This window comes from Perca flavescens, chromosome 21 (assembly GCF_004354835.1).
Source record: "Perca flavescens isolate YP-PL-M2 chromosome 21, PFLA_1.0, whole genome shotgun sequence".
In the NCBI taxonomy this organism is placed as follows: Eukaryota; Metazoa; Chordata; class Actinopteri; order Perciformes; family Percidae; genus Perca; species Perca flavescens.
The window spans coordinates 15835734-15906592 of record NC_041351.1 but is presented as its reverse complement, the minus strand read 5'-3'; the positions used below and the strand labels follow the sequence as shown (position 1 = coordinate 15906592).

The 70859-nt window shown below is 39.7% G+C and overlaps 5 protein-coding genes, 1 long non-coding RNA gene and 1 pseudogene across 7 annotated transcripts; 3 read left to right on the top strand and 4 right to left on the bottom strand.

Moving 5' to 3' along the window:
- Positions 1 to 4078: 4078 nt before the first annotated feature.
- LOC114548665 (uncharacterized) lies at positions 4079 to 5681 on the bottom strand. The gene is made up of 5 exons (XR_003691385.1): positions 5167 to 5681; positions 4795 to 4840; positions 4606 to 4681; positions 4427 to 4514; positions 4079 to 4268 (listed from the first exon to the last, which is right to left on the bottom strand). It is a non-coding gene; the product is annotated as an uncharacterized LOC114548665 (long non-coding RNA).
- On the top strand, positions 5679 to 19208 carry LOC114548580 (carbonic anhydrase 4-like; annotated as a pseudogene).
- Positions 19209 to 21109: 1901 nt separating this feature from the next.
- On the top strand, positions 21110 to 25578 carry LOC114548265 (carbonic anhydrase 4). Its single transcript, XM_028568108.1, has 8 exons — positions 21110 to 21238; positions 21365 to 21391; positions 21498 to 21668; positions 21859 to 22007; positions 23377 to 23472; positions 23619 to 23697; positions 24004 to 24167; positions 24674 to 25578. The coding sequence occupies exons 1-8, from the start codon at positions 21166 to 21168 to the stop codon at positions 24848 to 24850; spliced, it is 936 nt and encodes a 311-aa protein (XP_028423909.1). The 5' UTR covers positions 21110 to 21165; the 3' UTR covers positions 24851 to 25578.
- Positions 25579 to 26008: 430 nt separating this feature from the next.
- Positions 26009 to 35698, bottom strand: mmp25b (matrix metallopeptidase 25b). The gene is made up of 11 exons (XM_028567898.1): positions 35608 to 35698; positions 35375 to 35466; positions 33892 to 34024; positions 33611 to 33755; positions 31844 to 32148; positions 31446 to 31628; positions 30188 to 30272; positions 29855 to 29937; positions 28928 to 29080; positions 28392 to 28685; positions 26009 to 28200 (listed from the first exon to the last, which is right to left on the bottom strand). Exons 2-11 carry the CDS (start codon positions 35456 to 35458, stop codon positions 27950 to 27952), a joined length of 1716 nt encoding a protein of 571 aa, XP_028423699.1. The 5' UTR covers positions 35459 to 35466; positions 35608 to 35698; the 3' UTR covers positions 26009 to 27949.
- A 4636-nt stretch (positions 35699 to 40334) lies between these two features.
- On the bottom strand, positions 40335 to 52652 carry pax10 (paired box 10). Its single transcript, XM_028568072.1, has 10 exons — positions 52565 to 52652; positions 51449 to 51640; positions 48777 to 48889; positions 47631 to 47862; positions 47230 to 47424; positions 45378 to 45460; positions 45014 to 45170; positions 44700 to 44773; positions 42484 to 42616; positions 40335 to 42341 (listed from the first exon to the last, which is right to left on the bottom strand). The coding sequence occupies exons 4-10, from the start codon at positions 47734 to 47736 to the stop codon at positions 42241 to 42243; spliced, it is 849 nt and encodes a 282-aa protein (XP_028423873.1). The 5' UTR covers positions 47737 to 47862; positions 48777 to 48889; positions 51449 to 51640; positions 52565 to 52652; the 3' UTR covers positions 40335 to 42240.
- A 110-nt stretch (positions 52653 to 52762) lies between these two features.
- On the top strand, positions 52763 to 62305 carry zgc:92313 (prostasin). Its single transcript, XM_028568071.1, has 6 exons — positions 52763 to 53136; positions 53317 to 53429; positions 53602 to 53681; positions 54152 to 54423; positions 55234 to 55394; positions 61758 to 62305. Exons 1-6 carry the CDS (start codon positions 53088 to 53090, stop codon positions 62010 to 62012), a joined length of 930 nt encoding a protein of 309 aa, XP_028423872.1. The 5' UTR covers positions 52763 to 53087; the 3' UTR covers positions 62013 to 62305.
- A 329-nt stretch (positions 62306 to 62634) lies between these two features.
- mapk7 (mitogen-activated protein kinase 7) lies at positions 62635 to 69807 on the bottom strand. Of its 2 annotated transcripts, none has more exons than XM_028567836.1 (7): positions 69685 to 69807; positions 67986 to 68266; positions 67663 to 67828; positions 65640 to 67192; positions 64434 to 65548; positions 64019 to 64149; positions 62635 to 62983 (listed from the first exon to the last, which is right to left on the bottom strand). In XM_028567836.1, exons 2-7 carry the CDS (start codon positions 68260 to 68262, stop codon positions 62836 to 62838), a joined length of 3390 nt encoding a protein of 1129 aa, XP_028423637.1. In that variant the 5' UTR covers positions 68263 to 68266; positions 69685 to 69807; the 3' UTR covers positions 62635 to 62835. The 2 variants fall into 2 exon arrangements, with proteins under 2 accessions (XP_028423637.1, XP_028423638.1); XM_028567837.1 differs by lacking the exon at positions 69685 to 69807 and adding an exon at positions 69572 to 69673.
- Positions 69808 to 70859: the final 1052 nt, after the last annotated feature.

The window sequence follows — 70859 nt, the reverse complement described above, 5'->3', positions numbered from 1 at the left end:
TCTGTAATCGAAATATCTAACAGACGGCAAGTCCTATTGGACCACTACTAAAGATGAATACAATAGAACTCACCAGCGTCCTTAGAAAAAGAATGAATAGAGACACAAATTTCTTAGGAGTAATACCATGCGATCATCTCCCAAAAACAGTTGTTTGTAAATTACCCGCCATGCTCGTTGTAAATACACAGCCCAGTAATATGCCGGGTGAACACTGGCTAGGTATTTACATTACAGAGAACAAGCATGGTTTGTTCTTTGATAGCTTTGGACATCCACCTACCTTTTTTTTTCCGCAGGAAATTGGCAATTTCCTCTTAAAGAACTGTGTGGAGATGTACCATTCAGCAATCCAAGTGCAAAATAATTATTCTACAACATGTGGCCAGCACTGCGTCTTCTTTTTATGTCATATTCAGAAAAAGATTCCTTATACAAAAGTATTGAGCATGTATGGCACTAATCTTGTATGCAACGATACAATGGTCAGCCATTTTGTTAGCAGTATACACCCCGTTGTGTGTCACGATCAGAAATTTAAATGTGTACAATGTTCATGTTCCACCTATAGGTAGAAATTGTGTAATGATGTTTCTTTTCAAAAAATAAAGAATGTGGAATATACTATTCTTATAATGCCTTAATTTTTTTTTTTTTTATTTATTTATTTTTTTTTAAAACAAATTATACAGAAAAAAAAATGCATTCAACAGATAAAATTAATGTAAAACATTCATTTAATGTCACCTGTTTACATACAACACAGCATTTTCACGTAGTCGAATAAAGCCAAACACATGAATAGAAAATTTATGTAAAACACATTCATTTTATGTCACATGTTTACATACAACACTGACTTTTCATATAGTTGAATAAAGAAAACACACCTCAAATAGAAAACACACCCTCAATAGAATAAAAACAAAAACAAAATGAATGAAAACACATCAAATAGAAAACACCCCTCTCAATAGAATAAAAACAAAATAAAAATAGGTTTTTAAAAAAAAGTAAAATATAAAGTAGTGTAATAATAGAAATAGGTTTTAAAAAAAAAGTAAAATATAAAGTAGTGTAATAATAGAAATAGGTTTTTAAAAAAGTAAAATATAAAGTAGTGTAATAATAGAAATAGGTTTTTAAAAACAAAAGTAAAATATAAAGTAGTGTAATAATAGAAATAGGTTTTTAAAAAAAAAAGTAAAATATAAAGTAGTGTAATAATAGAAATAGGTTTTTAAAAAAAAAAAAAAAAATATAAAAGTAGTGTAATAATAGAAATAGGTTTTAAAAAAAAAGTAAAATAGAAAATAATAAAAATATGTTTAAAAGTAAAAAAAAAAATAAAGTAGTGTAATAGAAAATATAAAAGATTAAAAACTAGACCAGCGAGTCTTAGCAATGGGTGGTGTAATACTAAATGTTCTAGGAGTACTAGTTGCTCGTAAAGCAGATGGTGTACCATGTGTAAATACAGGGGCCATTCTTATTGCTCTAGGAGTGCGAGGGGTTCGTGGAACAATCATAGGCGTTTGTGTATTAGTTTCAGATGATGCAACAGTTTTAAAAGCCTCAATAGAACAGCGTACCCTCGTGTTTGGGATTACGGAGAGTGGCACATTTAAGCTAGCTAACGTTTTTAAAAATATGTTCCACCCTTTTGGTCTAGAGTGTTCTGGAACATTATTATGGGTTGTGACACTTTTCAGCAGATCATACAGATGACTTCCAGGCACATTCTTATTTTCAACAACTATTTCCCCTTGATTTGTCCAAGATAACTGGTCATTGTGTCGGGATAATGAAGCCAATATGTATTCTGCATTTCTTTTATTTCTTATAGGCATATGTTTCAACACTTCTGTCTTTAACATATTTTCTTCTTCATCTTTTGAATCATCCTTTGAATCAACTTCAGGTATTGATAATGTAATCACACTTTTTTCTCGCTCACCCTGTTTTATCATGACTAAGTACCGCTGTAGAATACTGGAATATCTTTTAGCTTTTTCATATACATCAATGTCAGGCTGTTTCAATATATCACTCATGGCTCGGTCCAATTCACTTTGTACAGACTGTCGAGAGATACATTTGAGGAGTCCGTTGTTTGAGGAGGTTGTAATGCCACTAATTGATTTTGTGGAACCAAAAACATTTTCTGCGTGTGTTCCATCTCAATTCCTGTTGATAAGACTTGCTATGAATGGGATAGCGGCACCCAGGAGAGGGTAGAAACCCACCTGTTTGATTGATTGTCTTTTTTTTTTTTTTAAATGTTTAACTTTTTATCAGCTATTAGTCTAATAACTTTCTTCTTCTTCTTTAACAGTTTGTACTGATTATTAGACAGTGGTATGTGGCCTCTTAGGACGTTCAAAGCTATTTCACAAAGCGCATTGATAAAGTCTGGACTAGCGTTGCTCACAATGACACCTCTCGCTCTGGGTGACGCCTTATGTAGCATGTCTAACAATGTAAAATTCCTCTCCATTCGGCTTGACATTATTACACCTTTTTTCTAGGAACATATACAACCTGCTGTGGGGATATCAGAGCTGTTCTGAGTCTTAAAATATCGGGGGTTGTGGATTTATAATCTATCAATAGATAGCCAAAGGTGTAACTAGTGGCGTCTTTAAAAGCCTCTAAAAAATATTTAGAATTTCCGGGGAACATTTGCCGTGCCAGCAAGCTTATTTGATGTTGATCTCTAGCATTTTTGAAAATAATCATATAGTTGGTGTTCAAACTGATTGTACGACTAGCTTTACCTTGAATAAACAGATTCTGCACTAAATATATACAACTAAGACGTCGGTGATGGACATACTGTGTGAAAACTTTTGAACTTCCAAATTATCACAGGCTTGATTCATTAAATCGTCTATAATGAGCAAATTATTCTTAGTAGTAGGCAAGAGTGCCTCGTCGCAGAAACGATTCCGGGAGACCTTGTACAAAATTTATATTCACCGTTTTAAGCAATTGATCGTATATTGGTTGCCAGCATGAATAGATGTATACTATGTTATCAATTTTTGTGAAATAACAGAGGACATGTTTTCAATAATGTCTTTGACAAAATATGTTTTTCCACAATTCAAGGACCACTGATAACGAGGCTAAAAGGGTGTTGAAGCCTACCATCAAATCCTGAAACATCCCTAGTAGCCATAAGGGACGGTTGTATAGTCTTGGAGCACACGTCGTTTGTTGTAAACAACCTGTACTTTCCTTGTCAAGGTGTCGTTTTTGAGATGGAACTGTTTTTTTTTGTCGCGCTTTATTGTGAATGCTGTTGTGGTCAGACGGCTAGGATGCTGCTGGTTGGTCACAAAGGATTGAACAAGACCAATTAACGATTCATGTGTAACCACTTTGGCATTTGAGGCATTAAGGGTCACACCCTTGCATTTAACTTGTGTATTTCCTTGAGCAGTCCTATAAGCATAGCATTTAGGACCCCCGGAAACAAACTCCGTTATATAATCTTCGTTAGGAGCCCCACAGACTTGAGCGCTATTTAGTTCATCCGTTAAATCGCCAAGGTAAGGCCCTAGAGGGGGGATCCACTCGCCGTCTCTGCTTGTGAACAAAATGCTGTCAGTATCAACATATAAAATACGTTCCTGCAGTTTATCCAACAAATCATATAGCTCCATGCGAGCGTAGGCGGTGGTCATGGCTCCTATAAAAACATTCACATCTTTGCCTTTTGTAAAGGGGAATCCTTTTGTTCCCTCTCAATGGAGACACTTGGTGGCTGGTAGGGCGTTGGTGTACTAGACGACGACCGATGCAAGGACTCCAAGTCTTTGCGTGCCGTTAGCTGCTAAAACAAAGGAAAAAGCCTTTTTAACAATATATACATTTTATTTAAAAATCTTTTATAACACAATGTAAATATATTCTGCTAGCTACAAATGCGTTTCTCACCTCTGCAGTGGTGTTAGGAACACCCGATACAGTGTCTGGGTAAGGCGTGTCTGGAACAAAGGAAGGGCTTCTTCTTTTGGGCGGGAGACCGGTCGTGTATGGCTTCACATTTTTTTTTTTTTAAATACAACACGCTATTTTACTGCTTTCCTTTTAAACTCACCTCAATAAATTGCTTCTTAGGCTTACGATGGCGAACGTTAGGCGTAGCAGCTTTCACAGAGAGGGGCATCGAAGCACATGGTCTTTCAACAGGATTGATTTCAGCCACATGGGAGAGCGAGTAGCCCTCGCCCTTGCGGATCCTTTGTTCAGGGGCTGATTGTCTAGACAAAGAAAAATATATATATATATATATATATATATATATATATATATATATATATATATATATATATATATATATTAGATGGCTACAAACACAGTGATAAATTAAACAGTAATAAATATTACATACTGAAAGAGATAAATAAACCGTAAATACCTGTTTGCTGTGTTCTTATTCCTTATTAGAGTGGCCTTTGGTTTAATGTTCTGGCGTGTTGGGGTCTGTAGGAATGGGCTACACGGAGCTTTTTAAAAAAAAAAAAAAACAAAATGAATGAAAACACAGTACTAAATCAATTAATGCTGTAGTGTATAATATATTTATAAGTTTTTTACCTTGTGGTTTAATAGTTTCGTCAACTAACACAGCCACGTTATCCCAGCTCTTTGCACGATCACCTAATGATGCAAACTACATTATAACACACAAAAAAAAACAAACGTTTTTTAAGTCACAAATGTCTGAATGAATTAAATACCTTACAATAAGCTTTTTTTTTTTTTTTTTTTTTTAAATATACTCACCAAATGCAGCCATTGCTGTAGAACCGAATCCTCTTTCTTCAGAGGACTTTGTTGAGAAAACGAGGGAAAGTTTTAGCTAGCCACGTAGCTACAAAATGCAGGTAAAAAAGTGAGCAGACCCCGTCTTGAAACAAGGGGTTTTAAACACCACAAACCAAACCCCTTTATGACGATTTAACACTCACAACAAAAGACCCCACATTTACAAGCTAGCTACTGGTCTAACACAACTTTTCTTTTTTTTTTTTTTTTTTTTCGTCATGTGGTACAACCCACCAGCATTACGAACACACGATCAAAGTTTTAGCTAATTCATGAATGACTGAATGAATTAAATAGCTTTGAACATTCTTAAACACAAGCTTTACTTACCACTTGTAGGTAGCGATGAAAAAACTAATCTGCGTTGCTTGCACCAAGAAGAATTAAAAAGTGAAACTCCAGAGGGCTTTTTGATGTGGAAAAAAACGTGGAAACAAGCTAGTTACCAGACTAGCTAAAAAACATCTAAAAAAAGAGCTAAATAGCAGTAAACAAAAGGCTAAAGAGGGCACTGCTGAGAAACGATCCCTAGTTGTTTTTCACCAAAACATAAGACAAACGCCAGATGGCCTTTTGTTGCGGAAAAACGCAACGTGGTAAAAAGGGTACTACAGGTACTATGAAATCTGTGAGAATACGCCTCCGCTCAAGTGCACCAGACCCCTGTAGTGGTGAAGCGGCCGCCCACACTACATACGTCACCACGTTCGCGAAATGCACTCCCATATTCGACCACTAGATGGCTATCGCGGGTGTTCCGACATTCGACCGCTGCGTCATCACATCCGCTAGAGGCGCACGCAGCATCGACGGCGGGATGCGCTCCCATATTCGGCCGCTAGATGGCACTCGCGGATGTGCCGACGTTCGACCGCGACGTCATCACATCCGCTAGATGCGTGCACAGTTTCGACGACGGGATGCGCTCCCATATTCGGCCGCTAGATGGCGCTCGCGGTGTGCCGACGTTCGACCGCCACGTCATCACATGCGCTAGATGCGTGCGCAGCTTCGACGATTAGATGCGCTCCCATATTCGGCCGCTAGATGGCGATCGCGGTGTGACGACGTTCGACCGCGACGTCATTACGTTCGCGGTATGCGCGCGCAGCTTCGACGATTAGATGCACTACCATATTCGGCCACTAGATGGCGATCGCGAGTACCAACGTGCGCCCGCGACGTTACATGCACGCGCATAGCACCAGATTACATGGCGGGTTTGCGCGTGCATGTGATGACGTCACACATGCACGCGCAAAGACGCCATCCTATTACTACTCCTATACTCTGTAGAAGTGTGGAACAATTGCAGTATAGCTGTTTCTTAAATAAATAAATCACTTCTGTTCACCCTTTCACCTATTTATTTTTTAATTCTATCTGTTATAATCTGATAGTCTGTGTCATGGTTTTTTTTTTACTTCATGGTAGCCCTAAGCTTATGTGTACAGTGCATAGACTGAATGAAATAATGGACAGAACTTTCAAGTCTCAAAAGAAGTCTTCTTTCAAAAAGAAGTCTGCTTGTATAAAAGTCTATATAATAGAAAATGGTCCGGACGAATGAAACATTCCAGTTTTCTCCGAGTGCAATGATGATAGACAGACTTCCTTTGGTCAAAACATAGAGCATGTTAACCTCCTTCTATCAGCCAAATATCTGCCGGTTATTTCCTTTTTATCACGGAGTTACAGGCGATAAACAAGTTTTGATGGTCGAAAGTAAACTTCATTAGTTAAATTTTTTTTGATTAAGTGTTTTTCATTTAAAGGTTTGACTATGTGCTTATTCAGTAGACCATTTAGTGTTCTTCACAATCCCAGACTTTCATATTGCATGCTTGTTTACATGGAAAGCAAAACAGGTTATAATGGCATATGTCTGTCGGGAAGGTTGAAACAGCTGTTGTCCCACGTCATTTATTAGTTTGAATGCTGTTGAACAGCATTCCAACTAATAAATGACGTGTCAAGAGATACCATTCAGTATCAGTCATTCCTCCTGTCCTCCGTCACAGGTAAAAGGCTTTGAGTAGCCTACCTAATGATGTGTGGCGATGTGTACAGAGCAGTAAACTTGTTTAGGTTCATCAGTGGAGGGATAGGGTGTGTATAAACACAGGAGCAATTAGGCTACTAAAACAATTCCCAGTTAAAGACTTCAGCTCTCCATGTTTCCAGGGTAAACTTGCATCTGTCAATACAAGATATAGCCAAAATAAAGTGAAATGAATTGTTCGTTTTTGAGAAATACAAATCTTTGCTTTCTGGTGTAGAGTGAGATCCAGTAGGCCCACCTCTAAAGCTCAATAGTTATGTATATCTCATATTTTTCATCTGTTGAAAAACCCAAGTGTAAAAAATGACTGGTTGTGATTTTATGAGGGGTTCTTTGTCGACTTCAAGGCACCAAACCCTAACCATTGCCTAATCCTAGTGCCTTCCAGGCAGCACTGCCTGGAAGACTACGTTTCATCAACTTTGTCACACCACTTCCTCATTTGCTCTCGCAATTATAAAAAAATAATAATCTATGTGAGAACCTGTGGTTGATAACTGGTTTCTTTTTCCTCCTCAAGATGCATGTATCCTTCCTTCTGCTGTGACTGAGTTTGCTGCTTGAACAAATGACTTCTGGTGGGCGCTTTTCAGTGGAGGAAAGTCTCTGTAGTTAAGTTGTTCCAAACCTCGTGGTCAGGGCCCCTCAGATAAAAGATAAAACTGAGGGGGTCTTGACATGATTAATGGAGTATAAAAGAAAACCTACCTCCATTTTTTTGTGGGATTGCCCCCTGGTTTTTCCTTTTTGGAAACAAATCATTAAAACTATTGCCGATTGGTTAGCCACACCATTGCCAGATTCTCCTCAGCTGTGTCCACTTGGAGATGGGTCTCTTTTGCCACCAGAGATTTCTAAAAACGGAGTACGCTCTGACACTAGCTAGGTTTATCACTGCAGTACGAATCATTCTTAGACACTGGAAAAGCCAAGTAAGGCCTAGTTTTACAGACCGGCTGAAGCTAATGACAGACACAGCTTCATTTGAAGATCTTATTGCATGACTGAATGATGGTAGGGGTAAATTCTACCAGGTCTGGTCTCATTTACTGTATTGTATTCAATTTGAACTGACTAGTGCCCCATAATTAATATTATCAAGCCTAATTCGATCTCTTCCTATTTTACTTATTTATGTGTATGTGTTTTAATTGTGAATTAGTGTTGCTGTCTTTCTTGCCCAGATTGCTGTACATGTAAAATGTGCTGTGTTTATCACATTATACAACAATAAAAAACTTTGATTACAAAAAAAAAGAAGTCACAAGCTTCAAAGGTTGGAAACGTTGGTTGAATCTTTAGCAATAAGAAAGATGTCAGCGATTCCTGGCAGACATTAAATGTTGCAACTCAAACTCATTGCAAGTGTCACATCAATAATACTGATAAACAAGCAACCACAGATGCATGCAGGCAAACGTCACCAAAGCACAAGGTGCTGAGACGTACTGGCACATGCTAGTATGTTTATCTTAAACTTTTGTTAACTGTAACAATGGAGAGAGGGGATACAGATGAGTTATATGCACTGTATGTTGCAGAATGACATATTTCTTTGTAACGTACTTGATAGCCATCAGCATTCTTTAGATAAGTCAGGTGCTAATGTTTCTGCGGGTGGCTTGTGATGGGCTTGCATCAGGTGGTTCAGCAGCAGGTACATGACTCTTTGACCTCCACTATAAGCATGGGTATTGAGTCATACGAAGGGCTACCAGTTTGATACACTCTTCTGAAATAACAAATTTGCTCAGTTTGCCTTTAGTTATATATGATTATTAATGATTAATGATACTCATTTATGTGAAGACACTGGTCATGTTAATGATTTCTCACAATAATTATCAACAATGACTTAACAAGGTGGGTAACCGATAATATCAATATTCAACTTTCATTTTTAGAACAGGCCTGAGGGCTACTCATGTGGTCCTTGGGGGCTACCTGGTGCCCGCGGGCACCGCGTTGGTGACCCCTGCTGTAGATGAACACAGAAAATAAGAAAAATGCCTTCACGAGGGAGAGGAAGAGGAGTACCAGGACAATTCTGTCTCTGTCTCCTTTTTTTTCATAAAGCGTACATTCAATAAAGCTACTCTGAGATGGGTCATTCATTTTTTGTATTGAATCTCTGCAGCAAAAGAAACAAAATGGTGGCCGGGTTGGATCAATGGGTAGAGCAGGCGCATATATACTTGGAGGTTTATGCCTCGACGCAGAGGACCAGGGTTCAAATCCGAGTTGTGACAATTTACTGCATGTCTTCCCCCTCTCTCTCACTCTCTCTCCCATTTCTCAACTAGCTGACCTGTCAAATAAAGGTGGAAAATCTCAACAAATAATCTAAAAAAAAAAGAAATGCATGCATTTACTAAACCCAACAAAACAAAAATGTAGAGAGGCTTCAAGAGAAACTGCAGTGTAAAACACAATCTATGATCAATACAATATACTATTTTCTATTATATAAGGGCAGACCTGACACATAAAATAATGCAGTTTCTGTAATTCCACGGGATATTAGTGTTTTGTATGCTATTGTGCTATGATTGACTAAATGTTCCTGTTGGGAGAGAACATGTGTTAGTGTTTTGTAAGAATTATTTGATTTTGAGACATGTTTGCATTGTTTTGGTAGACATAGTGTATTGTATTAGTGTATTATTGTATTTTGAAAATTAGTGTTGGAGTTTAGTTTACAATGTGTGATTTTGAGCATGAAATTAACCGTTTTGTCAATTGTGTGTTGTAGATGTGTTGGTGCGTTAAGAGTTTAGAAAAATTGTCATAGCGATCGTAAAAAACTGTAAGACCATGTCTAACTTTCACAGAGCACACTCCGACCCACTGGGAAGACATCTTCGGTTCTTCCTGTAGAGAAAAAAGGCAGTCTCCTATTGATATAGCCACCGGCAATGTTCAGACTGACCCTGACCTGTTTAACTTTACCCTCATCCACTTCTCCTCTCAGCACTTAATCGAGTCCATCACAAACAATGGGCATACAGGTACAAAAACTGAGTGCTTTTTGTGTTGTGTGTAAATGTGTAACTTCTGTATACGCAGACTGTAACTACATAAACGCACTTCCCCATCTTTAGGAAAATGCAATTTGGAGGACAATGCAGTTGAAGTGAGTGGAGGTGGACTTAATGGAACATATACTACAATTCAGCTTCACTTTCACTGCGGTGATAAAGAACATAATCCATGTTCAGAGCACACGATTGATGGGCTCGGATATCATTCACAATCAATAGATAGCATGCCTCTCCTCTTCATAAACTGTGTGCCTTATTTGAATTGCTGTTCTTGGTTTTTCATAAATGTACTGTATGCCCAATCAATCAACCAACCAAACCATTAATTAATCAATCAACCAATCAATAAATCAACCAATCAAACAATCAAACTTTATTTATAGAGCACATTAAAACAACCAAAGTGGAACAAAGTGCCGTACAGAAGAATAAATAAATTACATAAAAGACATAATTCACGTGAGACAGGTTGCACAATATCAAGCAAATTTAGCAAGTGTAAATATAATGTCCTCTCCCAAAAGGCAACAGAAGATGGAGATATGTCAGAACCATGGAGCACACTCACATCTTACCTGACAAACGTCACACGTAGGTGTTTGTCTCTTGTAATGTTATTGCAAAACAGCAGGCTGCAGTCATTGGTCTGATAGAGACTTGGAGCAGGCTGTATTGCAGTTGGGGTATTACCCAGACATGTGCTGTATGCAGGGGCGCAACTACCCAGTGTCAGAGGGGTATGCAACAACAACAAAAGTGGCTCCCCCTACACTTCCACCTAATGTTAGACCTAACTGTTGCCTTCCCCTGTCTTTCCTGGTCCACCATCCTCACACCTGAATGAAATGAACTCACTGTTAAATGTAGCAGCCTCAATTCAATTCTTAAATCAGCCTAGTGATGGCATTAGATAAGACAACTATTATGCAGTAAGGTTGTGCTGCTGTTTTTTTGGGATTTTAAAAAGTACAAATATGGAGAGCCACTTAGCACAGAGACCTTTAAATAGAGAGAGAGAGAGATGTGACCCTGTAATTACAGCTTCCATGTCACCCAACAGATGTACAGATGTAGGCCTATAGGCCTAGCCTGTATGTCTGACAGCAAATGGTAACACAAAATATATTAATGATTCCATGGTAAACCAAAGTTATAGTATTAGTTATGTTTTCCAGATTCTTGTAATTTATTGTACATGCTACCTTATATTTTCCGGTTTTCAGCTCAGCAACCTCAATTCTGCATATTCTAAGCTAGCTGTAAACCCCCATTTGGCTGCTAACATTCCTAGTGTTAGCAAACGCTAGCTAGTCTGTTAACATGAATATTTGCAAGCCTCCAAGCACAGACGTCCCACTTTAAATCCTACCTGTTGCCTTTCACCATTGACGTATTTAACTGCTGTTGCATCCATTGACGTGCTACCGGGGGCGCCCCCCCGCTCCCTCTTCTCATCTATGATGGAATCTTATGAGACAGGGCGCCTACTCAAGCCTGTTAGTCCTCTACAATGTTATATAATAACATTGAGGAAATGCAGAAATGATTTAGAAATGCACAAAAGCAGTATATTTTTTTTAACATCGCTTTGGCGGCCCCATGTTGCTGCGCACCAACGGGCCGCATATAGCGCATAGGCCTACCCACTTTTTAGCACATACCTTGGCATTCAAATTTTAAACTTTACTGTCATGGAAATAAGTGTCAAACCTTAATGCTTGAAATATTTTGTCCAAGAACAAACATCAGATCATTCCATTACAAGTGATACTGTGACCACATGACCTGTCAACAGACAATTGTACTCCTGTAATCAGATATGACTTTATTTAACTGATCTTTAATAGCACCTATCTTGTGACAGGTTTGATTGTAAATCATGCTCTTATCGTTGTACTTCTTACAGTCAGTGTGTGCTGCTACTTTGAAGGGCAAGTTCTCCTACAATCCTACAAAATTATTTGTAAACTCATTTAGTTTGTATAGTAGGTGAGGTTTGGTTGAGGTAAAAAATATTTTTGAGGTGAAAAAGCCCTAAAAAAACCCACTGTTCACTACCTGCTCAGCACCAAACGACAGACCGACAAAGAAACTAACCTAACTGGCCATTTCCCCTTACGAGTTGAAAATTGGAAAATTGGGCTGGCATTCACCAGGTGGCCAGATGCACAACTCCAAATGAATGATAACTGTTTGCCACCAAGTGATTGTGCAGATTGAACTCGTATATATACTGAATACACACTGTACAAAGATAGCGCCCTGTATTATTAATGTGACTATTATTGCCACTGTTCATCACACCCCCAACCGGCACCGTCAGACACCGCCTACCAAGAGCCTGGGTTTGTCCGAGGTTTCTTCCCAAGAGGGAGTTTTTCCTCGCCACTGTCGCTGACGGTGCTTGCTTTTGAGGGAATTACTGTAATTGTTGGGGCTTTGTAAATAATAGAGTGTGGTCTAGACCTACTCTATCTGTAAAGTGTCTCGAGAAAACTAGTGTTATGATTTGATACTATAAATAAAATTGAATTGAATTGAATTAAAATACTGTACAATAGTAGTTCAAATCAGTGAAGAGAAATGGCACTGAATCATGTTGTCTTTTCTTCCCACATCTGACATTTATCTAGTAAGTACTTCTTAAAAAAAGACATGGTACCAAAAACTCATCAAATGAAAATGTATTGCACACTTACAGTGGATAGTCTCTCCCAGAGACCACTTAAGGCAGCAGATAGGTAATATAGGTAGTGCAGAGGACAATAAATGAACTGTGCCCTGAAAGATATGAGATTATGTTGTATATTGTAAATTGATTTACTTTAGCAGTGAACCTAAAGAACAGTGTAAGCGAACAATAAACAAAAGTAATTTGATCGACATTACGGTCCATCTGTCAACAATGGGTGTGAAAGATGTCAGCGATTCCTGGCAGACATTAAATGTTGCAACTCAAACTCATTGCAAGTGTCACATCAATAATACTGATAAACAAGCGACCACAGATGCATGCAGGCAAACGTCACCAAAGCACAAGGTGCTGAGACGTACTGGCACATGCTAGTATGTTTATCTTAAACTTTTGTTAACTGTAACAATGGAGAGAGGGGATACAGATGAGTTATATGCACTGTATGTTGCAGAATGACATATTTCTTTGTAACGTACTTGATAGCCATCAGCATTCTTTAGATAAGTCAGGTGCTAATGTTTCTGCGGGTGGCTTGTGATGGGCTTGCATCAGGTGGTTCAGCAGCAGGTACATGACTCTTTGACCTCCACTATAAGCATACCAGTCTGTAAAAGACTTAAAACAGGTAGAAAGTAAGCCAAAAGAATTGTTTTTGATTACCTGACTACCACAACAAAGCCAATTCGCAAAAAGTAGAGACTCTTGCCATGGAGTTACAAGAACACCTTTTTGATAAAATCTTAAAAAAGAAAGCATCCATATATCCTTCATCAAAGGAGCATTCATTGCGGCACGGTTTTATTGCATTATAATTTATTTAAGGTAAATTTTAAGGTGTTGCCTAAAGAAATGTGCAATTGAAACATGTAGGTTTCTGCACTACAACTTGATAATATTCAAGGATGTTGTACATTGTACAACGTCATATACAGTATCTTCTCTGATTCATCGCATTGTAACTCTGATTTAAAAAAAAAGTTTTTAAAAGTAATTACTTGCATCTAAATCAATCTACAATACGAAGTACAGTTTAGGTTGTGAATTTATATCATTTTTAGTCTGTTTACATGTGTTGGAGTACTACTGAATATATGAAAAAAGTAGTATAAAGCCTTTTGTGGCTCCAGAGGGAGCTGACCAACGCTTAAAATATTTCCTCAAGGGATGTCACTTGAGTGGGCATCAGTTGCAGTTAAAGACTACAAGTTTGTAAATGAAAAGAATCTGGGGGTGTGGAGTTAGAAAAAAGTGATCTTACCAGAGGTCTGTAGCCCCGCTACTCATCTCTGCTTGAGGCTAGAGGCTCAAGGCTAAATTTGCAGTTACCATCGTGACAATACGAAGATTTTCTGGGATTTCTTCACAATGTTTAGGTCTAGTGCTCTGTGCTGATTCCAAAGTATGGGCCCTTTAACTCTGCTGGAAAGAAGAGAAAAATTGCACAAGTTTGATGTCAGTGAGTCCCTTGCATGTATGACACATACTATTTATGACTGAGTTGACAAAATAAATATGATGAATTTATTAACAATGACATTTTATTAACAATGAATCAATAATGAAAATGAAAATAGTTGCAGCCCCCGTTATGATATATAAGATCCTTATTTGACAAAAGTGTCTAAAATTAATAATTGTTGTTGGCATGTAATCTTTTGTTTGCCCCCCAACAAAACACATTCAAGTCTGTGAAAGCATGTAACACTTTTCCTTGTGTTCTACTTCGACTCCCAGTGATAGTTGCACTGAAGGATGGTATAGAGGAGGTCTCAGGGGGAGGTTTCAGATACGTCCACTCCACCCTTCAGTTATACTTCTGTTGGGGCTCCACATCACAAAACTACTGGGTCAGAGCACACAGTGGATTTAAAGAGATACCCAATGGAGGTAATTACAAGAATCAAACTACTGTGCTGCAGTCAAGACATTGTTTTCTAATAGATTTAGCTTTTGCCCTTGTAATGTAACATGTCATTAGTCATAGTGAACAAGAGGAATGATTTAACTCTGGATGAGACAATAAAGATTCCCAATGGTCTTGCAGCGCTGGGATTCTTTATTGAGGTAACATTAAGTGCATTATGTAATAAGTCAGTAGTTGGGATCAGTATCGATGCAATAAATACACAAAAACTTCTTATAATTAGTATAGTCTGTTCATACTGGAAAAGTATTGTTTTAATTGTATTTATTATTATTTAAGGTGTGTCCTTTGAGCCTTCGTTTTATGTCAAGATAGTGCCTCACATCTTGAAAAAATAAAGAAAAATTTAAGAAAAGTATTGATAAAGTACATTCAGAAAAGTCATGCATACTATTCATATGGGGGAAAAAAACAATTTGTGTAAAAACATTTTGCTCTCTTCAAGTTCAATTGGCAGTGTCAGTTTGAAATCCAACAGTGTATCGTTTCATTTAAGTAAACGGTTAAGTATTGAATATAGTTAGTTAGTTAGTTATATTTTATTTCTGTGTCATGCCAAACATCTTGGCCCATCCCACATGGGATTACAAGACACCACAAATTCACTTATTCAACAAACATCTTCCCGTTGCATATACAAATCCTTCAAACAAATACATGAATACAAATATATAGACATACACATACATACATGTATGTGTGTGTGGTATGTGTACACGTACACATACCACACACAAACAACTAGTTCTCATCTACACTCGATAAAGAGCTTTTTTCCCCTTCTCCCAGGCTTTATTTAAATAATTAGCCAATTTATAAGTTTCATATGTGAACAGCCATCTCAATCTTTGAGCATCATCCATATTTACCAAATCAATCTCTGCTTTTCTCCTACAAAACAAAAAATCACCCTGCTCACGATAAAAAGGACAATAGAAAACAAAATGGAACTCATTTTCTACATCATTCAAACAGCACATAGGACAAATACGTTTTTCCTCTTCTACATTAACATATCGTCCTGTTTCAATAGTCAAAGGCAAAACACCAGATCTCACTTGGGCGCATAAGGATCTTTGCCTTTTTGAAAAATTATATACAACATAATTCTCAGTGCCTATCTTCCAGCGAGCCTCACATGATTCCCATCCCATGTCTCCCACTATCGCCAATGTAGGGGTATACTTATGCACACCCAGAAAATATCTTATAGCACTATTTTGCACTAATTCACAATTAGATATATTCCTAAGTCCTCTAACACCCACAATATAATCAAGTATAGGGCACACACAGGCTTGAAACAATTTAGAATACGTTTGAAAACTTATATCTTTCAGATTCCTGCTTTTACCAATAATTCCTCCCAAAGCTCTACGTGGTGAATTAGCAAGAACCTTAACACCATTTCTAAAATTCAGATTTTTATCAATATAAAAACCTAGATATTTATGAGTCTACAAAGTTCAGCTTGTGTGACCCAATTTTAAACTCATAAGTGCTGCGAGTAGTTAAAGGTTCTCTAAAGTGAATTATTTCCGTTTTCTTTCTATTGATGAACAATCTCCATTTATTACACCAATCATCAATATAAGAGAGCATGCGCTGCAGATTATCTTCAGATGGAGACAGTAGTACTATATCATCCGCGTACAAAAGAATACTTATCATTTCATTTCCACATCTTATCCCACAATTCAATGCTTTAATTTCCTTTGCCAAATCATTTATATAAATTGCAAATAATGTGGGAGACAAAGCATTGCCCTGTTTTACCCCTGATGATGTTGGAAACCAGTTGGTATGGAGTTCATTCAATCTTACACATGCTATGGGCTTGTGATTATATATATACAATATAAACAGCTTACTATAAAGATTACTACATACTTCATTTAAACAGTTAGTTATATGAAAGTTGGTCATACCACACACTATCTTGCCAATTTAGTTTTCCACTGGTTATATAACTAAAGATTAGCTGAGGACTAGACTTGTTTTTCCAGTTTGATACATTTGTCAAGTTGTGAGGTATGAAAATGGTGCCAAACATTCAACAGGGGATACCACTTACTGCAACAAACTATACCCGCATTTAAACTGAGAATGTTATGTCTACCTGCTTTCATTCATCACTAAGCATATTATGTGTCTACCTGCACCGATTTCTACCTGTCAAGCCTGACACCATATGACAATCAAAATGCTTGTTACTTCTATGCTCCGGTAGGAATGTTCCTTAGACATTCACCATGTTTGTCTCTGTAGACAGATCCCACGTCTGATAACGAGGCCTGGAAAAAAACTGACCCCCTACCTTTTAGCTATTCAAAACATCAGTAAGCCTACTGACTTAGTTTGTTTGCATACATTATAAACACAAATGTGGCACTACATCTTGTGCATTTTTGCTTCCATGCAGGCTCAGAAGTTTACATAACAGAAGAGCTCTCCATTGATGACTTCCTGGCGGCGTGAACCGAGCTGCATTCTACTGCTACAATGGCTCCTTAACCACCCCTTTGTGCGATGAAGTAGTGGTTTGGTCTTTAAGGAGTCTGCTTACGCATTCAGTCGGTCTGCGATCGTCTGCTAAGCTTTCTCTCGCTGTTTCAGTACAGCGGCCGTGTTATTTTCTTTTTATTCAAATAATGTGTTTCACGTCATCATACTTCCACAAGAAGCTGCTGCTCACTCTGTATAAAGTAGCCTATGTACAATGCGTATTCTCCATTTTGGCATCAGTAAATCTGTGCTCGACCTCGCGGTCTTTTGAGGAAATCCGTGGACGCGCATCTATCTGAATTAGTTCAGCCTGGTTCAAGCTAGTCTCTCCTCCTCAGCCTGGCTTGGCCTTCGTGAAACGCACCAAGCCAGGATTCACAGATTAGACTAGGTCAAACCTCGCTTTATCAGTTATCCTGGATTTAGATATTCTGCTTTTGTGAAACAGGCCCCAGGTTCATGTTCACAAATTAAACCTGGCATTCTCTAACTTCTTAGACCATTCTGGGCCTACAAGATATAGCGATGTAGCAGTATTCTAACCTATACAAGTCAATTTCAAACAGATTTCTGATAATAGTTTACAGATAACACCTATATGAGGTTACTGAATTTGTATCTGGATCATTAGCTTCCCTGCCAATGGAACGCTATAGACGCTATGTGAACACTGATCCATTGTCTCCCAAAAAAAAGAACTGATTGGCTGTGGGGGCACTTCACCTCCAGCTGGGCAGATGGCTCCACAAGCCCGTCAGGTGATGCTCCCAAGACACCTGACTCACTCACAAAGAGTCCTGAGTCGAGCACCTCCATTTGATAAGCCTGCTCAAAGGCTTTCACTCCCTCTGGCTCATTCATGACACCCCAGTTGACAGCCATCACACCATCCAAATTATGACCCACAAGCACCCTCTTCATGAGGGACGGGCATGGGATGTACAAGCGCTGTGAAAGCAGCACAGCACCGAAAACGGTACAGCTCTCACACCGGTAGAGTTCCTTTGGAGGAGGCAGGCTTCTTCCATTGACATGTCTGTCACGCTGAACTCCCACATCCCAAAAATTGCCAAGGCTGCAGCATGACTACATTTAAACTCTCCACGTGCACACTCACCCATGTAGATCTGTAAAATTGAAATGTAAAATTTGAGGACGCTACAATACAGTAATTAGTAATACAACTATGGGCGGAAAGGTATACGTGCAGTTTAGTGTCCCAAATGATAAAAACTTAGTTTCCCAAATGATGAGAGTCTTATTTGAAACAGGTTAGTTTATTATTTTCCAAAAAATGAGTGTCCCATAAGCTACCATAAAGCTACCATCTGCGGGATTATGACTGAACGCCTCCAGGTCTGAATTTGGGACACTTAACTGCACGTATACCAGGCGCCAAAAATACAATGCTAATGTTAGTTGACAAGACAGTAACTCACCGAAACCTTGTACAGCCGGTCCAACATGCTGGCACGGAACCGACCAAAACTCCCTTCGAGTAGCTGCAGCTCTCGTCATGAACCGATTTATAATGGTTTTCACCTCTTTTGATACTTCTGCCTTTGTCTTGGAAGAAGACGGTATAGCTCGACAAGGAGACAGCCATATTTCTCTGATGACTTATATTGTTCGAGACGAGAGTGTAGTTCACTAAGCAAACAAATGTTGCAAATATGCAAAAAGAGTTTGAATGGGCCACAGAAATTAAATGATAAACTATGATACTACATGCACACATTAATGCTTTTAAAGCCACTTTACTCAAATGTACTATCAACATTATTTTCCAAAGTTTCTCTTCTCTGTTAATTCTGTAAAGACATATTGTGTGACAGCCTTTGCCATCAAAACATATTATACTGCTTGGCTAGGTTAATTACTACAGGAATGTAATTTTCAATGAAAGATGTGACTTTTTAACACATGTTCAAGTAAAAAGAATGGATCCCACCTCAATTGAATGAAAGCTAACATTTTCTTTAAACCCACTAGATGATGATGTTTCCGACTCAGGCAGGATATGAAGACGTGTTTCGGCCTACACAGTCTCTTCATAGCAGGACAATCTACACCACATCAGCAGCCAGTGCCCCTGGTCCCATACTGCTTCTGCTGCTGGCATGTCTCTGTGCCTTTTTTATGTAACTTGTGAGGTTAGCTAATTGGAACTGCTGTAAAGAGGTGTGCTTTATAGTCCCATAAAGGAGGTATGGATCAGTCTCAGAAGACGTTATGCTCAGCGTTCATACAGTATTTAGCTTTTTCCAACAGATGAGCCCACTGTCGGCAGATGCTACTGCCCAGCACTGAAAATCTTGTAAAGTTAAAAGCTTGCTAGCTAAAAAACAGTAATACACATCAAGGCTACTGACTATGAATATTGGACAGTCATTAGGTGGCCAGAAACTGAATAAATGTGAATGCACAGTTAACAGATGATGTAATTTTACATCCTGCGCTGTTATGATATGATTGACCCGTTCAGTAAAATCTCTAGTTATAAAAACAATGAGTCCAAATCATCGCTTATGTTGCTCAACAAAATAGAAAGACAAGATCCTGACCAGTTCTCTACTTAAGCTCTCAATCAATATCACATATTTAAGGCATCAAAATAATACCTCAAGTAGAAGATATAGCATAAATTAAGTATTGAACATATAATGGACTAAGCATGGATGCATTTATTGTATTTGTTCAAGCAAAACGTGCAGTATAATATAGGCTAGAAGCAGGGGTCACCAACACGGTGCCCGCGGGCACCAGGTAGCCCCCAAAGACCACATGAGTAGCCCTCAGGCCTGTTATAAAAATGAAAATTGAATATTGATATTATCTGTTTCCCACCTTGTTAAGTCATTGTTGATAATTATTATGAGAAATCATTAACATGATCAGTGATGATAGATGAGCATCATTAATAATTAATAATCATATATAACTAAAGGCAAACTGAGCAAATTTGTTATTTCAGAAGAGTGTATCAAATGGTAGCCCTTTGTATGACTCAATACACATGAAGTAGCTCTCAGTTTCAAAAAGGTTGGTGAACCCGCTAGAGCATTATAATGCTCACTATTACATCACAGACATTGTATTAAGTTTTTTTTTCTTCCATAAATTGGCTGATACATATTTGCTAATAATATGTTGGATTCATGTTAAGACATTTTAATTTTCTTGGAAACTTTCCAAAATGTAACAATAATTTGGAGTCCCCCCTGTCTGCGCGGCGGCAGGATAACGGGCTGCCTGCTGGGCTGTCGCTGCTCAGACCACGGGAGAGGTCTCGACTCACACGGTTGGTCTCATCAGCAAGCATGGAGTCAATTCGGAAGTTTTTCGATTTCTCCATGACGGCATCACTCAGGAGAACTGCAGAGTCTCAAAAAGACAAACGTGTTTTGCTTGGCGGGTGCGCACCTGTGCCGTGCGTCAGAGCGCAGACAGCGGAGCCTCCTTCAGTCACAAACTCATACAGTATGTTCTCCTTCATAAAGAAAAACCCCGGTGTTCCATTCCATAAATACCGAACGTTCCCTTATAACAATACGGCAGATTTATACTTTCTGTTATAAGTCATCACGGTTCCAACTTTTAGTGATAAACCTCTCCCTCTGAGCAAACAACCAATAGAGGCGATTTCTGAGCAGCTAGAGGATGGGCTGAGCAAATAAAAAGAGAAATGATGAGAGATTCCACAGCTGTGTAGAAAAGAACAGGTGCATCAAAGGTAGGACACTCTGCTTCTCAGCTCATGTAGCTTTGGCCAGAAGACCTCCAATTGTCTAAAACGGACTCTTTTTTTTGCACAAGAGGGGTCTCTGTTGTTTTCTTTCCAGTAGCATTTTCAAATTTTGCATACGTTTGAGATTATTTTAATTATTGTAAAAAGTGCATATGATATTTAAAATGTGTGCGTAATTAGTTCATTTGGCTTCATTAGTGTTTAAATCCACTAAAATTAAACACGTTGATTTTATTCTCCTATTCAGACATTTGCATGGCTATAGTGCGATTTCTTGTTGAGGATAAAATGTGGGTGCTCATTTGTATTGGTGAAAAAAATGGTGAGTGACAATTGTTTGTCTGTTGTTCTTAGATGAACTGGATTGTAGCTGTGGTTACTGTGTGCGTCTTCGTGCCCAGCGCCCACTGTCTGTCAACTCGAATCGGTAGGTATTTTGAATTTTTTTGTTTCATTTATAATCTATATTGAGTCTTTGGATTAACGGCACGTCTCTTTGTAGATTGTTTGTGATGAATGAAAATAACTAAATGCGTTTTTTCTTCTTCTCCAGAATGGTGTTATAATGAGCCAGGCTGCAGTGAGTATACTCTCCGTTTATCTCTAAAAGGCCACATTATCATGTTAACATCTTCACCGATGCTACTTTGCAGCGATCCTGCATAAAGTCTTGCTTTTATTTATAGATCGGACGACTTGGGCAACCATTGCTACTAAATATTGCAATGGCAGCCGGCAGTCGCCCATTAACATCGTCTCAGCGTCTGCCCAAGTTGACTCCAATCTGACTGCATTCACCTTTCATAACTACAGCAGCAAATCCACCATGAAAACGATCAACAACACTGACTACACAGGTGAGGAGTCGGTTGTGGACAGAAACCCTATTAAATGGTGTCAGATGCTTTACTTGTATTTGGTTATGGAGGAAGAAAGTATTGAGCTTTTGAATAATTTCCTTTGAAGTTATAATTTTCTGTTATTACCATTCTGGAATTGTAGGGGGTTTTGACTTAATCGTCCATTCTTTTTTCCAACCTCTTCCAGTCAAAGTCATCCTCGACAGCGGTGTGAGGATTTCAGGAGGAGGTCTGTCCGACGACTACGACAGCCTGCAGTTCCACTTCCACTGGGGTAATGGCACCTCTGTCCCCGGCTCCGAGCACACCGTGGACGGCAAGCGCTATCCCATGGAGGTAGCCATTGTTTCATGATAAGCTATACGTTAATTTTGCCATATTAAATTATTTGGTAATACTTTATAAGACAGGCTGCTACTTACAAGAGAATTGCCTGACACATACAGTGTCAGGCACTCACGCAGGTGTTTTCAGTTAGGCCGGTTACACACTGCACGCGTCTCGCGAGCGTGGCGTTTATGTTGCGTGTCAGCTGCGTGGATTTTTCTGTGTCCTACACACCAGAAGCGTGTCTGACGCGGCGCTGCTCCTACTGCTAGATACAGGGAGGGCTCATCTCGGGACATAGCGCCGACAGATTCAAACTCTGAAAAATGGGTAAGTGGGCTGTCTGTGTAGCTGTAAAGAGCCTATACAGCCTATCTGATGTTGGACCGTCCCTCACGTTGTTATCGTAGCATATCCTACTACCCTTAATAGCCTACTGATTTGATTAAAGCAAGACAACATCGGAAGTATTGACTGCAAAATATGTTACAAAATATTTCGTTCTGTATGACCAGTGCAACATTTGAAAATATTTTCTCTGAAATTTTGTATTACATTTATATCTACATTGATGTCCAAACCTAGACTTTCAAACATCAAGATGTCATTTATTAATATGCATTCGTGTCTAAATGACATATACACGTATTTTCCTATTCTATTTTGCCTGGAAACGCTTCCAACACGCTCGCGTCTCACGTGAAAAATAGGCGTCGGTTCTATTTCTAGCAGGCACGCAGGCAGTGTGTAAGCTCTAACCTGTTAACATGGGAGCCGAAATATAAACGGACACGCCACGCGGCTGACAGGCTCGTGTCGGCGTGTGTCGGTTCTAATAAGTTTACCCATGTAACGCGTTTGTCCAATCAGCTGCTGGTTAGGGGCGTGGAGCATCAACCATGGCTATATGACGTCGCGACACCACGTGAAAGTCGTGTCGCAAAAGTGGATCTGTACCGTAGGACACAGAAAAATCCACGCAGCTGAGACGCAACAGAAACGCAACGCTCGCGGGACGCGTGCAATGTGTAACCGGCCTTAACCTGGCTGATTAGACCTCCTCCCAGGACTGTGTGGCTGTGTAGAGATATGTAGATCTTCCTGATTTTCTTGTTAGCGTTGTTGCACCTGTTTGGGCAGGACACATTACAGCTTATCATTCTTATTGGTAAATAAAGATTTGTGACCTAATACATTTCCATCAAAGCTATGGCCCACCTTCAACATAAGCAGAGGTCTATTCATCCAGAACAACTCAAAACAACTTCAGAGGCTGTACTGTACTTAAATGTAGGACTTACCCAGTAAGTGGTCGCTTATTACCCTGTAAGTATTATGAAGTCTTACCGAATATTTGTTCTTTACTTGACTCCCCCAGTTACACATTGTAAACATCAAGGCATCCTATAATAGGAGCTTAGATCAGGCTTCTGCAGACTCTACAGGAATTGCTGCTCTCGGTTTCTTGATTGAGGTGAGAAAAGATGCATTTCAAGGTTTTGTAACACCAAAATACTTTTAATTTACATTACATGTCATTTAGCTGACGCTTTTATCCAAAGCGACTTACAATTGCTTTTGCAAACGATTGAGCCTAATGACAATGTGTGCAATTTACAGGAAATGTCGGGTAATGCAACTGGCCAACCCGCAAGCTGGAACACCTTGAGCTCCTACCTGACAAACATCTCAAACAGAGGTAAGGAGATACTTGACTCTTTTCTTGTGGAGAAGTTGATCCAATGTGTTTGAATAAAATGTGTATTGGGTGCCCTGGTAGTTCACCTGGTTGAGCGTGCGCCCCATATACTAAGGCTTGGTCTTTAATGCAGTGGCCCAGGTTTGAGTCTGACCCATGGCCCTTGCTGCACATTGTTCCCCTTTTCTCTCCCCTTTCCTTTCTTCAAGCTTCTTATCAAATAAAGGTCAGGCAATCCCCAAAAGAAATCTTTAAAAAAATGTGTAAAAGTTCCAGTCTCATCAGAGTTCATGTTTCTGTCCTTAGACGAAAATGTTACAGTTGCACATGGAATTTCTCTGGATGATCTCCTGACCGGGGTGGATCGCACCAAGTATTACCGCTACCTTGGCTCCTTGACCACCCCCAATTGCAGCGAGGCTGTGGTTTGGACTGTGTTTAAGGACACAATAAAAGTCAGCAAAGACGTGGTGAGTTGTTTTTTTCCTGGTGTGTCTTTAAAAGACAATTCTGGCGCTAAATGAACCTATGGGTTAATAACATATGAGTACCGAGCACAGCATTCTCTGAGATCTGTTTTCATGCTAATCGAACGCGTCTCTAGCTTTAAACAAGCTACTGCAAACCAGTGGTTAGCTGCTAACGCTAGCTTTAGGCTCAAAATGGTAAAACAGTCATGAGCAGTCGAACGATGAATGCCGTGCAACCAGTAACCAGTAACAACCTCATAAGGAGCAAGATTCCAGATCGACCTATCTGACCTTTCATTTTCTCAAAGGCAGAGCAGGATACCCAGGGCTCGGTTTACACCTATCACCATTTCTAGCCACTGGGGGACCATATGCAGGCTGGGGGAACGCATATTAATGTTAAAAAACCTCATAAAGGGAAATTTCCATGCCATGGGACCTTTAAGTACAATGAACAGGACCGGTCAGCACAATTGCTCTAACAGTGTTTCACATCTTGTTTCCAGATTGACCTCTTCAGCAAAACGGTACGCATCTCAGACAGCACATCACCTTTTATGATCAATGTCTACAGAAACACCCAGCCAGCGCAACGTGTCACAACACAGGCTGCCAGCTCTACCTCCAAAGCCTGCTACTCTCTGGTTCTGATGGCTCTGAGCCTGGTTCTTGGGAGGAGTTAGGGCCATGAAAGGTGGTGGTGTCTCAGCAACTTATTGTGTTGCTGATAAATCTCTTTGCAATGAAAATACACTTTTTTGCCATAATTTACTTTAAAGTACTTGCAATATTAGCTCTATGCATTAATACTGTTAACATGTGATGATGGCTGCCTCGCTCTGATGTGGTAGTCCATCATAATGTTTCTGTAAACAATTATTTTTTAATTAGTTTGAATCAATTGTATGCATGATTGCATCTCTAGATTTATGTTAGACATGATTCACACAAGAATTTAGAACATTGTATTGAGAATTGAAGCACAGCTCATTGTCTGTTTCTGCACTGCCAAAGTTGCATTCAGGTGCCTGAAAAAATATATGCACATGCACTAAGTTCACTGGGTGGTAATGGGAGTTTAGAATTAGCAATGTAATTTTGAGTGTGTAAGTATTAAGTTGCGTTACAATCTGCCGGCATGTATCTGTCTAGAGAGTTACAACTCAAGTCTGTACAAATAAATGTTGCAGAATAGGATTTTATTTTCAATTAGATTATTGTATTTTTATATTCCCTTATTTTGGACCCTGATTTGCTTTTATTTTTGTTCTCGTCAGTGCAGATACTGTTAGCAAGTGAAATGTAGCCATGTTGCCAAGCGGAACACTCATTCAGTGGGTGTAATGAAGATTGGACGTGTCAGTCATTTGAATGAACAACATTATTTATTACAATAATATAAGTTAATGATCTTGTGTCAATCTCTTTTCGTCATTCATATTTACTGTAATAATGTGTATCAAAATGCTTTAAATAAATGTTGGAAAATTTCTAGTGAGTAAACGTTTTTTCTTTTCTTTTTTAAATGGCATTATGTAACAGTGTCAAATTTGATCCCTATTGTTGCACCTGGGCTGAACTTGAACCAGACACTTGAGGTGGGGTTATTGAGAGGACTTGACCTCATAGTTCACAAAACATTAGATGGCATAAAAGCCTGTTGTATTTATTGAACAAAGTGTACTTTACTTCAAAGATCACACTTTCATTTTTTTTTTACTTTATTTCAATTTTATTGTCAGTAACGCTAATCCTCAAACTAGAACAGTCCTTGATAGAGGGCTTTTCTTTCTTTATCCTTTACTCTATGAGCATCTGATCATGCGTTAGAGTTCAGATGTTCAGATGTAGCATGATGTAGCCTGTGAGGATGCAAGTGTTTGTCATTCCTAGGCAACTTAGAGCTTATCTAGACATTTCCCACTTGAAGAAAAAAAAAAAATACTCCTAATACTCACTTGAATAACTTGAATGTGCTTCGAACTAAAGATTTAATGGTTAACTAGATGACAATTAATTTATTCCATGTTAAAAAAGAAAAAAAGAAAGAGATGAAAGCCTTTGAAGTAAGCATGCACAATTTTTCATGTCAGTGTGAAGTTTGAAGCGAAGTAACTCATTGTCATATTTAAATGTTAAATCAAGTTTTCAGTACTCATTATGCATCACTTTACTTTGGTCTTCCAGGAGTTTACTGTAACAGCAGAGCTGCTAGTTCTTATAGCAATCCATCTTAACCAGTGAGTCAGAAGACAAATGTGAACGAACACTAATGAACAATATATACTCTTGTTCATCAGGCTAAACGACAATTTTGTATCATACTTCTGACCTGCTGTAAGTCTCAGATTCAATGTCACTAAGATTTGTACGTCATGTCTCAGAGGATGTGGTGTTGCAAATGAAGATACCAATCAGTAGTCTAGGGTGGGTACAAGGCTGTAACTGGAGATCGACATGTACTCTATTGTCAAGATGTATCATGGAAAGTGAGTCTTGAATAATGCTACTTCTGAAGGTGCTGAGATCAAGAGATAATTTTCAAAGACATACCAAGAGGAAAGTAATATTAAGAACTCTTTTTACTGATATTTTCTAATAGTCACTTAAAATTGTCCATACATACCAATGCATTATAGTAACTACATTTAGCCTAACCTGAGAAAAAAAAACATTACATTTGAATCGAAATCCCTAAACTCTACTAGCTTTAAGAAAGATTTCTGCATTACATCTGCACAGCTTCCCCTCAAAAGGATCACAGTGATGGATTCAAATAGAAATTAAAATAATAAAATACAAGAATAACATAATTGTTTGTAACATGATAGTAATTAAATCAGTGTAAAATAACTAAAATATGAAGAAAATTAAGCTTGAATGTGTAAAATTGTCACAACAGCTACTTCTGTGCAGTAATTTTGCACTTTTTTAGTCATCAACATATCTCTTAACCCTAGCCCCCCCCCTACTTAGATTGCCCCCGCTGACTGAGTACCTGTTGCTGAGTCCACATCTCTGTTTGCAGAATTGTTGCATTAATACTGTCAAGAAAATAAAATCATCTTGATCGTCAATAAAAAGGTTATTTTTGTTCTTGATCCTTCACGTGTTAGTGAGTGAAAACCAGTTACATGTACAACATCAAACTCAAAAATATAAAAATGGGGCAACAAAAAACCACAACCCAGTCTGCAAGTATAATTTACCATATTTTTGTTTGTACTGCAGTGTACTGTATGTAGGCTATGTCTGAATTCAAAAAATATTTAGATCTGATAAAGAAATTGACAGTTGTACTTAAGTATGTTTGTGTCGCCTGTGGTTGTGTAGAGCCTCATTATGAGATAGCATAGCAGCCTTTTCTGCTGGATTTCTGTGTTGAATTTCCATGTGTTATCCTGTACAGGCTCTGTAATCCAAATACTTTGGAAAATGGAGGGGGTGAAATTCTATAGCAGGATGGCTGAAGGATGCAAAAAAAAACTGTGTCCAAAATCATTCACCCATTCACTACTCACTATATATAGTGGGCTAATAGTGAGTAGTGAGTGATTTCGGACACGAGCGGACAATTTTCATGGGCCAGCAATATGTTCTGAAAGAGGGAAAGTATTTGCAGTGACACTGGCCTTATGTTAAAGTATCAGGTTGATATTTAACATTTTGAAACCAGCTTGTGGCTTGTAATGTACTGTGAGTATAATGATGTAAAGAGCCTCTATTACCCTACTAGAAGTAATACATAAACAGCCACTAGGTTTCAAACAAATTCCATCCATTTATTCTCTAACAAATTCATTAATTACCAATATAACAGAGATCAGGAGGATCCAGCTGCCTCTTAGAAATGGTGATGATGCATTCAAGTCACAGAGGCACTCCTTTGGGGATTGAGGACTGGAGGTTGCAGGCGGAGGAGCTGGACATCTGAGCCAGTCTACAGCGATGGATTTAGGAGTGACGACAGCTTGGTTTAATCCTCCGTTCTGCAGCACCCAGTAAAGGTTGTCCTTGAAGAAGTAGGCATCTCCTAAAGAGCAGCAGCAGCAGGATAATAGTGATTTCTAATTTAAGATCAATTCTTTTTCCATTGCTTGAACACTTCATACCTTCCCTACCAAAAAGCCATCACCCTTAAAAAAACCTCAGTGGTTTTGTTTATTTAACTAGCACTTGTGCCAGAAACTCATCACATATTTATGCCTTTGAACATGATGTTACCTTCTCCCCAGCTGATGATGTCATCCATGTGGGCGGGCACTCCTACCCAGAGGCTGTTGTCCCGCGGGTAACCCGGCTCTGGCTGTCTGGTCACCTGTTCGCTCTTACGGCTCTCGTCGAACCTCCAAAACTCCCCACCGCTGAACAGGTAGGTCTTGCCGTTGTGGGCCCAGATGAAGGCTGCGTCCACCCTGTCCACCAGCACCCCGCTCTTTGTCCTCATGCCCCATTCAGAGAGGGGCCGAGGGTAGCCGCTCATAGCCACTGTGTCCTTAAAGACCCAGTACTGAGATCCTGGACAGACGAAGGAAAGTGCGGGAATTCAGAATCGACTTGTCTGAAACAAGTTTGTAAACGTTTTGTGTTTCAATGGTGGTTGGTATTGCAATGCAATGCAATGATTCCTACTTGACATTATTAGTTTAACAAAGCTCTTGTTCTACAGGGACCATGCTAACATTTCATCTTCAAATAATATCCAACAAAGACGTGAGAAGAACCATTCATGCCCACAACTGCATGATTTATTTTCTTACCAATAAAGAAGATGATACTGCTGTCGCTCTTTCTCTCGTACACGGCGTCAACCTTGTTGGTTCCTGGCGGGAGGCCGAACCAGAAGTTTTTGATCTGAGCCGGATTGAGGGACACCAAAGACCCGTCTCGCTTAGTTCTCCAGAACTGTTCACCTTTCCAAGAGAAGCAAGTGTCACTTCAGACACACACACACTACAGATGATAAAGAGAAGTCTATGTATGAAACTAAAATACTAGCCAATTCTAAATATCGTTTTCTTAACCCTTGTGTTGTCTTCCATTTGACCATCTTGTCCTCCCGGCCAAAACTGAAAATCAACACTTTTTCTGACGTTTTTGTCTCTTTTTTCGACACTTTTGGCGCTTTATTCAATGTTTTTTGGCGCTTTTTTGACGTTTAGCGCTTCTTTTCACTACCATATATAAACACCACCAACACCAACTCATAACTAGTTTTACACTTATTACTTATTTTTGGAATTCATGGTCAATAAAAAAACTCATTTATAGGGAATTATACATAATTCTTGAGTTAAAAAAGCAGAAATTATGAATTTAGACTAATATTAAAGGAAGGATAATCACAGAAGGGTCAACGCTCAGTCGGGATACTGTTTCAAAACATTTCTTTCAAATGCTAAAAAATGTAAGAAAACATCCACAATTCAATGAAAGTAGAGATCCGATCTTTTGTTGTACTTATGAAGCTCATTATATATAAATCTTCTGTGTTATTTTTTGGGTAATCCAAATTAGGTAGTTAAAAAGAAACCCATATTTCTGATATATACATTTAGACAATGGGTCAAATTTGACCTGAGGACAACACTAGGGTTAAATGGACAATGTAAAAAATGATTTGGGAGATTTGAAATTACATTTTTATTTTGTAAAATGTCTCTATTTTGTGCATCCCTGATGGTTACCTTTAAAAAAGAAGACCTCTCCCCTGATATTTGCCACTGCATCAAAGCCTCCCTGACAGCGCTTGTTGATTAAGGGGTCAGAACTGGAACAGAAGAAGATAAAACTTGTAGTTTAATAAAGACTCACTGGAGGGCGAAACAAGACCAAACTGTCACAGTGAGGATTAAGCAGAAGGCTTTCATCTGCATCCGCTGGTCTTATACTCATCATCATTTATGAGTAAACTGTGCATTGATGGGATATTCATAGTTTGTAAATGCAAATGATAAGTGCTTATCATCTGGATGGATGTACATAGTTTTTATTGTTTCCTGTGGCTCTACTCTACTCACGGCTTTGTTGGTCTTGGAGGAGGTGGACTGGGCAGGCGTGGGAGGTCAGGATCAACACCCCCCTGTGGTCCCCCATCCTTCACACCTACAACAGAGTGGCAACAGCAGACAATGTTGAAGAGGCGGTGAAAGCTGATGACAGCAATACAAACATTTTGCAAGCAACCCACATTCTCAAGCCAGGGAAGCTTGACACACAGGATGCAAACACTTTATATTTAAGACAAGGAAGGAAACCGTTATTATTACATTATTTACTATATATATATATACTATACCAGTAAACCATTTTATCAGTTGTTTTTTTTAGCCATCTTGATTGGATTTTTGTTGCCTTTTATATCCTTCATTGAGCAATAATGTAATTAACTTGCAATGAAAAATTAACATTTAAGAATTTTCTTAAACCTTTACTTACTATAATACAAATTATCATCACATATACAATAATGAAAAAGTAATGTTGATGATGGCCACTTTAATGTAATCCATTATTGTAGGAAGGCCATTGCCTACTAAAGTGGTCATGTTTACATGGACAGTAAGCATTTTATACCACAATAAATCTAGTAATGTGAAGAAGAAGAAAAACGTGACTGTGCAATATTGCAAATACATTTTACTATTTCAATATTCATTCTCTTTACTTATATTTATTGTTTGTTGGTTTATCTGTGTCTTGTACTTTTCCTCCTATCCCTTGCTGCTTCAACAGTGTGAATTTCCCCATTGTGGGATTAATCAAGGATTTTGAATCTTGAATCTTGAATCCTGGACAGGATTTAAGGCCAAAAGCAAACTCAGGGAGATTTGTAGTCATGTTAGTGGCATGGTAATAGCATTTTAATCTGCCTGATGGTTGGCTGGTCTACCGCTTTGGCAATCTGACTGAAGACTGGAAATTATTGGCACAACTATCGTATGGTTTGCCAAGCAGTTTAGTTCTACCTACAAAACTAATGACATTCATATCAGCCTCAGATGTCTTCTCTGTTTATGTTAGTATTTTCATTAGCCAAATTAAAACTATAGAACAAAGCAGTTGGAGGACTGCAACATCCTGTACAACTGCGAGAATAAGCCATTCTAAGCTCCACACAAGAGGTTACGTTTTCATCTTTAAACTTAGATTTAATATCAGACAAACAGACATGAAAAACACACATACCAATAAATACTGTACATACTTATCAGTGACAGTGATACCCTGTACTCTGTACTCTGATTCAGATTGTAGTCAATCCAACAGGTTACTAACCATAAAGCTGCTGGATGGCCAGCTTGTCGTCCAGGGCCAGTCGGAAGTTTGGAATGTCTCCCACAGGACCCTGGTAGTACGGCCTCATGATGGATGGATCAGTGGAGGAATGGGACAGGCCCAGCGCGTGGCCAAACTCGTGCACTGCAACTGTGAACAGGTCTGTGCTGCCACTGCTGAGACCTGAGGAAGTGTGAAGAAAAAGTGTTACTGGAACACATAAACAACCACAATTTGGAGGTTTGATGTCACTGAATAGGCAGATGTCTTTACCTCTTTTGCTTTATTCACCAAGGTTTCTTTTTTTTTAATTACAATGGATCACTTTTTCATTATCACTGTACAGACTGATACTGATAACATATACATAAGTCTATCCATCATGATTTCAATCATACCTCCATAGCTCCAGATCTCATCATCATCAAAGTGTGTGTCACCCGCCACTTCATCTCTGCCGGGGAAGAAGGCGTGGGCCAGGGTGCCACCCTGCCCATCAAAAGGGTACCCATCGTTGTGAAGCAAGCGGGCAAAAGTCACTCTGATGTCCCCTCCAGCTGCCGTCCGCCCGCTGTCACCCAGCAGCCGACGGAAAGTCAAGGGGGCGGCGTCGCTCCAGGCTTTGAATGCGTGAGTCAGGATAGTGTCCACCAGAGTGTCAGCCATGCTGGGTGAGAGGGAGGCTGATGGGTAGCTGTGAACACTGCAGACAAGAATAGTTGTAGACTGTTATGGTTTAATTATTCTCTGAAACTCTTTACAATGTTCCAAAGTTCATGGAGATTGAGTTTTTAAAAGAGTTACAATTTCCACAACTGAAAGGGATATTTTGCTTTTCGATAATTATGCTATTTTTCCTGCTTAATACAAAGTTAAAGGATAAATCTGGCCATATTTTTTGTTTTTCTGATTAAAAACAGATCCAATAAACAGACCAAAACCAACAATGAAACTAGTATTGCCTGTGTAGCCAAAACTTGATATAGCTAATTGTGTATATAAAAACTTTGTGCCACAAAGCTGCATTGTTGTCCCAAACTGTTATAAACACACCAATGTCTAAACTGCACTGGGTGACATGTTTCTATCATTACTTTGAAAGTGGACACTGTGGTACACCGCATACACCGTCCTGTTGCTGTAAATGCTCACACATATTGTTTCCTTTTGTATGCATCCTGTCCCAGAACTGCTTGTTACTAACCTAGCTCTGGGGAGTTTACTCCCCGGAGTCCTTATGTTTCTCCCTTCAACGCCCGGCCGCGTCCTGCTGCGTCTGCTGCACCCACCCGTGCTCTGCAGCGCCACGTTTCATCCCGCAACGTCCTGCTGTGACATGAACTACAACGACTACCTTCAAAGTCACTGTTCCACTATCTTTAATGCGAGTATTATCGCCATCACACCCCCAACCGGCCCCGTCAGACACCGCCTACCAAGAGTCTGGGTCTGCCGAGGTTTCTTCCTACTTCCACTGTCACAATAGCCACTGCTAATGCTTGCTCTTGAGGGAATTACTGTAATTGTTGGGGCTTTTTAAATTATAGAGTGTGGTCTAGACCTACTCTATCTGTAAAGTGTCTTGAGATAACTCTGTTATGATTTGATACTATAAATAAAATTGAATTGAATTGAATTATTGTGCACTGAGTAATGCAGCCTTTTTAGGAAATGACTGAACCTTTCTAAAAATAAAAACAATATTCTTGTGAACATATTTTTTTTCAGTAGAAATTAATTGGCTTTAGACTAACAAGGTAGGATAGTCTGAGAGTATTTAGTGATGGACAAAGGCATTTTTTCCTTTGATGACACTTTTCAACCATAAGAAAAATATAAAATAGCACCATAATTATTTTATTTTACTATTTAAATATGTCTTATTATATCTTGTGTTTCTTTTCTGCCTGTTATGTAAATAGGTATTGATAAGATTGTGTGACTTTGGATGAAAATAACAGAAAACAGTACACTTTCCCAAAAACCTTCCTCTATTAAGGTTTATAATAACATTGTTGGCATCAAAACCAAACATACTTTGGGTATAATTCAAATCTTGTTTGGAATCCGATGTAACGGCTGTCATTTGATTGATACACAAAGCTTGATGATTCATACAGGGATGATATAAAGCCACAATGTAACATGCATGACAGGAAACACACCTCCATGTGAGGTCTGTCTTGTGCCACTTAAGGCCTGACAGGGCGTATCTTTTCCTCCTCCTCTTCCTCCTCAGCATGTCCTCATTACCCACAATATCAGGGAGAGAGCATCGAGGCGTGGACATGAGTTTTAGGGTTGCATTGTCTGAAAGAGAAGTTGATCACATATAGTGTATGCTGAAACTAAAGAGCAGATTAGAGGAAGTTGACCTCATGTGGCCTTGGCTACAGTATGTGAAATCTCATATTTTCCTGTTAGTTTCATGTTGAGCGGTAGTTACCGAGCACCCCGGTTTCCTGGACCCCGCCGAATCTCTGCATGACACGAATTGCTTTCTCAATCCCGTCTTTAGTCTGCAGTTGACTTGTGCGTGGGTCAGGAGGAGGAAGGTAGCCATACCTGCTCAACCAATCCTGCACAGAAAACAAGGAAACCAGAGGACATTGGGTCATCTGTTGTTTCTCAGAAATGATAACCACAGCACAGGATGAGGGCCAATAAACAATGAACCATAACCTTCACCATTAACACACTCCTAACCACAGTGAACCAACAGTATTGCTGAAATCTACCTCTAACCTAGCTCAATTTAATTTCAATTTCAATTTTATTTTATTTATAGTGTCAAATAACAACAGGAGTTATCTCAGGACATTTTACAGATAGTAGACCACACTCTATAGTTTACAAAGACCCAACAATTTCCCACAAGCAAGCATTTGGTGTGACAGTGGCGAGCAAAAACTTCCTTTTTAAAGGCAGTGTACGATTGACAATTTGTTCTATTCAGAACAAGTAAATAGAGAATGGACTGCATGTGAAAAAAGACGATTAATCTGGTGTGGTATATTCCTGTTAAGCATGTATCTATGTCTAAACAAGCAAAGTCTATTCCTAAAAGTGATTCTGAACTCTATGCTTCCTCTTGCGTTGCCTCCACCCTTCTATTGTAGTTGCAGTTGAAAGGAAAAGGTGTTGGCTCACTTTCAACAGTTGCCTTTTGGGGGTTTCACACTGCAAAACATCTCCACCTGAAATCATTTCATTTTATACTCAGTCCTTATATATATATATATATATTTATATATATAAGTTATATATATAACAAAACAAATTGCTCTTACTGGGTGAGCTAGAGGTCGCCCCGCTCTCTGCTCTTGTTAAATTTTTTTATATATATGATTTTATATATTCTTGGCACATTTATATAAGTATAACAACATAAGTGAAAGAAAAAAGGGGGTCTCGCCCTGGGTGTAATTCAATGTAGAACTGCCACTGGTGCACCAGCCTCTTTGCTACATGTAATTTCCTTTATGACACCCTGCTCATATATCAATCAGAGAGAAGTCTGTGTTAGACTGATGCAAAGAAAGGCCCCGCACATATTCACATGGGAAAGGTAGAACACATGCAAGCAAGTATGCAAAGTGCTTTCCCCCCCAACAGTGTGAATAAATATTTGTTATTAAATGGACATGAGTAGGATTTAAGTCAAAATATAATTAATGATAGCCTACATATCCTCAACTAACTGTCATCACACATAAGAATTACACTGAACATAAACAAGCCTATGGAAAAAAAAAAGTCTAATAGAAAATTAGACAATTATGATGCCAAGTAAATAGGCACTCAATCACACAATGGGCTTACACAAATACAACAATGTAGAGTTTTGATAGCCTACAAATATGTTTCTCTCTTTCTCTCTCTCTCTCTCTCTCTCTCTCTCTCTCTCTCTCTCTTTTAAAACTACTCACCACTGCTGTACTGTACTGCTCTGGCACCGCTGATGTGCTTCCCGTTAAGGTCAAAAGCATCCACAGCAGAAGACCGAACTCCATTCCAGTCACTGCAAAAAAAACAAAAAAAACCCGCTCCATTATTTTCAGAACACTTCTCATTTGGAGAAAACAGAGACATTCCTCGTTTCTAATTGCATCCGGTTCCTCCTAACCATCCCAAAAGCCAAGAGCACTGAAACAAAGCTCACCGTTGTTTCTCCTCTGAAGCTTCAGTCTCTCTTGGGACTAGGCTGGGCTGATCGATCAGTGGACTCTCTCTGGCTCTGTCCTCCCTCCTCCCTCCCTCTCTCCCTCAGAGAGCGAGTCGCTTGTTGTGTTTTTCTCATCCGCCCGTTTAGTGCGCGCATCATACAGATGTTTGATCGAGAGAGGGAGCGCAGGTGCGAGTTGCTACAGGTTACAGTTGGGAAGTTCATTGATTATAACGCCTTCTTCCCCGGCAGAGATGAAGTGGCGGGTGACACACATGATGATGAGCTCTGGAGCTATGGAAGTATGATTGAAATCATGATGGAAAGATTTATGTATATGTTATGTTATCAGTATCAGTCTGTAGAGTGATAATGAAAAAGTGATTCATTGTAATTAAAAAAAAAGAAACCTTGAATCTACTTTCTTCCCGTTATAAAGGGTTTGTTCTGCAGCCCCTTTCCAGAAGGTATAATATATATCTTATATCTTTCTGTGTCAAATGTTGGAAGCATTTGTGCAAAGAATTTGATATTCATACAGAATAGAGAAATGCTTCAATTTTTACATTGTTTACCAGAATTACATAGATAAAAGACAGAAAGGAAAAATAAAATAACATTGTTGAGTTTCTGTTGAATTTGGGTTTTGTTTAAGACAAGAAATAAATGAAAAACATATTTTTTGTATTGCTTTAGTTTATCATTCAAGATGAACACAATTCTCTCCAGGTGTAATGTGGCAGTCCATATCTTCACTGGAAGGAACTTCAGCTTTTCTAGAATTAAAGGAGACATATAACGTCAATTTTTTGCTATTAGCCCAGAATGTTGTTGAGGAGCAGTCACTGGATGGATTGTGAATTAAAGAGCTAAAAGATAAAATCATGCTATATTGAGATGGATCAATCATCAGTCGGACATGGCCAAATTAATCTGCTGAGCTACCCAGAAGCCCCAGGATTTCTGTATGTCCCCCCCCCTGCTCTAGTCACATGACTTCCTCATCCATCCACCTCCTCACCTGTTTCCAATTTCCCTCATCAGCCCTGCAGTATGTAACCGGCCCATTTCCACTCATTCCCCTTTCAGATCATCAGAGTTGTGATGTGCTTCTTCCTTTTGCTTTCTAGCTTCTGTTATGTGAACCTGGAGTCTGACATTTGTTACATGCCTGTTTGGAACTGCTGCCTGATCCTTTGGTCTGTGGATTTACTGCCTGCCCCATTGGATATGTTTGCCTATTTGGACTGCTTTCCTGGTTTTGACCCTTACCTGCCTCATGATTCCTGTGCCTGCCTGTAAGCCTATATATACCTTACCTTTGGCATTAAATTGCTGAACTGAACCTGTCTGTCTTTGTCTGCGTTTGGGTCCAATCCTGCATTTCCTGAGTCTTGAAAATGTTGTAATAATGCAGTAGCACGTTGTTGTGTCTGATAATGATCAAAATTCCCAAACAAATTAAGCAAGAAATCAAATTCCTAAAGAGTAACTGAATCACAGTGAGCCCAAGGCTTTTGGGGTTGTGGTTTTTTTTTTTTTTTTATATACCAACAAACAAAAACAAACAAACAAACAAACAATTTTACAAACTCATATTGGGTTCCCATATCTGTTCACTGGCCTGCCCCAGATTAACACGTTTGACCCAAACTGCTTTCTGCTTTTGAGTCTAGATGACTTAGCAGACCTGCATTTTGGCTTCTATCGCCACAGTTGCATTCTGTTTGAGTAAAAAATCCCCTATTCAGTTTGACAGCCTCGCCCTCCTGTGGTGCAACAGATTGTTGGGTTGTCACCATTAAAATGACTCAACACTCAAATGTAATTTTGAGTGTAAAGCCCTTTAAACGGGGCTCTAAAGTAATGTAAATAAGGTTTCCTGGAAATAAATGGTTACAGTTCCACAATCATTTATCACAATCCTATTTATCACAAATTTTTAATTGTATTTGGGTTGGGATTGGGATAATTTGTTGAGAAAAAATGTTGCATTTGTTTTTGTGCCCTTCTTAATGACCTAGTATAGATACTTTTATCTAATGTTCATTGTCATCTGTTTTTTTTTTTAATACTTAAGTTTGTTGTTGTGAATAAGTGCACTCTGTACTTTTGACATGTTTTTCATAGTATTTTACAGAAGCTCAGGTCTGACAATAACAAAATATCGTATTACAATTTCAGACAACTGCACTTTTCTTTTCTAACAACTCTGTACAAAGAAATAGACCCTTATTAGCTTATACCGTAACAAACGACATGGCAACCCTGGCCAAAAACCAGAGCTGAAAATATGTTCTCCAATTGGTGCGTTTCATTCAATTGAACATTGAAAATGATTATTAGAAATGAGCCCAAACACATGATTGCTTAATTGTAGACATACCAATCAGGTTTAAGCACTATATAAAATGCAGCAGGTAAGTTCACCTGCCTTCAACCAAAATGGAAGGAGTCAGAAGACTGAGAGTGAGAGCGGGGAATCCACAGAGGAGGAGGAGAAGGAGGTAGAGGAAGAGGCCCAGCCAGAGGGAGAGGAAGAGCTGAAGCCGGAGAACATGCCCAAAGAAGAAGAGGACCAAATTTATCAAATGAAAGTCGCGCAACACTAGTGGACAATGTTGTGAACCACGGATTGATGCTGAGGGAGGCTGGACTAAGAGTTCAGCCAAATCTTAGTAGATATACAGTGTGTCATAATCTGTCATAAGGACATTTCGACAAGGAAACAGGTAAAAGAAACCCTGTTTACAGTTACAGTAATCAGCTGCTCATTGTATGCACCATATAAGTACTTTTGATACCCCTCCCTGTGATCTTTGAGGATTGAGGGTCGAGAACGACAAGGAGGAAGGGGGGCCCCCTATTCACGCGAGGGTTTACGATCTCCGGCCCCAGGCTCAGGTACCCGTCACTGAGGCCATGGAGGACCAAGTCGATGCCACAGCTTTGCAAGGATGGATTCGACATTCAAGACGGTTGTCTTGCCAATGAGGATATTGCCTGTGATGCTAATGAAATTCTCTGGCCAGATCCAGCTAGGCAAAGAGACAATGTCTAGTATTTTCTGTACTTTTTCAGATAATTTTTTTGTTTTGTTTTTTGCAACAGCAGTGTGTATCTGGTTAAAACTTAAGTCAAATGAACTGTGTGTTTCATATGGTAACAAAATATTTTTTATAAATTGGTGTATAGTTTTTGCAAGAGTGTTTCATTTAGCAAAGGTATTCTGCTAATTGGGTGTGTGGTTGTGCAAATTGTGTGTATTGTTTTGAAAAAGACTGATTCTGGCAGCTACAGTAAAATCTGTTATAGCAAAGCCTGGGGGCATGAGGGACCTATCCCCTAACAGGCATAATTGTGGGGATTCCGGCAGGGGTTGTCTGTAGTTATCATTTTCGACTATTTTGCCAGTGTTACTTAAAGAACTTAAAATACATGTGGGGGAAGTTGATGACGCTGCATTATAGCTGGAATGCATCCGCATCTCATTTCAGAGTCATTATATTGCATGTTCTTTTTCTCTGCCGAGCATCACTGGTATCATCTCTTCATCTCCCTCCCCCCTCTTTCTCCTCTCTCGTCTTTAATTTCTGTCCATCCTCCAGGGCCACAGTGAGTCATGCCATTAGCAGAAAATGCTGCCCTGCTAATGGTTGGCTAGTTTCCGCAATGTCCACTTCATGACGGACGCCCAATTTCTGCTGTTGCTCCTTTTGAAGGCATGTGGATATTGTTTAAGTGTTGGATAATCTCACTCCTCCACACTGACCCTCAGATGCCAAGCATTTCCAAGCCCAAAGTAGTACCATTTTATGACTACATCATATTGACCAACATTATTTTTTAATGTTTTTATCCTAAACTAACAAAACGTTTTGAAACTGCCCTGCAATAACTGATTTTAGCCACATGGGGGCAGCAGAAACAAGTTGTCGACCACACATGCATATCACCTTTTTAGGGTAATATGACAGAGTTGCTTATTTACACATCCAGCAGATACAGACCTACATTAGCGTTCATTTAGAGTGGTTTCTGTCAACACTTTCTCACTCCCAACTCATCACATACGGCCCTTCGGTCAGTACCCCTTGGCGTCACATTTTGCAGCGCTCTGGGTAACCCTGGGTGGCACTTTTTTCGACATCCATGGTATTGTTAGGTTTAAGCTAAAACTACTTGGTAGCCTACTACTTTTAAGAAAAGGTTGTACTTTGGGTTTAACTAACTACATTTGTTAGGCTACAACTTGTATAGTTACTCACATTAGCCAAGTACCTATACCTCAGTTAAATACGTAACTTAAAATAAGTCAACGTTGACTTTTGGTTTCACACAAGGTACAAACTGCGATCTCTTGGGTGAAAGTTGTGTTTTTTATTTTTTTTACGCATCCATCCAGTCACCATGACAATGATAATCTTTTTTTAAGAAGTTTAACAATTTAACACCAAATATTTTTCCTATTATACTAAATTTGCCCCAAAATGTAATTTTTATTTGAGTAATGGTGATGAGAATATGAGAATCACATTTGTCAAACAGAACCATCATCTCTGTATGCATGTTAGCAATACCGTCATGCTAAATTCAACCTATTAAAAAAGAGAACCACACATCAGAAATAAAGACCTTTGATCCATTACACACAGTTTTATTTTCATTAAAGGGATCCAAGGCCTTCACAAAAGGGTTGACTCTTGGTAGCTATACGGTACAACACAACACGCAACGACAACAGAAACCACACAGGACTTGTGTGAACGAGTGAAAAGACAAATAAATAAGAGTTGAAAGACATTTTAAATGCGATTTAAACTGAGATGCATCAACAAAACCAATAGAGGAAAGTGAGCAGAGGTTAAAACCCTGCCAAGTACAGTAACTCTTTTGTACAATACTCAATTCATTTCTGCAATTAGCTGATTGTCTAACGGCTTTTTTGGTCATGCACAGTTGATTATGTTATTGTATTGACAGTGTTGCGATCATTTCACAGTTTTTCCTTATTTTTCTCCCTACGTCTAGCTTTGATTGTCAGTCTCATAAGTGTTTGCATTTGATGGATTGAAGGCAGCCTCTTGTTTTCTGTGTATGATGCATGGTTGTCACTGACTGATGGATATGGTTCATTAGTGATGTATAAAAAGATCCCTGCCAATCAAAGTATGCTAAAGCAGTTATGGAATTGCTCCTGTTTTTAGATATATATATATCTATATCTCATAGAGAAATCAAATTGGTTTATTGTAGTTTTTGGCAAAAGTCATATTTGATACCTGTAAATAAGTAATTTCTAAGTTCTGTTATGTTCAGACAATATCTGATAACAATATTGACATTGTGCGTCCCTAATGAGATTTAGTTTGTGCTTTCAGGATGATTTGAGTCCACAACGTGCTACGTTCTTCCCTCCAATAACATCTGATAATATTCCACAGTTATATTCATCTTACACAGATGTCTGTACAAAAATATGCAGAATCAGTCTTAGTGTAATGTTGCTGGCAGGGTAGGCAGGATTTACTTATTTATGGTAACTTTTTAAGTTTTAGTAAACGTGATTGCCATAAGCAAGTCTAAAATCTTCACAGTAGCCTCACACAGTTTATGCTTAGGGAACAAGCTTGCTATCACAATATCATTGAGCTGCTCAAGTAACAAGAAACTGTGGTTACACTTCACAATACAGACATCTGCTGGCATTTACTTAGTACCATTGAATCACTTATCTGAATGTCTGTGTGGTAGAATTATAATCCTAACCCTGCAATTTGCTCAGCATGTATGAGCAAAAATAATCTGACTTTTTTTTCCATTTTTGATATTTGAAAACGTCAAGGCTACAGTTCATAAAGTGTTATTTTTTGTTTTTTTAATAAAGTTGGAGGCAGTTAAGTTTTTGTTGGGCTGAGAGCTTGTAGTAACATTACATTGACTTTCTTAACTGAAACTCAAAAGCAGTCTCCTGCCACCTCTATGGATAAAATGTTTAACACAATAATCTAAACTCAAAAGTCCACTTACTGGCTTTTAAGAGCTTTCAACCACAGACAGGCGTTCTGTTTTCTATCCAGTGCTTTGTGTAATAAACAGTACATTTTCTTTTTCCTTGTTTTTTGGATCATGAAACTTTCTAAGTAAAAGCCAAAATGTTCAACACAATAAAATATGGTAAAACTTTTGAAGGGGTCAATGCTAATTTTCAACTATCTGGGGATATTAAGCTCTGCCACTTTTTGCATCTTGACAGACAGTGTAACCTAAACCCTATCCTAATCTCAGACTCTATTTTAATCCTAAACACACTTCAAACGGATCCTATTTGTAATTTTGACTTCAGCCCTATGATTAACACCCTATCTTAACAAAAAAGTGCAACCTGATAATACTAAGCAAATACCAGTATAACCAGAGTACAGTCAAGTGCAACCAAAGCTGCTCTTGGCTGAATTTGTAAACAGTTAATGCATTTTGGGCTCTGCAACTGATTGAGGCCCCCTCTATAGCTCAGTCCTGTGCTTCCTTACAACCCGTGTGTCCCCATATTGTTTTCTCAACACTTTTTTTGTTACATGCCCTTTTTTCGGTCTTCTGTTTTGCCGGTTGGCAGCGATTGTCTGTTGTTCACTGTAACCTGGCCCAGTACTGACCCAGGTTATGACTCATGCTCTGCTGCTCAGTTCCTGGGACCTGGACTGGCACTGAAACGCCGGGCGATATGAGCCCTGGATTGAAGCGAGGGAGAAGAAAAACAGTCAGTCAGCTTGTGGAGTTTCATTTCAGCAAGCAGTCCGAAGTAACACAGACATAAAGTAGATTTCTCCGCCCCCTGTAAATTAAACCCATACGTAGCTCAGAAAAACTCACCGGTGTTGGAGTTGGCCGAGGAAGGAGTCTGCAGGTGAGGGGAGGAGTATGCCGATGAGTCAAAGCTGCGTGGGGCAGAGGGGGATGGAGGTAACATGCAGGAGTAGGAGGAGGTCGACTGGGGAGGAATGGACTGAGAGTAGATGAGTGGAGGAGAGAGAAAGATTTGGGTTAGGGTTATATGGAAACAACAGTCTATCTACATCATCTAAGAAAACCTCTTAAAGTTGTATATTCCCGATGCTGTTTACTACCCCATGGACTGTAAAGGCAGTTTAAAGTGATGACGGCATGGTTTCAGTTTGACCACACGGAGGCGCTACAGTAGTGTCGTATGGTAGGAGTAAAGTGGAGCAGCAGCAGCCCAAATCCTTATGCAAACTTATTTCACTTATTTATCTTTATCTTTGGCGTGTTCTGCATTTTCTTCATCCATTGATATGTGTGATTTTAAATAATCTTTTATTAAAACTATTGTGTGTGTGTGTGTGTGTGTGGACCCTTGGAAGACTACCAACCTAAAAGGTATTCAAATGAAGAATAAAGGATTACTGAACGAGAGACATACTGAAAGGTCTGCTTATCATGCCTTGTGCAGAAAACATTATTTAATGCACATTTGTTAAACGTGTGTCTGTATAAGTCATGGTGTGCAGACCTTTCGGTTTGTGTAATGTCTAATCGGTTTTGAAGTTCTGGCACCCGTGCATGACATTTCATAGAAGAATAGAGTCAAGCGTGTGTCTTAACAAGAAGTCAAGCGGAGACTGTGTTATCCCGCAGCGGAAAAGTTCTTTTAGTCAGTCAGAGGGTCAAGAGAGTGGAATTCAATCCCACACCATTTCGGACAATTAAACACATATAACTCTTTAACTAAGAAGCTAAAACAATGTCAGCACTAAAACTATTATGTATGTATTCTGTTAGTTTGCAATCTCAACATACGTATATATGTATAAAAATGGTTTCTTCTTAGTTCACTACTGCTTTTATTGCTCTCAACAGCTGTGTCTTATCTAATCGGTGTACTCTATCCTCTGTCGTTTTATCTTGTAACCTATTAGGGTTAGGGCTGATGTTTTGTCGCTAATCTTTTTGCTTCTGTGCTGTGTCTTGTTTTGTGCTAAGTTCTGCTCTGCTTGTGTTGTTTTTCTTTCTTGTTTAACATCAAGGCCAGGGGACTACAGATGAAAAACAGCCTTTTGGCTAATTCTGGCATTTTTAACCCATGTATAAGCATGCATTTTATTAATTCTCACTGCCCTCTTTAAAAACAAACTGAATTGAATTGGATGTGAAACAAACAAACAGGAAATGTGTGTATTTTCATGCTACTGTTGAGGCTTGGATGATAACTTGAAATGTAATTGATCAGCGCTGTGTGTTTGTCCCCCAGTAAAAATATCAGTGAGTCCAGTGTTGATCTTAATTAGGCAACGTTGTAACTGCTTCTTCTGTCAAAAGAAAAATCTAGTTTTAAAATTTATTTTATTTAATGATGATTCCCAGACAATGGCTTGGCATGCAAAGGAAATCTTTTGATCCCACTGATAGTTTGTGTTCATCACACAGAGAAGCTTTAACACTAAAACTCTACTTAGATTGTTGAGAAATAAATAAATATAGACAGTGTTGTAAGTAGTCTTCATTGTAATTAGCTGTTTTATTTCCATTACCAACAGGAAGCCTCCAATTGGTAATCTTCTGGAATAATGGGAGAGGCTATTTTTGCTGTACAACTATCACAATTAAACTTAATCAGAATCAATATTTTTTTGACGTATAACCACCTTTCTGCCTCTTTAAGAAAGTCAATATCATATTTAAAATCACTGCATAATTCACATATTTTCAAATTTGCTTCTTTCTGCCTCTTTTCAGCTTTGCTTATCACATTTAGGCTACCTTGTATTATGATTATTAAATAATAATGATGTGAAATTTGTTATTGTGAATATTATGTTAGTAATTTGGCCTGGACAACAGAAATATTAAGAGTTTTGATAAAAGGAATAAATATTACATAATGATATTATGAATATAAGAAGTAGTAGCCGTAGCAGTCGTCTTTATTTATTTGCATATTTGTTTTCATGATCATATGTTTTATACTCTTTGCGTAAAGGTGGTGATAGACGAGCTCTGTTCTGTGACGGTGACCTGCTTTGGTAAAGTTTGGAAGATGCTGATGAATGATGAATGATGAAATGTCCAACCTGGACTCCAGATGAGAAAACTGACAGGGAGCTGTAGCTGGGCAGGGCCGACTCAGCCTGACTCAACATGGACCCTGGAGAGAGAGACACAGAGCAAGATGGTAAGCACACACACGCACACACGCACACGTACACACGTACGTGTGATGCGCTCTAATGGAGAAACTCTAATGGTTTGCCTGCCTGCAAATGTCACTCTGAGTTTTGTGTTTTATTAACTAGTGAAATATTTCTGTCAGCAAACAGAAATCATAGAGAGTGAATGTAAAAGTATCACTGATGTATGAATGAGCCAATGAGTCTTTGGTGTTTACCTGAACTGCTGCCGTGCGGCTGGTGATAGATAGATGTGTTAAAGGAAGTGGTCAGAGGGGCTTGGCTCTGTGAACAGGAAGTCACGCCCCCTGATCTCCTTTGATTGCGCAGCTTCTCCTCCCTCCTCCACTTGGCTCTTCGATTTGAGAACCACACCTGTCAATCAGAAGAGTTCTGTCAGTCCTCTTTATCGTTGACGATCCTCATGTTGTTACAGGGCTACCTGGTTGATCCTGCCAGTAGCATATATATGCTATATATAGCACATATACTTGTCTCAAAGATTAAGCCATGCAAGTCTAAGTACACACGGCCGGTACAGTGAAACTGCGAATGGCTCATTAAATCAGTTAGAGGTCTTACCTGTATCCTGGCCTCTGGTAAATCAATCTTGTTTGCCAATCTCTCCCTCGCAAAGACATCTGGGTAATGTGTCCTTTCAAACTCTGTGGAAGATATATTAACTAATGTCAGACACACAGTGTGAGTCTTAATCGAGGATGACAGGACGACTGTGGAGAAGCTCGCCTGATAACCCGTGCTGCGTGGTGTTAACACATTTTTAATTCATCTGTTTATGTGAAAAGAAAGTTTGTAGATTCAAATGAAAATTACTTTTATTCACCTATTAATTATTGGAATATGTTGACATACATTAACTTGCTTATCAAGTAATTACTGCTTAAGATCAGCTTCACTAATTCTCTTGTCATGGAGTGCGCAAATCCAGGAAGCTGAGATGTATCCTTACAACCAGATTTGAAATATTTATCTGTTGCACTTTGTATAAATTATGTATCATTATGGAACACGCAGAAAGTTCAAATGAAAGGATTCAAGTTGAGAAGCTGCCGAAGCACTTCCTTTTTCAAGTAGGCGGACTAAAATGAAACTGAAGAAAAATCCTTTCATTTTGTCATCATTCGTTGTCTAAATTCTGAGAATCTAAATGTGGCATTGTGTCCCACTTGTCAGCATTTTATTAAAATGATCAGTGTTACTATACTGACTCACAGTTTATACCAGACAAAGAGGTTTAAGGTAAGGTAATAATCCCTGACTCAGCGGTTGTTAAAACAACAGTGAGTTTGCATCAATGGGAATTTCTGTATCAGTTTTTATTACAGTATTTATACTATATTATTTGTCATCATGGCAGTTAATTTAGAGCTGACAAACTGCTGACATTTTTTTTGTTGACAAGTCTAAACGAGAATATGCCTCACCCTCTAACTGACAGTGTGAGTCATCCTAATGAACTCTGAAGTTTCAAGTCTGGTAATGGAGACGTCTTTATAGATGTAACTGTCGGCACTTATGATGCTTAACATTAGTAAAGCATGTCAATAGAATGTCAACAGAGAAACCAAAACAACAGTTAAGACAGAGTTGATCACATCTGAAAAGGTTTTTTTTCTTCACATCGCTGAACATAATAATATTAACAGGTTGTGAATAACCAAAAACGTATGTTCTCGCTGCTAACACATGGTTGATGAATCCATTTTGCACAAAGATTACAACGATGGCTCTATAAATTACGTCCGTCTCACAAATTGCTCTAATTGGCTTGGTTGTAATTGTCGTCTGTATCAACACATGATTGTTATTGTGCCTTGGCCGTGCACTGAGGTCAGTGTACCTCATTAATGTCATTTGCAAAGAGTGACCACAGTGATACTTTTCCACTTGGCTGCACAGTGGACATTGCGTCCTTATTTAGCTCAAGGGCCTGCTGCAGCCATATCCAGTCAAGGGTGGCTTTCTGATCCCTCTCAGCAAATATCGGGCTACAAGGGCCGGATCTCTGCTGCATAATACAACCACAGTAATGATGCATTACCAGAACTCTGCTGTACACACATGCTGCTGAAATCTTTTTTGGAGCAGATAGGGAATATTTGTGGAGTTAAGATTATGGATCATTTGCATAACAAAGTGATCATGGGTGGCACTGTTTGCGCTCCCATGCAAGGATTGATAAAAATCCTCTTCTGCCAAAAGTATTTCCTTATCATTTTTATGTCCCCTGCCATTTACCAAAAAGCAGTAAACAATGTGTAAAGTCTACAATCCAATAACAAAGGTGTTGGCAGGGGGAAAAAAGCAGCCTGACAAGCTCCGTCGTGACACATTCTGGTCTGGCTCATGCCCATGGAGGGCGGCGATTGGCTGAAAAGCAGGGAGAGAGCTGTGCGTGCTTGCATGGCCTGACCTTTCTCCAGAGCCTCGATCTGCTCCTGTGTGAAGCTGGTCCTGTTCCTCTGCAGCTTCCTCTTGAGCTGTAGCCTCAGCTGAGACTCCTCGCCCTCGTCCCTCTCCACGGGGACTCCTCCCCCTCTGCCCGTTCCCCCTCCCCCTGCCTCCCCACCCATGCTGCCCTCCGTGTCCAGCAGACAGCCCTCCGACACTGGCAGGAAGAGGAAGGTGACAAAAGAGATGTGGGAGTGTCAAGAAAATGTTATACATCGGAGCGTCACATTTTAGAATATGTGCAGATTCATGCGTTGAACTAACAGGAAGTTGGTGAGACAGCTGCTCTTGATGTGGTCTAAATTTGGTGACACTGAACTGATTATCTGTGAGCATTGACATTTGTTATAATTCTCCCCTCACCTGTGCTGTGTTGCGTCTGAACGCTGGTGGGGTCATGGTACCAGTTGTTAGGCCCACTCCAGTTCGAGCCGCTCTGCAGGTTCAGCATTGTTAACTTCTCATACATACTACGAGTGTCCAAACCACCATGAAGAGAAATAAAGGAGTCCTGTCCTGTGTGTGTGTGTGTCTGCCCCTAATCACTGTCACCTTTGGCTCCTCTCTCCCTCTTTCGATCCACCAATCCTTCCTCCTGAAGGGGTGGGTGGGGAGGGGGGTTAGGGGAAGAAACGAAGATGAGGAGAAGACGAAGGAGGGGGTCATATTGCATGAGTTCACACATGGTCGGCATTGTGGCGAATTAGCCTCATGATGACAGATAGAAATGGAGTTAGTTACATGGCCGCTGTCGTACCGTGTGTGTGTTATACATTGGTATGCTAGTATACCATGGGGAGCAAAGGTACATTAGAACCCACCCTAAGAAGCCATGACATTTATTATGCTACTTGCTTTTAGCTCTGTCTTTGCTGATAAGCATGAGCTTGCACGTATGCATGAAAAGACACTGCATTTACATGTAGCCACACACACACACACACACACACACACACACACACACACACACACACACACACACACACACACACACACACACACACACAGACAGACACATACATACAGCGGCTTTATGAAAAAGATCTCCCCTAAACATTTGAACCAAGCCCATGTTTAACTTTCAGTTTAAGACATAAAGTGGTCTAGTATGTCCACAAGTATCATTATCTGCCTAAATAAATGTCTAAGTCTGAGATGAATAAAAGCTTTTCTCTGCTCCTCTTATCTTACATTCCCACTTTATTTTAGAAATGTCCTCTTTGGAGAGTCAAAAAGGAATGCAAAGTCAATACTGAGCCAAATCTCACAAACTAATGCAGCAGCACCATGTCAAAGGTCAAACTTCATTCATTTGGGTGAAGCAGCCCCGGAGCAACAATTTATTCATCTGATTTTCAAGCACAATGCAGAAATTATCCTACGACAGCGAAGTAACTTGTCGTCTTTCCCTAAGCCTCTACCAAAGTCCATATGACAGAAGAGATCCCAGCACAGAACGATACACATAAAAGCAACAACATGAAAAGACTTGATTTTTTGCAAACTTACCAAGTGTGCAGGTGAAATGATGCACTGGATCCTGTGTGTTACTTTCCTCCTCCGTGGACCTTTATTCCCCTGTTCATTCCACGTCTCTTGTTCTCCAGCTTTGTTGACACTAACTGTGTGTGTGTGTGAGAGTGTAAAGGAGAGAGTAGGAGAGAGATGGAGAGAGTTAGACAGGGTGAGAGAGAGTGAAAGAGGAAGGGGGGGGCTCTGGAGAGAAATGCGTCTGCGGGCACTCTTGTCCTCCAAGCGATGGGGAGAGAGAGAGAGAGAGAACGAGAGAGAGAGAGAGAGAGAGAGAGAGCCACCGAGGGGTGACAAAGTGAGTCAACATCAGTGTCAAGTTTGAACTTAATGCCAGCGAGAGGAGGAGGGGAGGCCGAGAGAGTGGAGCATAAAGCACAGATAATGGAGAGATAGTGGATGCATAGATGATGGAATTCAATTTTAACCAAAAATTGCACACAAATACCGAGTATAATCGACAGTCAAGTGCGTTACTTTTTCACACAAACACATGCACGCAGACAACTGATATTAGATTAAACTCAATGTTCACACTAGGATTAGTTTTCATTGATCCTTGTTTGGATACTTTAAATAGGTATTTTAAAACTTTGATAAAGCTTTGACATGTCCACATGCATCTACTATTGTATTGTAATTTATTGTATTGCTATGTATTGTAATGTATTTTATTGTTATTGTAAAATTCTGCATTTAGCAACTGCACACAGAAGCAGATATTTTAAGGTAAAGTTACCAGTTTATTTTTTTAACAAAAGGGCTAAAGAATGCACTGACTTTAAGTAACAGATTTTCCCAGAGGACCTAGGGATTGTTCCCTGAATACAGAGGTACTGTTCTCCTGCTATAAAACACTGAGCTTAAAGCTAGTGGACAATAAACAAAGGCATTGTCTGGCCCCAGAGCGGGTTACAGCAGCAACGCACAGAAACTCTTGGCGATAGACACACAAGGTCTGATGTGAGGCGTAAGTAATGACGCAGGTATGACGGTATGTATGGTACAGTCAAAGAGCGGGAGCAGAGTAGAACTGGGGTTTAAATATATCCTTGCAACGGAGGGGAGAGAAGAAGAGAGAGATGGAAGATGGAAGATGGAAGCAGGGAGGCAGAGGAGAGAGATAGAGAGAGTGAAGAGGAAGTATGTGACTTTGGGGTGGGTGTTGGGGCTTGGGGATGCGGAGGGTGCCAGCTTGTTTTATTTCCGGTTGACAAGACTTTGCGCTCCCTTTCTCTCTGTCGCTCCCTCTCTCTTTCATACTATGCTATTCTTTCTCCGCTGCCCCCATTGCTCTCTCTACCCCCCCTTTCTCTGTTACTTTTCTCCAAGACGTGCCTCGCAGAAAGGAAAGGACTTGACAAGTTCAAAGGTAAAAAGGAGTAAAACTGTGTGAAAGAAGAAGCATAAGGATCCTTTAGTTAAGTAAAAGTACTAATAACACTATAGAAAACTCAATTTCAAGTAAAAAGTGCTGAATTCAACATTTTTTAAGTAGAAGTACAAACATGTTATCAGCTAAATATACTTTAAATATCAAACTTTGTGCTCATTATGCAGAATGACAACATATTATGACATATATTATGTTATTGCATAAACACAAGCAGCATTTTAATGTTTATAGCTGGTTTGAGGTTGAGCTCATTTAAGCTACTCCAATGTTGGGTAGCTTCATCTACTACAATGCTTCATATGTTACAAGATCATTATACGGTTAGTGAAAAATCATAATCTACATATCCGTCAAATAAATGTAGTTAAGTAAAAATCATGCAATATTTGCCTCTATAATGTGTAGTAGATGTTTAAAGTAGCTAAATAAAAATGGAAATACACATGTTCAAGTGACTCAATTAAAAACAATATTGACTAAAATGTCCTTTGAACATGGAAAAAGAAAGTAAGTGAGGTAAGTTGAGTAACAGAACTGCTCAGTTAATTAAAAATTAAACCTAAATAAGTGGTGTTAACCCCCCAAACACCATTAGCTTCCCACCCCTCTGTTTTCTAGCTGGTTAATCTTTTGTTTTTCCTTTATTCAGAAATCATTGTTCATCTTATTGTGTTCCAGTTGTTGGAATGTGGCTTAACCTATGTGATCCCTATGTGCTGAGTGCAATTGTGTGTGTGTGTGTGTGTGTGTGTGTGTGTGTGTGTGTGTGTGTGTGTGTGTGAGAGGCGGCGCGTGCTTCACTGCAAAGATTCATGTAGCTCCAGGACATGCATTTTTTTTAGTGCATCTTGTTAGTTCATTCCTGTCACCTCTCTCTCTCTCTCTCTCTCTCTCGCCATCCCTTGCTTTTTCAGCGCCGAAGGGGGGATGGGGAAGGGGTGGTGGACGGGCCTGGGAGGGGAGGGGGAGGCGGCTACGGTGGAGGCAGTCACCATGGTTACAATGCCATGACAAATATTCATCAAGTCGTTAAAATAAAAACAAACTGGAGTGCATTATAATTGCTCTTACAGACTGGATCCCATAATGTGTTCATATATTATGAGTGAGAGGAGCATTGTGAAAGGGACTCGCACACAAAAAGACACCGTTAGTGATAAAATAGTGAACATCAACTGACCTGCGGGCAAACACATATGTGACACACTCACTCACACGCATTTCAACTCTTTGTGTAACTTTATTTTTCCATTACCTGTTTATGGAATTCCCTATGAGTACTTTGTGAGTCTCTCCTCTCTTTTCTCTTTGTCCCTCCATCTCTCGCTCTTCCTCTACTGTTGTGTAGCCCGAGGCAATACTGTGATGTGTCCTCCCTCTGTCCCTCCCTCCCTCTCCCTCTCTCTCTGTCCCTGTCACCTTCAATTGCTCTGTGAAACTAGACACACTGCCCGGGGCAGGGAGGCAGGGAGGGAGGGAAGAGAGGAAAAGAGAGAAGGAAAAAGAGAGACAGACAGCTTTATAGACAGGCAGAAGGAATAAACATTTGGTTCCATGTAAAAAAATAAATAAATAAAATGAAATAGGGTAACCACAGCCCAGATGTGTGGCACACTCTAAATCAAATGAAATATTTTAATGTTCACAATGCAGCCAAAACTATAAAGGAAACCTTTTGCACTGGAAACAGCAGAAACATACAATCAATTACATACATACATACACCCAATTTGGGACAGTTTAAACTTTTACGTGGGTGGTTCATGGCCTAATCCTACACGGATGCTCCAGGATGCTGTTTATCCTGTGTGTGCTAAAACCCAGTTGCTTCTCCTTGAACACATACGTGTTAAACCTGTTTAAACATGGAACAACAAGGAACATGGAGTATACTCATTACCCATACAAACTCTGAGTCAAGAACAAAACCGTTTAAGTAAGTTTTAAAGAATGAAGTTGTAATACCTGCAATTCATTCAATGTTATAGCCATATTATGTATAATATGAAATAACTTTTAGGAAGAACGTAACATTGGTGGTTGTTTTTTAGCCATACATTGCTTATAAATATTGAGTGCAATTGACAGTCAAGTGTGTCAGTTATTAACACACACAAAAAACAAACAGAAACCAGATAAATTACATTACTGGATTAAACTAAAGAGGCTGATTTTCTTTAATCCTCATTTTAACAGCTAAAACATAGTTGATCTCTAAATCTCTGATAAAAATTTTGTATTTTGTATTTGTATTTTTGTATTTGTAGGACAAATAAGAATATGCTAGGCTAGTTAAAGATAAATGATAATATTCTGCTAATCACATTATTATATTGATATAGGCTGGACATGGACTAACTGCATCACTTACCAATGTCTGGGATTGAGCTTATTGACCTGTATAAACTGCTACATAAAATACGTAATGCACATTTGCTCGGACAGAACTACCCTTTTTTATTCAGCAAAAAAACCGGAAAATGTAGTTTACCTGTGACCAAATCAGGAGAAGAATCTGATTTGTCTGCGTTTGAATTCCTTACATTTCATTGGCTCAGGTGGCTCAGGAGGGCGAGACCAGAGTTTTGATTGGGTGTTGTTGAGTGCACAGGTAGCCATCTGTTTTGGGATCGAGGCTCTATAGAGATTTTGTACTCGAAACCTTATTCGGTAAGAACTATTTTAGGGGATTTTGTCGACGCTAAAACGCACGGAGAAGTAACTTCTTTTCTGAAGGCTACTGCTCGAGTTTCCGTCACAACAGAAGCAGAAGAGGTATTAGAAAGACGGACGTAACGGTATAGATAAAAAAGATTTGTCCTGACTTCAGAGAACGTTGTTGGCTCTGCTGCAGTAGTTGCTGAAACGGAACTTGTGCCGCGAAACCTCACAAAATGTCGCCGAAATTACATCTTCATGCTATTATTTTTTGGTGCGTAACAGGTGAGTAGGCTATCAAGCGTCCCTTGCTATCGGCATGTCTGTTTCGTCCACCTGTAAAACATACTTTGTGCACTCTAGCACAAAGTTCAATTCAATTATAACCGAATTTGTGTGTCATAGTGTAAGAATCAGCTGCATCGGTCAGAGTGAAACCTAAATGTAATTTATGTTTACATTTAGGTATTTTGGCTTCGTACGCGCAAGAATGTGGCCGACCACACATAGTGGAGAGCAGGATTGTGGGCGGGACGGACGCTACAGAGGGCGAGTGGCCGTGGCAGGTTGATATACAGGTAGGGCCCTGTGAAAAACCTTCAGCCATGTAATATTCTTTCTATTTGTTCTGCCTGTAGGTAATCTGTGTGGTTTAGTCTATGTCTTGCTTATCAAACTGACCTGCTGAGAGAGGGATTTGCTTGTGATGCTGAGGTGACTCACTGTTTTTCTCCCCCCTTCGGCCTCCAGACAGAGAAGAGTGGTCATATCTGTGGAGGCTCCATCATCACAGAGAGCTGGGTCCTATCGGCCGCTCATTGTTTCCCCGAGTAAGAAACTCTGTTTTCACTCCGCTATAAATCTGCAGGTGAACTCACAGCTGCCCATCAACCCACAGACTCTTTACCTCTTTTGTAAGCCGTCTGAGACATTTTATGGGAATTATTGGCAATGGCTGCTATAGTTTTGCTAAAGCCTTTCAGGGAAATATTGTTTTTCAAGCAAAATGTGTTTAATATCCTTTTACCGATACAGGAAACATACCTCCATCATATTCAATATCTAATAGATTCTTTCAAATTTTCATTGCTCACCAAGTCTTATAGACAACTATCCCCAAATCATGAAGACTGTTGGTCTTTCATTTGATTCATTACGTTTTACTAGATGACTGTCTAAGGACCATAATGGTGTTAATAAAGTGAGTGCAAATGTGGAGAACCTTTTCTTCTTTCTAGATTATGGTAAACATCAAGCCCATTTCGTAGGTGTCATTCGGTATTCCTCCATCTTTTTTCAGTCCATCCGATGTGAGATCTTACATCATCTACGTTGGCCGGTACCAGCTTAATGCCTACAACAAGTACATGTCAACGTATCGTGTGAGCCAGGTGGTGATCCCATCCGGTTACAATGAGCCTCACAATGGGAAGGATTTGGCGTTGGTAAAGCTGTCCAGTTCAGTAACCTGGTCACAATATGTCCTTCCCATCTGCTTGCCTGCCTCTGGCACCCTGTTTCCAAGTGGCATGCAGTGCCATGTCACAGGCTGGGGGAACATCCGGGATGATGGTAAGGCTTGCTAAATTCTTCACATCATCTTAGCATGTGTGCAGATAACTTTTTTATTCAGCAGTTAAATGTTTTACAAGTCCCTAAAAGGCCCTTTTATTTTTCTTGGACTCTGGCATGCAAATTAATGATCATGTCCAAGTGTATAAAAAAGATTATGAAGGATTTAAAGGAATAGAAAAAAGTGTAGGTCAGTGTCTCAAAAACGTTATATGGTTGGCAGAAATACATTTTTAATGAGGTACTCTCTGTTTCCTATAGGTATCATTTACAGTTTTTCTTTAGCAGAGCGTGAAACAGAAACTGGAAACCAGTCCGTAACAAGCTGGGTTATAATATTTAAATATTTATAATATAACTTAAGTTTATTGACTTTCAGTGGAATCGTGATATAATAAGACTGTTAGTTAATGTTGTTGTCAAATTAATCATTCTAATCAAGCTTGTGTTTCACCCACTTATCTGATGCAGTATGGAACACACTCATCAATTTGTAATTGTATGTGTATTACTGCATACATTTGCCATAGTGATATATTGTCATTAATTATTATAATATTGATTTCAGGCCTAGAAATGTTTCCTCCGATCAGTGTAATATATTTTTAATGGTGACAATTTATTCTATTCCATAGCTTTAGTAGATCAATATGCGTAAGACAACAGATTTGCACCTACAATAATTTAATTCAGTGCAAATGTATATAGTAGCAAAAAAAAAAAAGCTTACTTACTGTTTAGTTGCAGAAATTAAGAAGTCTGACACTCCTTTTGTTCTTCATCCTCCATCTGTCCCTGTATTCTCCTCAGTGCCTCTGCCAGGGGTCGGGACTCTGCAGAAAGTGCAGGTGCCAATCATTTCCCAGAGTTCATGTCAGGAGATGTACCAGACAAACCCAACAGAGCAGGTGGACATCCTGTATGACATGATCTGTGCTGGATACCAGAAGGGCGGCATGGACTCCTGCCAGGTACTGTTGGATCAGCTGTTTGTGCTGCTGTGTTTACATTCACAAATACACACAGCAAAACAAGAAGCTGAATTAAAAATAACTTTGATTGCTACTTTTCCCGACCCTACCCGAGCTCGTGCACTTTGTTTCATTAACTGTAATTATGAGCCCGAGCCCGATTTTAAACCAGACAATTTTTTTAATACGTGGGCTATTATAACTGACATTCTCAACTACAATTCCGAGTTGTTTGAATTGCAGAAATCTGTTTAGAATTATCTTAACAAGAACGGAGCATGTAAACTGTGTTGTTTGTTTATTCAGAATGGAATGGATTGCAAATGGATCCGAATGAAGAAACGCAAAAAAAAAGAAAACTCGACCCTAGCTCCCTCCCTCAGCCGAATAGTGTGGGTAACAGATCAAGGCAGCAACAAATCAAAGCCCTGGAACCATATAGGAGACTTTATTGTCTTGATCACCTAATTAATACTGTCCTTCGCCATGGTCTGCATGCCGACGCACTGGCCGCACTACCCAGAGCTACGGGAGAAGCTTTCTCCCCACTCAATTATGCTAATAAAGTAGCCTAATGATTAAAAAAAACACAAATGCTTGATCAAGGGCCCAGCCTGAGGATAGTGGCGGAAAATATCGGCGGCTCGGGCAGAGAATCTGAACTCTACAAGTTTGTAAGACCTTCCTTTGAGCACTTTGATTAGCCCACATCAAGATGTTGGGTCTGGGAACTCCCCATTGGCAGGGCTCAACCCGAGGGGCAGGATAAACTGTTGTCTTTCAAATTCCCTCTGCACGTAATATGATAGCGCTACAACCAACCAGAGCAACTCTAGTTGATAGATTAAACTTTTGCCGTATCCGGTCAACTAAAACTCCAAACACATCTTCCTTTTTTAAGAATGACTTCAGTGCTTAACTCCCAAGTCTTCCAGAGTCGCGGCCAAAGCCGATTCCATAGACCGCTGTCCGCCAGCAGCAGCCATCATCTTTGTTTTCAAGTAGTAGGGAATTCACGCGGAAGCGTCGCAACTCTGCCGTCCTTATGTTAAGCCTGCCCACCAACTCTATACACGATGTGATTGGCCTGACTAGAGTTTGGTTTTTCCAGCTTGCAAGCTGATATCGGGTGATGATTCAGAAATGATGTTGGGAGACCTCAAAGATGACGACCAGTCCGATGATTACAAATCAAGTGCAGCTTTATTCAAACAGTGAACAAACTTTCATGACACTGGAACAACCATGAGCATACAGACACGTCTGCCCAAAGATGAACCACATGTACATCATAGTGAATACCTTTTAAACACTTTTTGTGCTTACACAGCATGAGACATCTATTTCAGTTGGAACAGTTTACTCTTAAACTACACCTTTTTATGGCACGTGCTCCTAATAGATTCTCACATTCCTGGCTCCAATTCCTCTGTGTGAAAGTTGTGCCCATTCTAAGCTAGGTTTTACTGTGAGACCATATCATCTTAAACTGACTGGTCTCTAGAAAGTCCTTAGAATAGATAAGATACATTCAAACGTCTGCTTTTTTTTTTTTAGCATGGTTGAGATACAGTCTAACATGCAATATACTGTGATAGGAAACAATCTTAGCATATGGAATACACATTAAATGATGATTATATAAGAATATATTAGTTACAGAGTATATAAAATAATAACAATGCTTAATCATGGCAGAGGCGAAAACCTGGTGGCTGTTTCTTTACCAGGACAAAATTCCTCTGCGATCCCCTCATTAAAATACTGCCAGCCAAATCTTTGGGGCGACCACATTATTCTTTGTCATGATAGCATGGTTCTAAACTTATCCCTCATCGTTTCCTACATGATCTTGACCCTGTTACATTGAATTTCTCCTGCACATCTTTTAATCCACCTGTCCCATGGGACCTTCATCAGAACTGGATGTAGAAGTATCAGACAATGAAGATGCAAACCTAGGTCTCCGTCGATTAGCTGAGTGGACATGCACATGATTAACCGGATTCTGTACCATTGAAATGTTAGTAACAGACTTTAGTATTAAATTCCTCAAGATTGGAAAACAACATCCTAACACGAAAATGACAACCAGGAAGATTAGTAGGACTGGAGCAATAATTCCTATCATCCATGCAACGATGGAATTGTTAGTGAACAGTCTCGTCATCCATTCAAGTCCTCTTCCTGTCTCTGCATACTTTCCTCCTGTAGCGTGTGCCTCTTTATTGGTTCTAACAATGCCTTCTTGAATCTCTTTGAGATTTTTTAATGCAACTGACAAATTTCCTAATCCTTCAGATTTTGCTGGTAAGTATGTACAACAATCCGTATCAATTAAAGCACACACTCTGCCTTGAGCAGCTGTGATTGTATCGAGTGCTAAACGATTTTCGATTGTGAATTGTCTAATAAGGGCAACTTCTGCACTTAATGATTGAAACCCTAACGCAGTAGCATTTGCTAGGTTAACCACGTCCCTTCTTGTTAATGCTATCAGGAAATGATTGTCATATATTAACTCTGTATTCCAAAATAGAGTTTTGAAATACATTTGGGAATGCGAAAAAATCCTATAGTCGTCGTCTAACGCGTAATATTTTTCTGCTAATCCTGTCTGATCTTTTTGTAGATGAATGTAACCCGTAACGTCGGAAACCTCCCGCTTCTCCTTCTTCCAACTGTGGTTTCCTTTCCTGAGTTCTACAGGTTCTACGATGTAAATTAGTTCATTCATCGTGCAAACTCCACAACGACCTATAAAATTTCTGGGAAGAAAAGTCCAAATGTTTCTCCCACAACACCAAAAAAATCCAGGAATTGTGATTGTTCCTAAAACTGCGATTCTTCGGTACTCATTAGGTTCCCCTAATATTTTAATACACTGCTGTTCAGGAATTTCTCCCATACTCTCCCCTTTTCCATGCTTCCCATCTTTTCCCTGACCTTCAATGCATATGTCGAAGATAGCTGATTCATTATGTATCGCTGAAACCTGAGAAGATTGTTTTGACAAATCAAGGGGCATATCTAACACATATTTCTTATAGAATCCAAAACATCCCTCCAATGGTGGTTCGTACCCTGAAACCTTGATCGTTGTATTATATTTACGGTTAATCTCCTTATTTTTTCCAGTTCTCCCTGTTATGTGTGAATACATAGTATACACTCTACCATGCCTGACACCCTCTTTTCCACTCGGTATCAGCGTACGCGCTCCCTCGTGAAGTAATAGTCGTCTTATCGCAATGACTGTACTCTGTCTACTCGCTCTCTGTCCCACACCTAGGCCCATTAGTGGATGTGTCTGTAGTACGAATTGTAACATCATCATGCAGCGTGCTGGAATGCCATCATGACCCTTTAACGGTACTGCTACGTTATTGAACAACTGATTCGTTGATTGCGACATTACTGCACACGCATAGCAAGAGTTTGAAGTAACTTTCCTAACTTTTCTGGTTATATATTGATACCATAAATTGGAAGTAATGTGTTGCATTTCTTTTTCCCAAAAATCAAGCTTACCTACAACCATATCTTGTTCATTCTCCTGTACCATGGCTGCTGTCTCCAATTCCCCCTCTGTCTCACTCTCTGTATCCAGTTTTACCCTCAATGTCTTCTACCTTGGCTAACCCTGGATCATATTTTACCTCGATTACATCAATTTGTGTGAGACCTGAATCAGTTTTGTCCTCTCTTGCACTCCAATATGGAGAACAGCGACCTTTCCAATGGGTTGGCAGATACGTAAGTACTTCCTCCCAGCATAACCATCTAAGATGATTAGTAGCAGGGACTAAAATATCTCCCTCTATATAAGTTATTCTTGGACACATCAATGTGGATCCCACGATATGCTTACGTAATCCCCCTACTGCCTGTATACATGTTAATGGCAATCCCCTTTTTCCTGATTCCCATACCGATTGTGGCAACAATTTTTCTAACACTTTCGCGTTTGACTGTACAAAGAAATTTGGAAGGAAGCTTTTCCATAGGTCATTACAAAACTCGGGCGTTGGAATATATTTTGCTAGGACTTTAGGCTTCCCTACAATTACCTCATCAGTAGGTGACTCGTATTCAACCGTCATTCTTACTTCGTCGGCATTGATATAAGTAATATTAACGCTATTTATGTAAAACGCTCTTGTCGCATTTGTTCTCAAAGGAAGTAACATACATTGCATTTCGTTAGCCGTGAGTGGTGTGTTTTGGAATTTCTCCGAATCTACACTTTGTGCACTGCGTCTCATTTTGTCATCTTCCCCCATTTCACGCATGTCTCCTAAAAACTTGATGGTCATGTTAGTAACATCAATAACATCACATAAGGCTCGTGCATGAGTTTCTTGTCTTCTATGATCACACGAATCCTTGTTGTGTGCTGGAACTGGTGATATCATCACCAGTGTCTCAAGTTCCTGCTCCTGATTGACATTCCTTTGTGTGTGTATAGTCAACCAGGACAGTCCTCCAATCATCACAAAAATCAAAATAGCATAGTTAATCAGAGCTAGATTTCTCTTCACTCTTGTCTCTACCTTGAACCGGTCTATGAGGTCATAGTTGCTGCCTCTGGATCTGCTGGTGCTGCTCCTTCTGGATCCGCTGTTGCTGCTCCTGGCAGTACCTCTACCGATACCTCCAGCGTTGTTTCCGGAGATGTCTCCGACACTTCCTCTGGCGCTGCTTCCAGCATTGCCTCTGGTGCTCTCCTGACCCTGCTTGCATGGATCCATTGCGGTTGGCCCTTAACTTTAACAGCTGTCCTCGTCACCAGCAACACCTGCGTAGGCGGTCCGTATCGCGGCTCCCCTGCCGTTGGCTTGAGACTCCTTACTAGGACGTAGTCTCCTGGCTGGAATGGATGAGTTGCGTCCTCCCCTGGCTCCGGGAGTCTGTCAATCACCTGTTTGGAAAACTCAGAAACAAAATTATATAAATTCTTGACATATTCTTGTTGACCTTCTTGTAATCCTGTTAGATTTACCACGGACTCTTTGTCCATTAACGCACCTAATGCAAATGGTCTGGCCATTAAAATCTCATGAGGCGAAAGACCAGTTGTTTTATTAGGCATCGCTCTCATTGACATTAAAATCAAAGGTAATGCTTCGACCCAATTCATTGTTTTTGACATCTGTAATTTAGTCAATTTATCCTTAATGGTCCGATTGGTCCGCTCAACCTGTCCTGAACTCTGCGGATGATATGGGATGTGAAATGCCCATTTTATCCCTAATGCCGCAGACAACAATTTGGTGACTCTAGCTGTAAACGCTGGTCCATTGTCTGAATCAATTTGACATGGCACACCGAACCGTGGAATAATATGTTCCATCAAACATTTAACAACTGTTTGTGCATCTTCCTTCCTCATCGGAAATGCTTCAGGCCATTTAGAAAATCTATCTACAATGACTAGAAGATATAAATATCCTTTGAATCTCTTCATATGTGTATAGTCAATTTGCAAATATTGAAATGGACCTTTAGATGGAACTAAATGTTCATGTTTTGGAGCTCTGAGGTCCGGATTACACCTAGCGCATATAAGACATCTTCTTACAAATTCCCTTGCATAGTTTTCCAAACCTACTGCAAAGAAAATCTTTGAAATATACTTGATAATTCCCTCTGTGCCTATATGAGTAATTCCATTAACAAATTTTAACACTGCGTCAAATGAAACTTTTGGCAATGCAATTCTGCCATCCACAGATTTCCATAAACCTTCATCTTGAATGCATCCTTTCTGCTTCCATCTTTTAATCTCAGTGTCTAATGCTTGTTTCTGAAATTCCAACAAATCAGTTTTAGTAAAGGGTGGATCTGTGACTTGTGTATATGTTCCTATCTCTTTTAGCCAGGGTGGAAACACTGAATCCCCCCCAGCTTTCTTTGCGCACTCATCAGCAAAATTATTACCCATTGCAACCCTTGATCCATCCCTTGCATGACCCTGACATTTTACAATAGCTATCTCTAGGGGTAAAATCATTGCAGCTAACAATTCCTTGATCAAGTCAGCATGCTGTATCGGCTTACCTCCTGTAGTAACAAATCCCCTATTTTCCCATATCTTACTAAAATCATGAGCGGCTGAAAATGCATATTTACTATCGGTATATATTGTAACCCGTTTATTCTCAGCCAACACACAAGCTCGTGTTAAAGCAATCAACTCTGCAGCCTGTGCTGACCTTACACAAGCCAACAGAGTTGCTAGACTGATCCTGGCTGCAAATTACATTTGTTGCCGCTAGGGTGTGTCTAGATTTCTAGGCTACACTTCGATACCTCCCAGTGGTGAAAACTGAGTGAATAGTTTTTTTTGTGTTGTCTTTTCAGGGTGATTCAGGAGGGCCTCTTGTCTGCCAGATGGAAAATGGGACCTGGGTGCAGGCTGGCGTGGTGAGTTTTGGACTTGGCTGTGCTCACCAAAACCAGCCAGGTGTGTATGCCAGACTGACCACCTTCTCAAGCTTCATTGAAAACACGGTACCAGAGATCAAGCTGTATGGCCGAGCAAATTGGAACTGGTGTGGGAGGGCTGCCATGTTGGTCAGTTGTCTGTCCTCTCTACTGATCCTGCTTCAGAGGTAGAACACTTCTGACAACTGGGTTTGGGAGATGAAACGCAAATGGAGATTTATGTCTGACTTCCATCCAAAGTTATCCTGAATAGTACAACTGGTGATGTGCACATGAAGCCATATTGAACAAGAAATGTGATGTAATCTTACTTTTTTTTTTTTAACTATAACTGTGCATTATGATGTCAGAGTAAAATAAGTTTTGATAGGTTTGTATTTTAATCACAATTATGAACTAAATAATATGTTCTGTATTTTAAATAAATTTATTTGATTCTTAAAATCAGGTCAGTGCTCTGTTCAACTTCTGATAGCTGAGTTTGGAAATGTTCTACAAGTATCGTGTTGCTCATTGATCAAAACTTGTCTTTTTAAAGCTTTCTGCTTTTATATCCCACTCTATTACAACCACTTTACAACTGAAAGTACGAAAGCTGTCGCCTTTTTTGAAATAACTTGTTTTTTGGAACAAATATTACCTCATTTTGTAGTGCACATTTCTGAAATGCAAATTATTTCAAATGTTTCTTTCAAATGCATTAAGGTAACTTTTAAATGGCTTTCCTCACAAAGAACCAACTTAATCTCAGTTTAAATTACTCATTTTTACTGTAGTTAGTTCAGATCCAGAGACAGGTGATGACAGTTTTCTTTATTATTAAAAAAAAGCGCAGCATGTCATAACGGTAAAAAAGACTGCTTGGTAGTGTCTAGTAAAAAAAGCTAGCTTTTAAATTAATTTGATTAAGTCTTCACTCAAGGTTTTCATGCTTAAAAACATCTAACATTTACACAAATCCAAGTCTTGTCTTTTAAATTCCAGGCAGGGAAGGTCAGGCATCAGGGGGAATGGTATCAGAGAGGATCATGGGAGAGCCGAGTTGCAACTCCTGCTGCAGCGATTCCAGATCAGCTGGAGTCATGCGGTGCACCTCGCTCCAGTCAGATAACAGGGATGCCGAGAGTGGGGCCGAATCGTAACTGATGACCGAGAAAGATAAGATAGAAAGCATTAAGAGTGGACCTCTTATGTCATACAAACCAAAGAGTGTGCGCGCCAACACTAAAAGTCAAAATTGTCCTGAAAACTACATATGAATGTCTGCAGCGCACTTTGAAAGTCCCCCTCCACTCAAGTGTGTTTTGTCACTTTAATGTCTGACCTTCACTGTGCAGAATGATGCATGTGCAGAGTTTGACACTAGAAGGCTGTTTTCACTTTCATCTGCTGAAAAGGGAAAGTTTCTCTGAGCTCACCTTAAATCTGGGTTGATGGCGTGTACATACGAGAGAATCACTACTAGTTTGGAAGCCAATCATGGTCCTGTGCGATGTGGAAACGTTTTAGACTTTTTACTTTTTGGCAAAGAAGGAGACATCTTGTATCCAGTAGTTAAACTTTTGAAATGAGAATTATTTGCATTTTCATAGATTCTGGATGTTTTAATGATGGACAATGAGTCAATGTCGTTTTAAGAAAATTCATATCGGACACAAATCATTATCTCAAGCCTCAGCAGATACAGACCCCACCACACACCTCTACTGGGTCATAAGTTATAATTGAGAGGGATTTCTTAGTCCACACAGCTTTTTTGGGAAAGTCCGTTACATATAGCTTTTTTTAAAGTAAGTTCTGGTGTTTATACTTGGTGGTTCGACATGCATCATCCAACTAACTTGAGGATCAATTACAGCGACTAATAAGGTAATAATTATGGTTTTTAATATACACATAGGCATGGCATGTGAGCACTTGGAATTTGATTATTCTGCTGCATTCATGTGTTAAAACATCACAAATGAAACGGTAATGTAAAGCACACACAGCTGTGTAAGGTCTAATAGAATTTTAGCCATGGTTGACCCAGAACTATTGTGCAGCTGTAGAGCCATGTTTATTTAAACGATTACCAGATAATATTTTGAAATAAATGGGTAAAACTTAAGTAGAAAGCATGTGTTTTTTCCACTGTTAGACATTGGTTTGTTTGTGGGAGCAGTATTAGACCTTACCTGTCCCGGTCACAGTGTTGCAGATCTGTGAGAGACTGGTTGAGAAGATCATCCAGGTCAAAGCCCACGCCGTACCCAGCCCCGCTGCCTTTAGGGGTGACCGAGAACACCGGGGGTAAAACATCCTCTACCTGACATGAATAAAGGGGAAACATTGGGTCAACTGAACTCTGTATCCTTAACATTAGTTCAAGGCAAGCAGAAGATTGTGACATTTAAACCATATATATATATATATATATATATATATATATATATATATATATATATATATATGCACAAGAAAATGTTTTTGTATAGCGTCTATAATGAACACCAGGGCTCTGTCATTACATATACCTTCTCTCAGGTAATATGCTAGCTGCAATATTTTACAAGGAAGGCGCAACGCAGCAGAAGAAAACCTGAGACACACCTGTGACTTTGAGAGTTGCAGTGTTACTGTATGGATGTCGGGGGCAATGGAGGGCCCTTGCTGTCCAGTATCTGTGAATCCTAAGCTGGGATGAGGATGTGAGGGGACCCCTAAAGGCCCACAGATAGGGTTTGTGGTCTGTGGCCCACATTTCTCTCCTACAGAGGAACACAGCTTCTCCATCGGACCAGCACTTGCAGTCGAGGGGTTGGGGTGGGAGTTGAGGTTATTTTGGCGTCCGATATCCACATTTCCATTCATCTGTCTGGTGGCTAATGTTGGAGCTTTGGTCAAAAAACTGTCTAGAGGAAGTAGTTGCGACTGAGGTTGAGGGTCATGCTGGTTTTGACTTTGAGGTTGGAGCTGGGGCTGAAGAAAGCTCGACGGTTGAGGCTGCGTTTTCCTGTTTGGTTGTGGTTGTTGTGGTGGCCTCGTCTCTAATTGCTGCCCGTTCCAATTCCCCAAACAGTTAAAACCACTTTGTCTGTTGCTCTCACTGTGAGGTTTGAGCATGTTGTTCTTAAAGCCACTAGTGACTGTCATATCTATCCCTCCGCTTACAGCGACAACTATATCCGCCGAAGGTTTCCTCTGGCTCATGGAGAAATGTAATGATGGTTGCTGGGTGCTGGGAGGCTGGAACACGCCTGGCTGGTTAGGTTTAACTTGAGAGATTAACTGTTCATGAGACTGAATCTTCCTGGCCTCCTTGCCAATGTTATTGCTCAGTGCTCCTTGGGTGTTGTCACTGATAGCTACACCCCTGTGCGAGTTCACAGTACAGTCTTTACTCATTGCTCCATCGTTATTAGGAGTCTGAGATATCTCATTGCGGCTGTCCATCATTTTTGTCCAACGCTGCAAAAGGCTTTTGTCATCGTCACTCAGCAGAACCCCACCCAGCGAGTCCCCCTGCTTTCCCTCTCTTTTCTCTTTTTCCTTCATTTTCCGCTCCCTCTCTCTTGCTCGTTCCTGCCTCTTCCTTCTTTTCTCCTCTCTTTCGCGTTGACGCTCCTGGGCTGTGACAGGCCGACGCAAATCTGGAACAGAAGAAAGGGAGGACGACACACCTCCTCCTGTGCCAGCGTCAATGCCCAGCGCAGAGGTACCGCCATCTGCAATAAACGTACAAAATTCTGATAAAGGCTTTCTAAAAATGGCATGTAAATGATATACCGTAAGTGGATATGGAAATCATGAACTTACCACCCCTGGCTTTATTTCTGAGAGCTGATTTCAACAAAGCCGCTTTAAGTGCAGCTTTCGTATCCTCTGAAATAGCTCCTTCTTTTCTGGTTCCCTCTCCGGCACCTGGAGGAGGCCTGGCATTCTTGGACAGTGACTGTGAAAGAGACTGAGACAGTGACTGGGCCTGTGCCACCGAGAGACAAAGGGAAGGCACAGTGGTAGGTAGGGGTGTCATGGTCTGTGCTGGCGTGGCAGGAACAGAGGTGGGAGCCTGGGCCATGGACTGGCTCTGGGTGGCCTGAGTCAGAGGAGCCTGACTTCTGGTCAGCTGGTCCTGTACCTCACTGTCTCTCATTGTTTCTGATGGATTATCCTGACTAGACACGGGGGTTGTTAAATCTATAGTCTCTGGCTGACCGCTGTCTGAGTTGGCACTGGGCATGTCCACATCAACTGGGCCACTTTCGCTTTTAGAAAGAAGAGGCAAATTATGGGTTACTTGACACGGGGCAACTTCTAAAAGGGGCGCAGGCTTATTAAAGGTTTGCATCTGATTTCTATATGTGTTGTTCCCATCTGCTGGTGTGTGATCTTGCTGCTGTTGAGATTTCACTTCTCTCATTTGCTGTTGCTGTATCTGTGCTGCTTGTGAGTGTTGTGCCATTGGAACCAGTGTTGATTTGCTCATCTGAACAGTGGAGGGCTGAGCATTACACTGGTTACTGCTTTGTGCTGCAGCTCTGCCATTTGCCCTTGCCAAGGGCCTGAACTGCAGTCTTTGACGACAGCCCTGTTTGTTTTGATGAAAGTCCTGAATCTCCATCAGAATCGCCTCTTTAATTTGTTCCTTGTTTATTGGAAGCTTGTCAAATTCAAAGTCAAAAGCTGGCACGCAAATTGGCTCATCATCGGGGTCGTGATACTTGGACAGGTAAGGATGCTCCAGTGCTTGCGTCACACAGATTCTCTCACGAGGGTCAAAGCGCAACATGGCAACCAGCAGGTCCAAAGCCTCCGGTTCAGCTTGTGGGTACAGTTTGGCCAAAGGCACAGCAGACCGTGATGGAAGACTCTGAACATAGGAGCGTACTCTGTCAGCCCTAATAGTACTAATCAACCCCTCAGGAGGAGTGCCTAACACACCCAAAATGAGCGTGAGCTGGTGGACGTAGTGCTTCCCAGGAAAAAGCTGCTTACGCCCCAACATTTCTGCAAAGATGCAGCCCACAGACCACAAGTCAATGGCCAAACTATAGTGATTGAGAGACAGCAGGAGTTCAGGAGCACGGTACCATCGAGTTGCCACGTATTCAGTCATGAAGGAATGAGACTCCTCAGGGTGTGAACTTAGACCCCTTGCCATGCCAAAGTCACCAATTTTTAGCTCACAGTTCTCGTTCACTAGCAGGTTGGAGGGTTTGAGGTCGCGGTGGATTACGTTCGCAGAGTGCACATACTTCAGGCCACGGAGGAGCTGGTAAAGAAAGTAGCGTGTGTGCTCTGAGGTTAGCGTCTGGGAAGAGTGTATGATCTGGTGCAAGTCACTCTCCATCAGGTCCAGCACCACATACCTGCACACATGGGAAGGGGAAAAGTGAGATACGTGTGACATCAACTGAGCCATAAAGTATATCTTAATAGATTATTAGGATTGTGTCTCCATTACCAAACCTGTTTACTGCAATTTTCACTGATATAAACTAATACTTAAGGGATTTGTTTCATCTCCGTTTGAATTTGCCATATTTTAAATTTCAGTTTTTTCAGGTTAAAATTTTTGTAATTATACTTGAAGATTTTGGTTATTGATCAATATTACTGAATGCTTGTGATGGGTGAATAACATAACTAATCTAAGATACAAGTGAACATTGCCTCTGAGTTTATAACTTGGTGGAATGTTTGGTTGTTAAACATCCAATTATTTCATCCAAATCTTCAAAGTTTCCAGATATTAACTTCATCAATAAACGTAAGAGTTCTACAGACATTTCTAGCCTAAGGAGGAACCTTGTGCACCATGAAAATAAAAAGTACATACACAGACTTGAAGGCAGAATGAGGAAGGTTAGGCTGCAGGATGTCTTTGATGGCGATAATATTGTCATGTTTGAAGTGCTTGAGAATCTTCAGTTCTCGCAAAGTGCGTTTAGCATTTGTCAACACTTCAAAAGCATTGGAGATCTTCTTTATCGCCACCTGCTGGCCTGTGAAATGTTAATAAGCTCCAATGAAAAAGCGGCAGGACAGGGTGTACAACTGAGTTTGAATGACAATGTTAACTGATAATGAATTTCCACATTTACCAAATTGAGCATTGAGTACACACACAATTACTTTTTTTTTTCATCAAATCAGCCCTACCATTGTCCCTTCTCCTAGCAGACGAAACAACACCATAGGCCCCTGTGCCGATGGTTTCGATAACATCATACTCCTCTCCGACGTCGAACTTCACGTCCAGAGAGTGCGCTTTAAGCAAAGCCAAGTTTTTTGCTGTTGTGCTGGTGTCTGTGGTGCCTCCTGCTGCCTCGACTTCACGCTGGTTCTGGTTTTCTCTGCTTTTGTCGGTGGCCATTCTTTCAGGCGACATGGCCACAGGTTGACCATTTTTTCCGTCTCCTCCCTCCTTAGTTGACATTTTTCTGTAAATAATCAAAAATGGCAGAGTGAGATTTAATTAAAAAAAAGATATGTTCTATATAGTGATCACAGAATGGCAAATGTATGCAAAAGAATAATCAAACTTAAGTTCAAAGCAATGACATGTTGCACCATTATGCATTCAATTACTTATTTCATTAATTTCTAATTAATAATAATCTAATACATCATAAGATCATATATCATTCTGCTAAAAGTCAAGTCAATAAACAAAACTATTGAATTAATACCCTGCCCTAAATAGAATAAAAATAGCGAAACAGTCAATTAATTGTTTGGTTATTAAACAGAAAATTAATCTGCAACTATTTAGATAATCATATAATTGTTTCAATCACTTTTCAATCAAACATGCCAAACCATGGCAAAACAATAGCTGCTCAAATGTTTGTTTTCTTTGTCCAATTTGATAGTATACTGAATATAACTGGTATGGGGCTGTTGGTCTGACAAAACAGGCAATTTAAATGTTTAGGTTTTGGCTCTGCTTTGCTATTTTCTGACACTTAATAGCAATTATCTGAGGAAATGGGCAGACTAATTAATAGTTGGTATTGGCAGCACAAAATAAGTGTCAGTGTCTTTGACAAAACACTTAATAACCTAACCACATTTAACTACACCAACAGTCTTACGAACTAGATATCAGTATTATCCGATAAGGGTGGGAAAACATGTTATTTGCTTTAACAAAAACATACTGGTGCATTGCTGACTACTAGTAAAAAAAGAAGAAAGAAAAGAAAACCAGTGATTGTCCGGAGCCAAAAGACCAGAGCATAAAGACACTGATGTGAATCAAACAGTTAGCTAATATTTCACTTTCTTTGGAAGCCAACTTCCTTGTATCTAAGTGTAACTCCACTAAAGAGACTCCTCTCCCTGCCAGAGCTTCAGGACTCTTTTCTCCAAAAGTCAGTCAGCTACACAGATACAACTTAATGGTGATTAAGATGATGATTTGGCATTTGTTTTGTCAAGATATCGACTAAACAGAGGTGTTAGGTGCAACAAAGCATAACCAACACGCAATCCAGCAACTTCTCATCCATTAGGCCTGTCAGTCAGGTGGCCAAAACCTGTAGCTCAACGTCAAAAGACGGCTCTAGAAAACAGTTGGAGTCAGTTTACAAATATATAGCTAGACAGAGAGCAAACCTACACGGCGCTATCTTTAAGGAACCGCTAGTTTTTGTACTACAGCGTGGTTAAAATAAATAAATTACATGACAAAGACGCAGCCTTGACCACTGTTTGACGCAGGGGCGTAAGCTAACGTTAGTTACCTGAAGCTCGGGCTTTCTAGGAACGTAAACCGTTAACCCATGTCTTTTTCCGTTTATATTATCAAACGGGGAAACCTATAGAGCTGTTTCTAAGAGACGGAACATACTCTCACCTTTTAAACAACCCACAACATACGTAATCGTGTTTTTAATCCCGTAGTAGCGCGGCTATCTCTTGTTTTGGTCTGTCGCATCCTCGTATAGTTCCGTGTTGGGTTTGAGTGCCATGTAGCGGACCAACGAGGTGGGGCGACGTCCGAAATACCGTCCAATAGAAGTAGAGAACGTAGGGGAGGCGGGGCATTACGGCAGACAGTAGGGTCTCTGTTTTTTTGGATGGTGGTGACGCCGTTTTCCAGAATTTAATAATTTTAGGAGGGGCCAAATGTAGGCTACCTTTGTATGTATGATGGACTAAACTAACAACTTGTAAAATAAAACAGTAATAGTGTGTGTAGGCTAGTAGCACAACTACATGTTAATACTGCTATAGTAATAGGTTAAAAACCAACAACTGTTGCTGTAATTACACTGGAGCAGATAGATAGAAAAGAAAAATGGTAGAAAAGATAGACAGAGAGATAGTAGTAATATGATTAGACTAGTAGTAATCATGTAGATAGTCATTCTACAGAAACTGCCAGTTTTATGTCCCCAGGCTTTGAAGAAAGAAAACACTTTAATCATACTTTGTAGTCACATTTAATTTTCACATTTTGATAAAAGCATGTTCCTTGAATATGTATACCTATTTAAACCATGAATTGTACAATATTTGTTTTTAATCAATTATATAAAATTCCAAATAATTGTCATGTATGGATGTTTAAGAGCATGTTTTGAGTTTAAAAATATATTTCTCCCATTTTAAATGCTATAATGTTTACACCAAATCACGTTTATGAAGTGGATAGCATTACAACATAAATACCAACTAAATATTATAAATAATATGAAAATGTTTGCCACCTGGTGTCGTCACTGGTGTTACCACTTATCCCCTGAAAAAATCTGAAGAGTTTTGACATCCCTTCCTGTAGGCTACTGTACATTCTACTTCCTAAATAACTGTACATGAAGGCACTTGGTAAATCTGCTGTCTGTTTTAAAATGTTGGAAAATGTCTCATTTATCTCATAATTTCATGCAAGGCATTTAGCTAGCGTCACTGGTATGACTTATTTTATAAGAAGGGGAAAAATAGATTAAACAAATGGATTAACTTACATATTTTAGTGAGTTTAGCATGATTAGCAACATGTGGTTTGAGGTACTGTAGATTCCATTT

Excerpts from the sequence above, each read along its gene's own strand:
- mapk7 (XM_028567836.1), bottom strand. The coding sequence starts at position 68,262 with ATGTCAACTAAGGAGGGAGGAGACGGAAAAAATGGTCAACCTGTGGCC. Across the intron at positions 65,549-65,639 it reads CAGAAATAAAGCCAGGGGTG|ATGGCGGTACCTCTGCGCTG; the intron begins GTAAGTTCATGA and ends CGTTTATTGCAG. Across the intron at positions 64,150-64,433 it reads TGCAACTCTCAAAGTCACAG|GTAGAGGATGTTTTACCCCC; the intron begins GTGTGTCTCAGG and ends TATTCATGTCAG.
- zgc:92313 (XM_028568071.1), top strand. The coding sequence starts at position 53,088 with ATGTCGCCGAAATTACATCTTCATGCTATTATTTTTTGGTGCGTAACA. Across the intron at positions 53,137-53,316 it reads TATTTTTTGGTGCGTAACAG|GTATTTTGGCTTCGTACGCG; the intron begins GTGAGTAGGCTA and ends GTTTACATTTAG. Across the intron at positions 55,395-61,757 it reads GCGGCATGGACTCCTGCCAG|GGTGATTCAGGAGGGCCTCT; the intron begins GTACTGTTGGAT and ends TTGTCTTTTCAG.
- mmp25b (XM_028567898.1), bottom strand. The coding sequence starts at position 35,458 with ATGGAGTTCGGTCTTCTGCTGTGGATGCTTTTGACCTTAACGGGAAGC. Across the intron at positions 34,025-35,374 it reads AGCAGTACAGTACAGCAGTG|GATTGGTTGAGCAGGTATGG; the intron begins GTGAGTAGTTTT and ends TTTTCTGTGCAG. Across the intron at positions 30,273-31,445 it reads GGCCATCCAGCAGCTTTATG|GTGTGAAGGATGGGGGACCA; the intron begins GTTAGTAACCTG and ends ACTCTGTTGTAG.
- pax10 (XM_028568072.1), bottom strand. The coding sequence starts at position 47,736 with ATGTATGAGAAGTTAACAATGCTGAACCTGCAGAGCGGCTCGAACTGG. Across the intron at positions 45,171-45,377 it reads TACCAGAGGCCAGGATACAG|GTGTGGTTCTCAAATCGAAG; the intron begins GTAAGACCTCTA and ends TCTGATTGACAG. Across the intron at positions 42,617-44,699 it reads TTTTCTCATCTGGAGTCCAG|TCCATTCCTCCCCAGTCGAC; the intron begins GTTGGACATTTC and ends ATCTACTCTCAG.
- LOC114548265 (XM_028568108.1), top strand. The coding sequence starts at position 21,166 with ATGAACTGGATTGTAGCTGTGGTTACTGTGTGCGTCTTCGTGCCCAGC. Across the intron at positions 21,239-21,364 it reads CTGTCTGTCAACTCGAATCG|AATGGTGTTATAATGAGCCA; the intron begins GTAGGTATTTTG and ends CTTCTTCTCCAG. Across the intron at positions 23,698-24,003 it reads GACAAACATCTCAAACAGAG|ACGAAAATGTTACAGTTGCA; the intron begins GTAAGGAGATAC and ends TTCTGTCCTTAG.